The sequence below is a fragment of the Falco rusticolus genome, chromosome 13 (genome assembly GCF_015220075.1).
Source record: "Falco rusticolus isolate bFalRus1 chromosome 13, bFalRus1.pri, whole genome shotgun sequence".
NCBI classification, from domain to species: Eukaryota; Metazoa; Chordata; class Aves; order Falconiformes; family Falconidae; genus Falco; species Falco rusticolus.
Window position 1 is genome coordinate 8,778,252 of NC_051199.1, and position 72,089 is coordinate 8,850,340.

The 72,089-nt window shown below is 39.8% G+C and overlaps 1 protein-coding gene across 2 annotated transcripts; it reads right to left on the reverse strand.

Moving 5' to 3' along the window:
* Positions 1–1,518: 1,518 nt before the first annotated feature.
* On the reverse strand, positions 1,519–37,121 carry SLC25A36 (solute carrier family 25 member 36). Of its 2 annotated transcripts, XM_037406406.1 has the most exons (7): positions 36,954–37,120; positions 26,226–26,396; positions 21,388–21,465; positions 17,085–17,185; positions 9,564–9,630; positions 6,695–6,984; positions 1,519–5,939 (listed from the first exon to the last, which is right to left on the reverse strand). In XM_037406406.1, the coding sequence occupies exons 1-7, from the start codon at positions 36,992–36,994 to the stop codon at positions 5,746–5,748; spliced, it is 942 nt and encodes a 313-aa protein (XP_037262303.1). In that variant the 5' UTR covers positions 36,995–37,120; the 3' UTR covers positions 1,519–5,745. The 2 variants fall into 2 exon arrangements, with proteins under 2 accessions (XP_037262303.1, XP_037262304.1); XM_037406407.1 differs by lacking the exon at positions 21,388–21,465 and having other exon boundaries at positions 36,954–37,121.
* Between the last annotated feature and the right edge of the window lie 34,968 nt (positions 37,122–72,089).

The following is a 72,089-nucleotide window of genomic DNA, read 5'->3' on the forward strand; positions in this document are numbered from 1 at the left end:
GGAGCCGCGTCAGGAAAAGCTACTGACTTCTGAACAGCCACAGTTCAGGAAGGAAACTCCCCCTTGCACAGACACCTACCCAGAATTAGTACGTTTCACCATCTGGAGGTGCTCTTTGAAATCTTTCAGTTAGCTTCATGAAGTTCCACCATTAACAAGCATGTCTCCATGAGTAAAGTCAGTCTTAAGAGCATCCCTTGAAATATTCCATCTACAACAGCAGAAGCTCCTCCTCTCCAATCTACCTTCCACAGTTCAATACACCATTTTGTTTGTATCCATTCGCTCATGAGAACTAGATTCCTATCCTGGCATTTCCTGCCTTTGATAGAAGCCGTGCAAGAAGTTAATGATGTTCTGAGTCAGCACAAAGCACACTGGCTGGCAACAGTGCATAGAAGATAAGAAGAGTATTTGTCTTTGGAAGTACCTTTTTATTTTAGTGTTAAGTGCATTGTCAAATTCAAGGGCTTTTTTCTTTGTGTGAAAGAGATCATTGTTAAACCTCACATGCTTTTAGGTTGCATCTGTCAGACTACACTACTGTATTAATGCCAAGCCGTAACTCAATTAGGACCTTACATATACCTTCATTTCATGTACATGCTTTTTTTGCAGGGCAAGCTTAATACAACTCCTAAAGCAGAAGAGGTTGTAAAGCTGCACAACTTGTCAAAACACACTCAAACACTTAACCTGAGGTCTGCCCTGCCAATGTGCCTCTTTTGGAGGGTTAAAGTGAAAGATCAATTACAGACAATTACAGTTATGCCAGTTAGAGGCATAACTTCAGATATGTCAGGGATAAGCATGCTGGTTGCCTGTACTGATTCCAAAAGACTGATCACCTCTAAGCCTGGGTGACCTGGAAGCCAGACAGTCTCAGAAGCACAGCAAGGTAGGTCAATTCACATTATACCTACTGAAAGAGAAAAGTTATCACAGATGTGCTGTTTTAATGCAAGTTTTGAAGTAGTTCTTAATAGCTGAAAGAGTGAGAGACATCCAGCCTGGCTCTGTATTAAAGGCTGCAAAGGATTCAGTTCTAGAACACACATTGAGGGGAAAAAACACAGCACACAGTCACCAAACACCACCTACATACACATTCGCAGAATTATTTCTGAGGCATTCTGAGGACAGACTTCAGATCAAATACCTACTTTTAAGAAAAATGATATCTAATGTTTCAGATTCAAGGACTTGGTTTTAACTGTACATGCAATTAACTGAATATTTTAAGGAATTACTGCCCTTTGTTTTTTGTCAGCAGTGGTTTGGGCTAGCTAGCATTTTAAATGGACACAAATTTTCTGATCACTAGTTACTGAATCTAAGTTGGCAGGCAGTAACACTTAGTTCTACAGAGATAACAATATTCAAATCCAACTGCACGAACACGTCCAACTGGTTTAAACCATCCATGAACCCCTTCAAAACACACATTATAGCCACAATACAGATAACTTATTTTCAGTTACTTGAAAATGGAACAAGATAAAATGATTCACTGGGATCTCCTAATGAATTGCTCACTTTTAATCACAACTGTCCAGGCACTGGTATATATCAGTAATAGAAAAATTAAAAGGTTAAAAATAGTGTAGAGTTTAGCACAGAAGGCAACATTTGAATAGAAGCATATCATTTTAATTTGCTTTGAAGTTTAAAGCAATCCAAACAAAAAAGTTACCTATATAAATACAGAGTAAATGCACATTGTTTACAGCCAACTACATGTAAGAATAATAGCAAACCTCACGCGAGCATTGAAGTATTCTCAAACTGTCATTTGTGAGTGTTTAGCTATGACTCCGAGGGCATAATTACATTCACATATGCAGGGTAGGCAGACTCTCCTGTAGAACTGAACTTACATAATTGAGTCTTAACCAGACAGAAAGTTGGAAAAGAAAAAAAAAAGAGTAATACATTTACCTAGGCACACTTCAGTGTTCAGCTTGTTTTCCAAATTTAAACAGGAAGCAACATTTATAAAGGCTCTCCAATCTTTTGTCTCTGGAAGCATTCTTTTAAAATGCTACAGGTCTGAGGAATGTTACAAAAACAGAATAGCAGAAACTGTCATTAACAAACATCTCAATTGGAAAGGAATTATATGGAGTGCATTATGTAAACAGGGAACTAGACAGGTGCAATGTCAACAAACAAATGCACAGGTTGATGTTTCAGTTACAATTAAAACAACTAAAAAACCTCCATAAATCCCTAGTGTAAACCTACTTTAAAACAACATAGGCTAGTAGATCAGAAGTTCAGACAGAAACAGCAGGTCTATCAGTCACTTTAAAGGCTAGGCTCAGCTCTCTGCCAACACACCACAACTCACCTGTTTTCACACAGCTCTACAGGGACCAGATGCATAAAAGAGGAGCTGAGCAGTGTGACTGCATTGACTAAGTTTTTTTTTTTTTTTAAGGACTTCCAAACTTGGGCCAGCTTGCCATGTCCCCCCAGTACACTGCCACAGACACCCAGGGCCCACCAGTGCCCTGTAACACAGGGAGGCAGCCACCCTGGCAGAGGGGCTCCTTTTCCCTGAAGGATGCATGCTCCACTGCCATCTCTTGACTGGCTCAGGAAACTGTAATCTCACAGCGTTTCCCACGTCTAACTGGTTGCCGAGTCAAAATGAACAGCTTGCAATAACATTTAAGTTTCATCTCGGCAAGGGAAATATGAACAAGCTAATTAATTACTGTGAGCTTTTCAGAGATCCAAGATCTTTGCCTCTAGCACAAAAGTGCGATGCATACACTACATTCAAATATAAATCAAGATGACCATCTAAGTTACGAGAAAGTTTAAAATGCACTCCTTTCAGTTCTGTCATTAAAGATATTACTGAATGTAGCATCTTCTTATTCCCTTTGACTTTTTATAATAAATATCAAGAAAACTATATAAATAATTTAAAGATCTTTGGGAATATTTCAGAGGTAACTTTGTACTGGTAGTTTAAAAATAAAAAAATCCCAAGAAACTTTGGGTTTACATTTTATGTAAAACAAACCAAAAAGAAGATCACCCCTGAAGTTTAAAACATTGCTTAAACACCCATTAAAAAAATGGAATAAGCTGATTGTCTACTTTTAATTGTTGTCTCCCATATGCAATTTATCCTTGTTAACATTTTCTGTTTATCAACTCCAGGGGGTCTGCTCTCACCCAAAGCACGCACATGGTACCCAGTGAATTAATGGGAGATGAACATGTAACCAAGGGACAACATATGCAATAAACAGAGGAGAGTAACTCTCATGAAGCCTAGGCTAATCCAAGTGTTAATTGTATTCATGAGCTCCAAAGCCAAATATCATCTTTGCCAACTTATATTTTATCTACAACTGAATAATCTGGATGGCCTGAAGAGTAATCCACTTTCTACAGAACAGAAGTTACAGTAAGTAGCTATTCCTGCACTTGGCCGAGTTATCTGAACAATGGCATCACAGCGAGACTTAGGTCAGAGTCATGAATACTCCAGACTTTTCCTAGACAGATCACTAGAAAAAAATCCACTTTAGAACACAGATTTAGGCACTCCCCTTGCTTCTTTAAAAAAAAACCAAATTCAACTTTGGTCACATCACAGACCACACTCTGTCTTCCAAAAGAGGTAAGATAACATTTTGCAAGGAGAAGGAAGTTAATACAGCTAAGCCTCCACTGCAAGGTCGCTGTGCAGACTGTAGGTGGCTTTTAGAAGGATGAACAGTCAGTACAGAGAAGTACAAAAAAATACTCAGATACTTTGACACTGCATGGAGAACATGATGAGGGTCAAAATAAAGGAAAACAAATGAGAAAAACCGACTGATTTGTTCTGTAAGCTTCCAGCTTTTACATACAGCTTACAGAACTACTGCAACAGAGATGCTATAGATCATACTGCATAAAATGTTTTATCCTGCACAGCTTACACAGAAATCAAACCACATGCTTTGTTTAAAATCAAACTGCATGTTTCGAAGGCAGTTTGACTACAGATAACCAGTAAGAGGAAAAAAAAAAGTCATAAGCCATAAGAAGGCCACAAAGTGCATAAGGAGTCGTTCATAAAATAAAGCCATTGCACACAATGCACAGTTTAAGTGTACTGAAGTACCACACTGGAAGAATTGATAGGACAGTTCTGTCCACACCAGTGTAGCAGCATTTATAGGAAGAAAGCAATTGTCTCCAAGTTATAATGATAATTTTCCTCCTAAGGATCCTGGGTACAGACTGAGAAGTACTCAAGGTGCGCATAAAAGATACCTGTTTGGAAAGCTGTGAAAGTTCTTGTAACATTAAGCTTCTGATTTTGACATCCCAGCTGTATGGTTTTAGAAAACCCTGTAAGTTATGACAGAAGAAACTAGCTAAGCCTCACTGCTGAATTCAATGCATTGTTTGGCAGTTGGCCTATAGAACAAAACCAATGCCTGAATATTCAGACAATCTGGAGGACAAGGTTATGCTGTCATTTGCAGTTCAGTACACAGGCTCAAAAGTTGGAAAAAGTGATAAAGCAATTACCAAGGGGAATGCTTACAAGAAAATCTCAGTTACAATTTTCCCCACCATTCTGCAGAGAGGCTGTCTGTACTGAAAAGACCTATCACAACCTCAACTGTTTCCTGCTTTCTGGTCACCTTAGCCATGGTGGTATGTGTTCTTCCCCTGTACTTCTATATAGGTACTGGTAATCCAAGTCAGGATTTGCCAGACCTACGGTAACACAGCTTGTTCTTAGGTGGCATGAAACTATTTGAGTGAATCCTGTTTTCACAAATGGTAGGCTGAACTAGGTGAGATTTCTTATCACATTCAGAATCCTTAAGAGGCTATGAAGTAGCACTCAGCAAATTCTTCCTTAGCTGTGTGAGTGACACAGACTGGCAAGGAGAACTGATGATATAGGAGAATATTTCATTAGGTCTCTCTTATGGAGGGGAAGTTCCAGAAAAGAAAAAGGATGACGCAGCAGAACTCAAAATCCACATATACCAGTATTAAAAGATTGATAACCTGAAGAGTTCAACAATCAGATCCTCTCTCACTAACCTACAACACTGCTTGAACTTTAAAAAAAAACAAAAACACGCACACAAAAAATCCAAAACACACCCCAAGTATCACCTTTTGCAGTGAAGAAATAACTCTGGTTCTGGGTCCCTGCGCCATATTTTCTCTTGAGGTAGCAACACAGAAAACTTTACACGCTGACTACTACCTCAGTCTCTTTATGTATCTTCAGAGTAACTGAATGGAAGTTTCAGGTATGGAAAGGTATGAACATACTGTCTTGCCCATTCTTCCAACAGGTTACTGTGCAGTAAACCAGAACAAAACAGACGCAGTTGAGAGCAATCACCAAGAGATGTGAATAAGGCTGCCCAAGAATATATTTTATGTCCCTGCCCCCTCCCGCACCCATCAGGTCTCTGATGACTGAATGGCCTTGTCTAGATTAACAGATGAAAAGAATGTCACGATTTTGCATTAAGAGATATATAAAGGCATTCCCTAAGGGGCAGTTCCCACTTGTCACATTGCTAAGAGACCATACAATAAGGCAGCAAAATTATTCATAGTTGCCCACAATCAACCTTCCGTTTTGTCCATAGCTGCATGTTCCCGATATAACTTTTCTTTTGCCCACCACATTGGCATTGACATTCAGTGGTCCACTCCAGTCGTTCACTCTTCCACCTTCTTCTAGGAAGCCCTGTCATGCTGCTATCCATCGAGCAAGTAGACTACCACTTCATAGGTTGACATCATGATAGCCGTGTTTGGAATCTGTCTGATCAGATGTGTAGTTAAACCTCGGTAGAGGGATCCATACCCTTCTTCACGCACAAGCAAAGACAGCGTCTGGAAGAAAGATCTGTATTTTGTTCCCTCTTCTCTTAGTCTTGTTCGTACAACCTCTGTGCAAAGAAAACCACATGTGGTTACATTCACCGCTTTTCACTATCTTTCCCAAAAAACAGTTAGTGATTTTACATTAAAAAGCAACCTTTCCCCCTCCCCAAATTCTCAATCTCAGATAAACTCTTCAAAAAATGGAAAAGGGAAACAAACATAGAAACAAACCAAGTATGTGTAAGAGGAAAATAAGTTAAATTTTAGGTAGTATTAAATATCTAACTAAGCAAGGAAAGTTCATTTGCTTAGTTAAAATCCAGAACAGGACTGTTTGGGCTTACATTTTATCTTGGAAGTTGCCACTAATGAAGCACTCAACCCATTAACAAACAAAATATACACAACTACTTTGCAGGAAAATTAAGTGCAACTGAAAACTAAACTAGACAGCGGGTTTTCCTAGAGGGGGGGACAAGAACGTGCTGACAAACTATGTGAAATCGCTGAGTATACAGAACTATTCCAAGTCAAAAAGGACCTTCTCCTGAAGTACTGTGGGCCATACCCTGGCAAATCCTTTGGAGAAAAAAATAGTAATAAAAAAGAGCCTACGAAGAGGCCATCCTAGAAATCCACTTAAACCCACCTCCATTTCTGAATACTATACTGAAGTTGGCTCGCTGAATCTGACATGAAAAGCTTTAGCCAAAGAAATAGTTCTTTAGCACGTAAGCCAAAACCTGATACTTCCAGTGTCACTGGAAAGACTCCCTTTATCAATTTGATTCAGGCTCTCAGCTGTATGCGCCCCACTTACCATGGGGATATGCTATTGATGTTGCACAAGTTTTGGAAGTGGCAGCAGCCATCATCATCCCAACAAAGTCTGAAGCTTCTTTTGCTGATTCATCCTCATTGTCCATGGCAGAACCAGTCTTATACTCTAGAATTTTTCTCTTAATACTCTCATAAATAACAAAATGAATAACAGTCTCAGATATGCCTGCGTAGGATGCTGACATTCCTCTGTAAAAGCCTTTAATACCATCTGATCGATAAACTTTTCGGACACATTCAAAAGCACTCATTCGCTTTTCTCCACGATTCCTAAAAAGGAGAGAACAAGACAGACATCAAGCTGGTGCACTTGAGACTGGAAAATAATTAAACAGTTTTGTTTGAGTGACAAGAGGACTTCGGAAACATCTCTCATTGATGCTGAGGGGCTCCAATTCAGACACGTTTAAGAACACACAAAACAAAGTGGAAGTATTGAAGGCCTTCAGCACTAAACACAAGGAAAGCGTTACACTGAATCCAAGCCAAACTTGATACGGTGACTAAAGAATAAGAACTATCACATAGACAAGTTTAACAGCTCCAGGCTTCAGTCTTACACAATAAAGGCCTAAATGCTTTCAAACAGCCTCCTAAATGAACTGTCAATGTCAGTGACTTGTGGAAAAAACCCAACCATTTTATTCTGCATAATGACAGCGAATTTATCCTAAATTTTGCTTCAAAAACAGCTCCACAGCATGGTAATTACAGCGGCGAAGAGTTCCAACAGCAAGCCTCACGGCACCACGGCTATCAGCAGACAATAGCATATCCAAAGGGAGCATACCAACCAATACAACACAGGCAACCATTCCTTGATTCAACTAAGCCACTGCTGATGTCAAGGAAAATGCTCATTAGACATGACTGTATCAAGCTATATTTGGTACATAAAATCTTACTTACTGCCATTTTTAGCTTGATTACTGAATTGAGTCGTGCATATTGAAATACATAGCATACTGTACACAGCTATGCAAAGCCGTTACAACACTGACTAGACTATGCTTTGCTGCAGCAGCAAGTGCAGGCACTTGAAGCACATGGATTCTGCCAGCAGAGGTCTCCTGAGTAAGCAAGTCAGAGTAAACCAGCAAATAACCTTGTAAGAAGTTACAGTAACTCATACAGATACTGTCAAAGCAAGACAGATAGTGGTAGCAGCTACTATATCAGTAGTGTGAGGCATTGCTTGATGGCAGAATTTAAGTCCTGATGGTTTGAAACTGCAATGTCAGGCAGCAATGGAAAAAAGGTACCAAGTACAACTAAGAGAAAGACCAGGCACATGTTGCTGCACGTCAGATCTTGAGTAAGCTAGGTGGCAGACACTGCCGAGATCTGGGGTGCTGGCACCAATTTGCTGACAGGCAAGGGGGGAAAAAAAAAGTCAAAGAACAGCTGGTAGGAAGACCAGCTGGACCTACAGCTGCAGCTCTAGCGGCACCCAGTCCCCATGCGTCCCTGTTACACCTAGACAAGTGCAATGACAAATTTCTGTAAGAGTTAGCTCTTCTGATGCAAGAAGGCCAAAGAAATTTCATTTTAGAAACAGAACACATGCCTTCTCCAGCTCTTACTGGGATCAGAGGAACTTTTAGGAACTTCAACAGAAACAAGATCAAGCCATGATAATCCCACAGGCCAAGTGTTTCTATGCCTCTAACTACTGAATTAGAAGAGCTGAGAATGCAGTATGTGCTAGACTAGCCCATGTAATTAGTGTCCTGCACAGTTGGAAGATCCTTAATTAGCTCTCCCACATGAACATGCTTGATAAAATGTACAGACAATGTTTACAAGAAATCTGGAATTTTCCCTAATTTCCTTAAAGCCCTATAGTTTAAGCAATTTAACCGATTAGTCAGTAAAAAACAAGCAGAGACACAAACACCATCAGGTTGCACATAACATCAAAACCCCCTTGGAATTAGCTGTGAAATTATCACCCAACCATATGATGGCATCACAAAAAAAAAAAACACATCCCAGAACTAGTTTTACTGTGAGATTTTAACTAGGGTCATCTTGAAGCTGCCAATATCCCTGCTAAAGAGAAAAAATGCTAATATGCACTTAATATAGAAAGCCCAACAAATCTCCAAATAGGATTATGTGGCTCATCCTAAATACATTTATTAAGGATAGCCACAGAAAGAATTTTATCTTGCATGCTAAGCTTTCAGTAAGGAAGTCTATAAAACGAACAAGATAGTTGCACTGAGACACTCGCACCACATCAGTCGCTCCCTAGAGTTTTACATAATGGTCTTTCTTCCTCCATATTTATATAAAATTCTATTTCATTACAAGTTTTATTATAATAAATTTCTGTAATTGATTCTGTAATAAGTCCAAACAACTTCTATTGACTCTCCTGCATTAGAACAATTCCTCTTTTTTGATCTATGAAAACAGTCTTTCTCTTTTTATAGGTTAAAGCTTACTATATGTAAAAAAATGTAAACCAGGATGTTTCAGGCATTTTTCTAAACTTTTGCTAAAATATTACTTCAGGAATGTTTAGCTCAACAGCTATAAACAAAGAATGTATCACTGACTGAAAATGTAAGCATATGGTTGGTAGAATGTTATTTTAGTGAGACTTAACCTTTTAATCCATTCCAGTTTGCTGGCCAGTATACCATAGTGCCTCAAGCAGCCTTAGAACACAGAGATTGAAATAAAGAAAAATGACAGTGTATCTTGTAGACAGAGGAGCACAAAATTTTCAAATTTAAGCTGCTGGATATTTAAAGAATCATTCCATTTTAGGGTGCAGAACAGATTCAGAACACGTAAGCGAAATCTTATCACAGCAGTGATATTTCCCATTGTTACTATACCTTGCATCGAGCTGTAATCGTGTCTTTACTAGCCAAATGGGATTAGTTGTTGTGATCGCAGTAAAACCTAAAATATTTAAAAAAAGAGTTAGATGTGATAGAATCACAACAGCAACTGCATCTAAGTTCGAATCGCACACAGTAAGGTACAGTGGATGCAAAAACTCGGACTATACTGATTTTTAGACAGTACGCGTTGTAGTCCTACACTGACATTTTATGAATCCATACAGCCAATAAACATTTAGCTTATTTTTAAAGTTTTATATTAATACTGAGTAAGTTTGATTCTTAGTAAGAGACGTCCCATATAAAATAAGCCCAATTGTGTACATTTCTCTGCCTATCTAATCATACCAACCCTGTTTTGACACCACAGAACAGCAAAGCTAGCTAGACTAATACTAGCCAATTTGGCAAATGTATCAACAAGAATGCATTGCAGATACAGCTATAGCAATTTGAGATGGTATAAAACATTGTGTCAATTTAATTAGCTACCTGAAATACAATCCGAGTTTAAAAGCATGCAGACTGAATAAATACTACTTTTGGTGCAGTTAAAAGCCATGTATTACTGTAAGTTAAGAGACCTTTTAACACTTAACTATAAAAGAGCAGTTAAATTTGAGCACTAAAGTTTTATTTAGAAATCAAAGCAGAGATTGTTGGTTGGCCTAGGAATACTTTTACAAGCAGTCAGTGTTTAAATTGTTAAAGTAAATAGTATGACTTCTAACTATCCAGACAGACAGCAACTATTCAGGCTTGCGTAAGGGCTAGAAGTTAAAGCTTTGATTTTCAGTCTGCTAAAGAAAAAGAAAAGGAAGAAAAAGAGAAGAGGAAAGAAATTAAAAACTGAAAAAGAAAAGAAGTAAGAATCAGTCTTACTTCTGCACAACCGCGGAAAGAAAAAGAGCTAAGTGAGAGGCAGCTCTGGGGGGGGCGGGAAAAAAATAAAAGTAAAATAAAAACATCTAGAGTTGTAATACCACACATGCACCATTAATGAGGTGTCACGTCTGCAGGAGAGAAGAAGAAAAAGGGAAGAGCTGGAACATGGCCAGGCAAGAGATGATAAATTTAGACACTTGCTTTCTAAGTGACATACATCACTTGTATATCACTACAAGGACATGCTGCCCTCCTGCAAGGGAATGGACTGGGGTTGTGGGAAAGCAACAGTTACCTTGTTCAGTGCATATCTGGTGCACAATACTTATACAACAAACAGGCTATTGATAAGCTTGTTTATGAAGGTCATTAACAGCTTACATATATATATATTTAGCAGAACTGCTCGCATACATGTTACTTCTATTCAATCACAATCTAGGTTTACATTGCACACAAATGACTGCAATACTTAAGAGAAATGCCAGGGGATCTTAACTGCTTTAAAGTTTGTTCTACCCTCACCCCCAAATCTTAATTAGGTCATTATGATTTTCAACTACAGTTCTAAAGACAAACTACAAGGTTTAGCAGCTACTAAGATTTAGCTGTATTTCTGTGCCAAAATAGCAAAACCACATTAGAGATTTGTTTAATCTTTTGATTAAATAGATTTTTCAATTGACTCAAACCTCTTAACTAAATAATTTCCTCTGGTATATAAAAGGTTCAGGGTTGGCTTCCCCCCCCTCCTCTGCCCTATGTCTAGGTACACATATAGCCCTACATATGATGTGAGTGAAATCCTAACAAGACAGAACTGTTTTATACCTGCATTTCATGTAGGCAAGTAATTATGCTGAAACTCAAAGCATCAGGGAGCTACTCTGCCAAAACAAGGCACAGAAACTTTTTAAAACATACTACATCTGCAAAAAAAGGTTCTGTAGTTCAGTGCCCTTCTGATCTGTCACTTAATGCCATAGAACTCCACTGCTTCCAACAGCACTTGATGCTTGGTTGAACTAAACTTGTAAGGAAACATTGTTCTTGCATTTTTTTGTCTTTATATTAGAACCAAGAAATCTTTAAATTTTTACTTCAAATCAGAATCTTTCTATATCTATTGTGCAGTGAAGGGCACATCGACTGCAAATGCTTTTAAAGAAGGTGGGAAAGAATTACTGACTTCCTCTACAAACACCCCATTTTCCAGAAAATATTTCTCTCTAAGATACAAAATCAGCTCTTATATCTCTCCTAGTTCTTAGTTAGAAGTGAAGACGACCAAAAAAATCTTTTGCATTCCTATTTAAGTGGCATGCTTTGGAATTTTGGTACAGCTAGACTGTATGTTACAGCATTATCTGCTCAAGCCTTTCTCCTTCCTATTCAACCTCCCAAAAACCAGTCTCTGTCGATCCCAAATCTGGAACAGGAAACACATAAGTGATATCAGAGGCGGTGGTGACTATACTCATCCACTGCTGCAGCCTGATACTTCTAGGCAGGCTGGAAAAGAGTATATTGGAAAGTGCCAGTGAAGGGTAGTTGGCACAGGATGCAGCCTAGCCTGCCCAAACTTGCACTCCCTGGGTTGCTCTAAACATTCTTTAAGCATAACACCCTTAATAGTAGAGTCAGACACTTAGTGACATAACCAACTTTTTTTTAGGGCTGTCATAAGCCCAAACTGCATGACAGTTCATACCAAAGCTTTCAATTTAAAGAGCCTTTGATAATTAAGGTTTCACAATAAAATGACTATGGCTCAATTCTTATAGGTAACGTAGTAAATAGTGGAAGAAGAAAAATGAACTACAAGCTGAGTGATGCTGACACCAAGGAAAGCACTCCAAAACATGAAATATATCATTTGAGATCTTTGATAAGCTTTTATTTTTAAATACAGAAAATTTGTAGCAAAAGTACTTGTTAAAAAATAAGGGGGGGGGGCTTTCAACAACTGCTATGAAGCTTAAGTGTTTCCTTTTCCTTTTTTTTTCAGAAGTCTCAGTGAACTTTACAATGCTTTTCAATGTGTTGTAGCCTCAACAAAGATTCCAGATTCATTAGAAGTGTAGGCTAATTTGACAATACCATAAACCCCTGCACCTCACTTATTTTTGTCTACGAAATTGTATCCCACTTTCAGACAGAATTGTCTCAATCTACTTTTTCAGCTATACCAGCTACTGACAGGTAAGATCCCAGGTATTCCTATTATGCATCATATTTCAAAGGTTAGAGGGTGGTTTTTTTAATCTACAAGCCAATGTAATTGATAAAGACACATATGAATATGGAATGCTGAATTAAAAATCCAAAGTAGTAGAACAAAAACAAACCAAAGGAGAAAACAGAAAGACAGATAGATTATATACATATTAAAAAGAAAAAGAAAAGAGGTCTTTGAAATAACGTGGCAACAAAGAATATCAGCTGCAGCATTTTAGAGGCAGCTCTGGGACACTGAAAAAACCAAAAGGCCTTGTTTAATCCAGTAGGGACTTTCAATTAGCCAGAGCTAAGTAAGGTAGCAGCTATCAGTGAAAGGCATTTTTCACCTTCCCCTGAACTGCACAGAAAAAAATAACTCTTAAGAGTTAAGGAGAAGTGATGTCTTTGCACAATGCACATCATCTGAGTTTAAGATAATGAAAAGTGAATTCCCCTTATTCTGTTTATTTAATAGATATTACAAACCCAATGTGTGGTTCTTACACTAGAGGCTGCAAGAGACGCTCAGTTCAGTACTCACGAGGTTTAAGTTAGTCCATATTTCTGCAGGAAGTGACCTGCGGATGGGGAGCATGAGATGACACGATCTCACTCTTTTCACGGGAGAAATGTACAGTAATTGCCTAAAATAGACACAGGCTTTTCTGTATCATAACAACAAGCAGTGACCTCATCAGACACACGTGTACAAATCGAATCCCATTGGAAGGATTTGTGAATTAGTTATTGTGAGATCTAACTGTTTTCAGGTAAAAGTTTAGGAAAAAAAGAAAGAAAAATAATCAGAACAGGCCACAGATATCAAAATAGTTGTGTAAAATGCACTGAGTACTGAAATTTCTGCTCATTTGCAGCAGTTCAATTTTATATCTCCGAATACTTACCTATAGATCAAATTTACGAGTGAACCCTCCTCCTTCCCCACTCCCTCCAAAATATCATTCAAAAAAAGCTAGCCTTATCTTAGGAATGAAAAGATAGATGCCTTATGAAATCAAACTTTCTAATATCAGTAATCAATGAACTAAATGTGCATTTCATTTGGTATTAAGTAACTGTACATACTACTAAAGTTACAAAAGCATGGTAACTCTGTAAGTAATAAAGTGGTCCCAATTTTTTTTTTAATAGAAGTATCTACATTTGAGTTGGTTTGCCAGTAGAGTTCTACAGAGAACAGCAATAGCATTACAAGACAAAGTAGTTCTGCAGCAGATTTGCAACCACATTGTCTGAATGAGGCTACAAATCATTAAAAAGGCAAATCAGAAAGCTATACAAGAATCAAGTATCTCATTCAGTTCTGTTTTTATTCTCTGTGGCAAAAAAGGCTGAGTAAGTGCAACAAGAAGGCAGAGTTTATAGCGAATCTGAGAATTTCGCCTAACTTAGAAACGTACAGAGATAGACTACCTTCACACAAGCAAATGCTCTCATATTATGCTTCAGATATATTCACTGTCCAGGTTTGCAAAAAAGAACCACATGATATGCCGAGAAGTAAGCAAAAAAGATTGCAGAGTATTTCTCCATGTAAATACACAGATATTTTAGGTATGAAGGTGATATGAATTATATGCTGGAAGCTAACACACAGCAAGATAAAAACATTAATTTCTAATTGCATAAGGCATCAGTTACTAATATGTAGCTTAATTCATCCTCCTTGGGATAAAACACTTACTAGAAGAATCTTAATGAAACCAAAAATACATGTTTTATCTTGAGAAGGAAGAATCAGGCCTAAAACCAAACAAAAATGCTTAAAATACCGTACCTCAGCTTCTCACACCCAAAAATGCCATGTGCATAAAGTTAGTTAACAATGAGATCATCTAGTCTGAGATACTTACGTATTAAAGTACAAGTCAACAGTCTTTAAAGTCGACTAAAGTTCACTACTTACAGTACTTTCATAAAATATTACAGCAGATTTTTTTAATTGTGTTTTTGCATAGTTGTGTTTTGCAACCTACAGGAAAAGCTTTATAAGTGCAAACATCACCTCATGCTCATTAGGTATTAGAAGTCTTTATGTAACAGAAAGGTCATATCCAAACAACACCCCTCCCATTTAAGACTGAGTTACTCAATTCCTTACTGAAACCAATGGCAGCTGCAAAAGAAAAAACCAATACCGATTATTTTTTGCTAATTACTACAAGTGTTTATCCAGTTTGCCAGTTCAGAAATCTGAAGTTCCAAAGCAATTATCACGATGATCTTCTGTGTTAACCTGTTTAAGTCAATCAATTAAGAGCTCACATTTGATCTTGTCCCTGTTAACTTTGCCATTTCCTTAAGTTGATTTGCAGCATATAGCAATACAAACCTTGCAGGTAAAACTGTTAATAGCTGGTTTAAGTGCATTTTCTGAAATATATTAGAATTACAAAAACAAGGTTAGCACGTTCCCAAGAAAGCACTGTTAATTTTAACTACAGTCCTTTTCATATAAATCAGAATACCATGAGTACTGAGTACTGGGAATTAAAGAACCTTCTTTTAAAGGTCTTCCAGAGACTATCTGCAGTGTACAGCGCCAAGGCATTTAAAGAGAGAAAGCTGTGACCTGCAGTGTGAGCCTGCACTGGACATTCAGTTTCATTGGCTATACAGTTTAGAAATACAACTGCAGAACTAGGTAAGTGTGAGAAAGGTAACAGCCACAGAAGTTGTTCAATAGTAAGACTTATGTACAAACATAGAAGAGGCCAACAGCAATTAAGGCTCAAATACATTTACCCCAGTCTCCTGCAGTCATTAAGTACAAATGCATAATACCAGCCTTCTGGAAGAGAAGCAAGTTAACAAGCAGATACAGAACCCCTTGACAAACTACAGTGTGTCTGCAAGCAATTGGGAAAAAAATCACTACAGCACATCTCTGTAAGTGTTCTTTTCATTACAGAATGAGGGCAGTAACTTCAAAGATAAGGAACATTCTGAACTTTCGTTTGTCTGCAGCACTGCGTGAGTTACATAAGTTGTCTTCAATTGAAGATAGACTTGTTTATTACCCATACTTCCTCCCTTCTCCCTACCACCGCCCCTAAATTTAAAGCCATGTTTTATCCCCTTGACAAAGCACGGAAGACCATTCCTTTTCCTTGGAGCAATTAACTGATTAGGATGAACTTTTCATGAAATTCCCTTCCATCCCATTCCCCATGCTGTTCACCTACAAACAAAATACACATTTCCAGGTGATAAAAAAATACTGCATCATCTGAGCACCTTATTTTGCCCATTTAAGACAAAACAGCTCTCCTAACATCTCTAAGATTATGAAAAACTGCTATGGCATCTCTCACATGTTAGATATGAGCATTAGTATGTTATTTTAAGTATATAGCTAACGTCACTTATTTTCTACACTACATAACAATTTCTTTGTAAGAGATTATTAGCAACTATTAAATAGAAAATTAATCCTATTGATTGTTCTGACATCACCTTTGGAAGTCCATTCCAGATTGCTAGTACTCACATTACACATACTATATGTAAAATTTGAGAGGAATTAGAAACTTCAACAGGCTACCATAAAACTGTCAGAAGTAATCTGTGAAGTGTCTATGACCTACACAGGAAACACTTTTGAAAAATCTGTTTTTGTGTAGGAAAGACACAGGCAATAATAGGTAAAGTGTTGCTGGCCCAAGTTTGATTTCCCCAGCACAACTCTAACTCAGCTCAGTTGCCTTTAACTCCCCTTGTTAATGATCCTAAACAACAGAACATAGAAGTCAAGCAATAAAAATACTGGTAGATGCTAAATTATACCAAAGTTACACTGCAGATACAGAATAACAATTTCCAGAAATGATAACATATGAAAACTACATGAATCTGCTTTTCTATGTCACTTTAGTGATACAGCAAGCCTCACAGACTGGTATTTGAAGAAAGAATGAGGAGGTGTTACTTATAATTTATACAAGTATCTGCAGGCGTATTTCCGAAAGACAAAAATAAGTCAGATATACAAAGCTGTAACAGAAAGTGATGGTAAAAAAACAGATTAAGAAGCATTAAACTAGAGTTCAGTGCAAACAATGGTGTTTATAGCTTGCAGAGCAAAATGTTACTGTTTAGAAAGTTTGCATTTTACATTTCATAAACTCAGAATTGAAAAAGCAGGCATGCAAGTTTTCCGGGAAAAGACTACTCACACACACACAATCTTCATTAACACTAAATGCAAAGCTTCATGCACATATTCTCCAGATAGCTTGTTTAATGAGAGGCCAAAGGAGGTAACCACTACAAAAACAGATCATTCAATCACTAGAACGTTTTCTGTTCTGCTTTTTGCACATTTATTGCCACCTCTCATTTGTAGATATGACTCTAGAATGAAGCTAAAAAGTTACAGATCCTTACCTGCCACACCAGCTGAAATCATGTGTACCTGGGTAGAATCTGGACTGAAAATATTGTTCAGTTTTTCCTTGCAGTTTGAGTAAGCAGCAAAATATATCGCTCTAAAATTAGAAAAAATCTACGTTATGTTACATTTCAGGTGTTGATATCCTTTAGGAGCAGTGCCATTAACTTGATCAACTCAAGATGATCTTGGTTCAAGTCTTACTTCCTCAGTAAAAAAAATTACTCAAGGAGTAAGTCTTGCAGAAGTAGTAGGACTACTTTAGGAATGGAAAAGACAAAAAAGGTCATCCTTTACAACTTTTTCTTCCAGAACAGCTTCAACTAGTTACTGAGGGGAAGGACAGATAATTAGAAATACGGCAGTGACTTTTGTGACACTAGGAAGTTTAGCCAGGGAAACAAAACACTGCCAAACTGAGAAATAAGTATTCTATATTTCTTTAATAGCAGATCAAATTTGTTCTAATGGGCTTAAACTCATTTCAATAGCACAGGCATGTAGCTTTTTTCTAAAGCCAAACAGCACACTTAATATTTATAATATTATTCCAGCATTTAAGATGTAAACATTGGTAACCTGTGGTTATACTTTCTAACTTGCAGTTATAAACACATATTTTAAATGCTAGAACAGCTGTTAGGCTGCGATCCCCATTTTGTTCCTTTAATTCTGTATCGAGAATAAACAGATTTTTTCTCTCTGAATACACTAATTTGTAAACTCTTACTACATTCAAGTCTGTGACAGCATCAAAACAAAGCTAGACATAATTTAACATGCCAATACAATAAAATATGAAAAATGTTTCCTTCCTAAAAGCTAAAAACTTATTTTCAGCACACCTAAAAAACACATTTAAGGTTCTAACTGTTTTGTTGTTTTGGTTTGGTTTTTTTTCCCCTCAACTTACAGGCACCCCTCTACAAGAGAGAAAATGAACATGCAAGTTTTCATGAACAGAACATTAGCCTCATTAGCTGTGCAAACATGTTTTTCTTTATTACAAAAAAGATAAAGTGCTTGCTTCATGGGCACAATTTTGAAAATGGAATCTGAACTAAGTTAAGTATACTGGATGTGTTATGAAACATGCTTCCCTACAGCTTATTTAAACAAAGAGCTGCTGTTAAATCCACTTAGCCAATATTTAATTGAAATGAAGTACTGGATGAAAACCGAGTCAGCTGGAGGGAAATGAGGATGTGCTTATGAAATAAGACTTCACACACTGTCGAGTTGACATTTTTAGTATGGGGCAGTAATGGGGGTTGAACAATCCAAGTATTTTAGCTGGGGGGAGAAGGGAAGGAAATCAGAAGGTTTAACATAATATTTACCATCAAGCAGGGTTTTTGCTACTGAGGGTATTTTTAATAGAGGATAGTCACTTATAAAATTTTATACATTTTTGTATAAAAATTGCCATTAAACAAGTAATACATTTATTGAACATTCAGAGTAGACTGGACTAACAAAAGTACAGGCTCTTCAGATTAGGAAGGGCTGATACCCCACTGATGCCAAGAACAAAGAACGCTACTGGAAATACTACAGCTTCTCTAAACAACAATGCTAGATTAGTGATCAGGAAATACCTCAGGTATTCCTAAATCCTTAAAAAAATCTGCTAAAATGAAAGTACTCCAATTCCTGAATTAAGTTTTTCTCTTACTCTTGGTAAAATTACTTTGGTGGGTAATTAGACAAAACTGAGACCTAACAGAAGCATAATATAACAGAAAGCTTTTTTAGGGTAAAATCCAGTTATTGTTTTCAGGATGGCTGGCACGCATGAAAACTCCTTTACCACAGCTCGTTACGTGACACACTCTGCCAGCTTGGCACAGGCCGATAGGAATAACGGAGGGTGGGGAGGAGACACCACGGCCGGGCTCTGCTGTACTCCCTGCAGGAACGGCAACTTGCTGGTACCACAGCTGGGAAGACGAGAAGGTGCCTGCTACTGAGCTACCAAGCGTGGTGAAACTGCTTTCCGTGGATGAGATGATCTCATTGTAACGCTAACACACGCCTCCATCCCAAAGTTACCTGCCTCCAAGGTACCACCACACCTCACTGGGCACGCAATACCAATCCGCAACAAAGATATGTACGACTAATCACTAAAGCTCCACCTAAATGTAACTGCTCTTGGGCCAAAATAACTCCAAAAGGGGGGAATTGCTGTCTGCGCTCCCAAATTACCAAACTCCGATTTAGTGTTTAACTATGTACTAAACATTTTGGTGCACATAGTTTAGGTCAAGCTGATCCAGCCTCTAAAGTCATCGAAACTGATGACTGAAAGGGCTTCTGATCCCAAGGGAGTCAGCCTTGGGAAAGCAGATAAATGGTGTTCTTTTCCCCATCTAAATTATGCAGAAAGAAGCCTCCACGTGAGAAAGTTCTGGCCAAGCTGCTAAGGTGGAAGTAGGACAAAGGCAAAAGTGGTGGTGGGAGACTGCAACCTCCGACTCAAACGGCACACGCACACGGCGGCCCCCCAGGGAGGGAAAACCCCGCTCGGAGAGCCTGTGCGGCGAGCAAAACACATCAGCAGAGCAGTCTGAGGATGTGCACTGGTTTGCGCTAGAAGCGAGAAACTTGTCACCAATCCTGTGCGCGGTGATGAATACGTAACGTACCATGAAGTGTAAAAAGTAAGGAAAGGAGGGGAGAAGGCAGGGGAGACTCCATCCTCACTGCTGGGATCAGTCGACGGGCTGAACCCGTCTTCTCCCCTACAGGGACTCCCGCCGGGCAAGAACTTTGTTCTATGGCCAACCATGCCAGCTGTTACCAGGTGTATTGCTTCAAGCCTGCTTTGCAGTCTCTATTAGCACCGGCAATCTCTGAACCTTATTCTGTCACAAACTTGCATTTTGCATCACAAAGATCTTCAGCTGAAGCTCATTTTGTGTAAGTTGCCAGAGATCCCAGTAGCTGACAGAAGGGACGTGACTCGGTGACACTGTCAGCGGAGGTCCCCGAACAGGTCAGTCAAGTCACCCTCCGATCCAGCGGGCTGCCAAAACGCAGGTAGCAGACAGGCTGGTCTGACACAAGGGTCTCATCTGTCTTGGGAGACTGACTGACAGGCCGATCAAATACAAAGGGTTTGAGGAAACCCCCTTCTTAACGTGACACTCATGCAGGTCTACGCAACACCTCCTCTGTCAGATCTAAGTAGAAGATAGACCAATGCTGAATGGAAAGTCCAGTTTAAGAAGCATCCAAGACCTTAAACCAGAAAAGTTAAGATATTCCCCAGCTGGGTGTACAGAAGACAGGAATGTCTTCTCTTCAGACCAAAACAAACAAACAAACGCAGGGCACTAAATCAAGGGAAGAAGAAAAACTTTGTGGAATATGTTCCCTCTGCATAAAGTCTCTTCTCTTAAACAAAATAAAAGAACAAAACCAGGCCAGAAAACCACAGCATCATCCAGGACTAAGTAGTTATACTCGTTTTGCACAGCTTTGTCTCCATCCTCTTCCTTAGGTATTGTTCTATTTTTGGACTGTTTAGGCTAACACTTCTATGTAAGGGTCAGTTGAAACTGCCATAATCTGCGCTGTGTTCTGATTGCCTGTGTCGGCTGAATGGCCTAGAGTATTTGTGCTGATGCAGAGCAACTGACAGCAGCAATACCACTGTCAATTAGATCAGATTTACATCCTCATCTGCTGCACCCTCTGACACTGGCCCAGTACCCTTTGGAGTCCAACCCACAGCTGATCTGTTTTCTATTTTATACAGCTGTTAAGTGTGTCACCCAATCCAGTCTTGACCTGTTTGAAGTTTTGCAAGGTCTCCTTCTGAAGGGGTACAGTAGTCTGTGCTACACCAGAATTCAGGAAGACAAACCCGGTGTTTTGAGGCTACAGTCCCACAACTGCTTCCTGAATATGACACACTGTTGATTAACTGGAAGCTAAATCTACCTTTGCATTTCCAAAGGTACAAACTTCTTGTTTACATGTGCAACTCCTTAAGTGTTTTCCTTCTTAACTAGGCAAAACTCTGCATAGCACACAACAGTAAATACTATTATGTTAGCATACAGGACAGTAAATGCTGAGACAGCTGGCGCAGGGCTGTGGAACAGGAGCTGCAGAGTATATGTATGGCTCAGCTTCTCAGACTACTAATTACCCCAGGTACCAAGGGTTATTTGCTATGAAGTATTTACAACTGCAGATACAAAATCCGCTTCAATGAACCTTAAATCCCTTAAACAATGTATATCAACCTAGATTTCATCAAAATTGTTTACTGTATGCATTTGTAGTTACCTGGAAGGAGCAACGCCTACTAAATTAGGACCCAGGCCTCTAAACAGAGAGCGAGGACCTTCCTTTTGCAAGATCATCCTAGAAAACAAAAAAGTGACAATACTGTAACATTTATATCAAAATTAAGAAATGCACTGACCACCATAGCCACATTAATTTCAGCTTTACTCTGTGTAAAACTTCATAACTGACAATGTAGTACTGACCATAAAAAAAAAGTTATTTCCTAGAATCAGCATAAAATAAAATTCCATTATTTCTTGACATACCACACAAACCCAGGAACTAAATGTAGAAGTAACGCCTTATGATGTCAACACAAGTTTACCTCAAAGATAGGTAGACATACATACAGGTAGTTAGTTATCTGTCATTGGGAAGTCAAAGAGAGTGTCCTTTTACCAGGGAGACCTTACTATGCATGGAAATGTTTGCATTCTTGTAGGTTTGTACATCATTCAGTAGACAAAATTATTTGATTCTATTCCACATTCCTTTCATCTCCCTTTAGTTCCCAATGTTTGGGAACTTTCTTGGGTGGGAAGGACAGGGAGTGAGGGCAAGAGAGGAGAGACTTATGAAGGTACAGTTACAGCAAGTCAGACACCTTCTGAGAGCAGCTCAGCAAGATGTTTGCTCCACTGCTTATCACGCCCACCCAGGGACATCTTTTGCATTCTATTACCTACTCTTCCAAAAAGAAACCTCAGCATGGCTCTGTGTGTGCTATCCTGGTTTGATTCTACATGACCAACAGTACACTCAGTAACATGTCTGAAGTTAGAGGAAAGCAGCCTTTCAGACAGTCCTGCCTTCCACATTCCCATGAATTATTTAAATCCACTGAGCATTTATCTAGGAACCTACTCTTTGCTTTCTTCTTTCTATAGGATGCAGTGATTATTTTGACAACAGTAAATTGAAATGGAAGCCTCCAATGCAAGAAGTGACCCTTCCCTACGGCTGGCAAGAGATACCCCCCTATCAGTTCTGAACTGTGTGTTTGTACCCAAGCACTGCTGCTGTGCTGCAGAGCCAGTAGCTTTTCTTTTTCAACTCATTACAGGAAAGACAAGCCTTACCTCTTCATGCAAGGTAACTCACTTCAGTTTGAAATGAACTGAAAAAGCAATGTAACCCATGCAAAGAGCCACAGTACAGCCCTAACACCTTGTAGTACCAGCTCCACTATAAACAGAGCTCTGAAAAGACTTCTTCGGTGGCAGGGGTGTCACCATCCATCCATGAGGGATTTACAGAGAAACACAGGGATAGCAGCAGTGAACTTGAGGTCTCAAGTGAGGTATTACTAGTACTTAAGTGTTTGGAATACCTATCCCATCTAACTTAAAAAAAAAAAAAAAGAGTTGAAAACCATTATGCAGCAAGATACACGGGCACAGTAAGAGGATAATCATTAGTGTTCCGTTTTAGTGAAATCAACTGTCCAGCAGTCTAGATGCTAATCAGAGATGTTATTTTTAAAAAGTGTGGTAGGACATGGAAGGAGACACAAGGACTACCTGCATCCCATTACAGCAAATTGCTCTAGCAATTGCTTTAGAACCAGATTTAAAGTTAAGAATTAACTACCTCACTGTTGCATAACAGAACTTTGTGCTTACTGATTTAGAAACACTGGCCAATACACACAAATAGTTCTCCTGTATATTTCTTCTTCAAAGAGACATGCAGGTTAACAAGAAGTCAATTACTCAATAAAGAAAACTACACTTGTATAAATGGCTGTTTTGTTTGGAATTTACTATCAGGACAAACAGGTGAAAGCCACATATAGTACTGAAGGAGATTCCAAACCTACTCTGATTTCCAGCAGCTGATTCACTACAGTTCTGCTAAATCAAACTGAAATTTACATTTGTTTTCAGTATGCAAAAATAAAATGGTGGTTCTGCACAGTTACCATCACTATTTAGGAATGCTGGTACATAATGTGTCCTGCTTCATGTCCATAAAAATTAGTTATGATTTCACTATGTGGGTAGTATTGCTCCATGGCAATAACTGGAGAATTGAACACATACTCAAAAGCACTTTGGAAATACAAATTACCTAGATGTGTCTGTCATCCTGAAAGCATTTCTAGTACTTACAGAAGGAATTATTCAGAAGAATCTTACCATATTCCAGAACTCAGCATGGGCACAGCATCAGATTACAGCAAAGCTGAACTGAATTAACATGACCTGCATACGCTTAAAAAAATCACTACTACCATCACATTATGTATTACACATGTATATATGCACATATACATGTACACAAAGCAGCAGGAACCTCAGTGTCTTAAGAGAAGCTTTGGAGTGACATGTATCAGATCTATTTGTTTATTCTGGATCTACAGCGTCCCAAGACCTGACAGAGCAACAGAGTTAGAAAGGTTGCAGCAGACAGGATTATAACGTTGGTAGTTACCGACACCCTTCTGCATTCACAGACACCAGCTGGAGGAGTTCCAGAGCCTACACTGGAAATAAGACAAACTCTTTGCATTAAAGAACAGATCCCAGAGCCTGCATTGTTTATTGAAAGCAGTAAATGCCAAATCCATGGTCAGAAGAGCAGCACAAATGCTCCATACAGCTTCAGCTAACCTGCTTACATCACACGGGGAAGCCTGTCTTCCCATCACCAAGACCTCAGGTGTAAACTCAGCAAGGTTAGTTATGAGAGGCATTCACAGCATGATATACACCAGATATTTAATAAGGGAATTTGCTTTTGTTGCCAGAGAATACAGTCACCTGTACCAGTTCTATTTCCTGACAGCGATGCCTTTGAAGTCACTCTGTTGACATTTAAGTTGCAGAAATGATTCCACAGCATTCTGTTAACTGAAATTCTGACATCAAGTAACTGATTCACTGTGCTTTTAGGCCGAGTATGGTAAGCCTTGGAGCACTGCACTGGATTTGGTACGAGAAGAGACAACCAAACTCTGAAACCCATGAGCCAGAAAATATCAAGTCACAGTAAAGGTATGAGAGTAAGAGGGATCCAGTTTGATTTCCCCACTAAACAGCCCTAGTCCCTTAACCAAGAACAGTTACATAAGGAAGAAATTCTTCACTCTGAGGGTGGCGAGGTGCTGGCACAGGTTGCCCAGAGCAGCTGTGGGTGCCCCATCCCTGGCAGTGCCCAAGGCCAGGCTGGACGGGGCTTGGAGCAACCTGGTCTGGTGGAAGCTGTCCCTGCCTACAGTAGAGGGGGTTGGAACTAGGTGATCTTTAAGGCCTTTTCCAACCCAAACTATTCTATAGTTCCATGACTTTTACTGTCACAGTCCATTGGCATGTCATTTGGCATTTTTTCATATTTACTGTATTTAAAGAACTTGAAGCATGGAGAAGTTACTTGGCCTCTCAGTTGTTTGATACTAACATTGAAGAAAACACATCTAAGCAAAGAGTAAAAGCAGAAGATACATATTCTTGTACCATAAACAAACAAATGTCTAAGAAGCAGATTTAACAAACTCAATAAACACCACAAAACAAGCAAGCCTTACCAGTTAAGTTCACCATAGACTACCTCTGCCTCAGTCTGAATTTGCTTCCTGGGAAGACCAAGTTATTGTAGGTTTTACGGATGAGTTTAAAGCATAGCAGGCTTCTAGCAAAGGGGCATATGAAAAAAACCATCTGTTCATCCTTCTATTCAGATAGATTTCTAAAGAGAAGATAAATTCATAACATTCAGGGAAAACACCGAAGGGCTCAACTTCCACCAAGAGAAGCAGATAAGGCAACTATTTTGGATGGAGCTCTCCTTTTTACAATCTGAGCACTTCCTTCCCACATACTTGTTCCCAACACACTCACCTATCATACTCTTACATGTAAAAAGGCTCCAAATTCAAACAGTTCCATAATAAGAACCACCTTCCATTCAAGAAGCTACCTGAGTACAACCTCCATTTAAGCAAATCCTATCCTCTAATCAGATTAAGCCAAAATCTGCAACTGCCAGAAGGGGCTCTGTACCAGTTAGTTCTCACTGATTAATTGGGGATAGAAGATTGCTGGTCTGAGTCTTATCAAATTTTTTCTAATGCAAGAAGCAGTAGTAGGTGCTTTTTGGAGGAAAACTCCCCTCATTCCCAAATACTGAAGGTACCTCCCCATAACTGGCAAGCTTGAGTCCCTCAGAGTGAAGTGAGCCCTGCCTGTGGTCTGTACAAGCAGTTTAACTGTGGCCATACAACTTTCCAGCTGGCTACTGAATGTCACAAGCACTGGTGGCAAGGAAAGGAAAGGCAGTCCCCATTCAACGAGGTACTACGCAAACAAAACATTCCAGATTATGGAAAAGTCTGGCCTTACCTAACTCTTACTGGCTCTAAAAAAAGAGTTACTTCCACCAGAAGATATCAAAAGGCTGGAAGGGTGTAGAATGATGAAAGCTGGGAGAGACTAAGAAACTGAGTTAATTTTCATAGGGCTTCTTGCCTCTATTTTCAGCAACATCTATGATTTGGACACAAAAGAGTTTAAAGTCTTAAACTAACACTTTTCCAGAATGAAACAGAGCCTGGCACTTAAGCATTACAGTGCTCCCAGAGAATTTTGGGGATGTAGTCTGGAGTTGTGAATTGTACAGGGTACATACACTCTGGGTACTTCAAGATACAAACCCAAGCATGAAGGGAATTTGGAAAAGTGGAATGTGGCAATAACAGTTAAAAGGCAAAATACAGAAAGTATCTCATGGCAGCATCATGACAGGCCTAAGGGTCTGAATCTTTCACATGGATTTGTTCAGCATCTCCCTCTTCCCTCCCCCAAATAAGCCAAAAACCTAGTAACTTGTACACTCACTTCAAACAATGGAGAGGTCCAGGAGAAACTCTAGTTACTCGGTTGACACTAGCACCATTCACAGTGTTGAGATGGACTTCAGAGATGTAGAGCGTCACAGAGGAGGACTGCAATCGTGTTTTCACAACTTCCAGTGGACATGTCAGAATTGCACCAACAGTACCGCCACATCTGCAAAAAGAAAACAGGATCATCACATTCTTAGAAAAGAAACTGAATGATACATTCACATAAGTAACATTCTACTCAACACAGTCAAATTGCAAAAGGTGAAGAAACAGTTGGAACATGTGACAATGCTGCAGTTATTTGTCCTTGAAGTCAGTTTGTTAACCCAACTTGGAGTGAAAATTTAAACAGAAGTAAAGTTTCCCAAAGTAGTGAAGGTGCACAGTCTTCAATATGTGTGGTTCAAATCTGTTCTGGAAAGTAGCTCAGTACCTGAAATGTTTAACTTCTTACAGTAAATTTTAACTTTTTAAAAAATATTTAGTGTCTGCCTGACTACCAAGTGCCAAATATCCTTAACAGCAGAAACGATTTAAGCACTACACATATAGGGCTACACGTTAGAACTGGTAAAAACTGTGGTGTGGCAATTTAATAAAACTAAAATATGTAAGATACCCTCTGAACTCCATTTGTATTCTGGGTATTGTACCATGAAAGCAACAATTCCCTGAGCGTTTCCCAAGTTCTGCCCTTTACAGAAAGACAGGCTAGATACTGTAGAGTAGAACCTGCAAAGACAAAAGAGCTTTAAATAGTTAATAAGGTGAAGACTTCCAGATTTTGTTTCAGTCTGCCACTCATTTCTGTGAGCAAGCCAAGGCAAGCCATGCACAACTTGTGCTGACAGTGGAGTTACTCCCGTTCTGCCAGAGCGGAACACAGCCAAGAACACACTGCCTTTTAGCAGTTCTGCTCAGAGGATTCTTCTGGTGCTTGCTCATAACAAATTTATTAGTATCTGCATTCCTATCTGTTTAGCTACAATCACATACAGCCTCTGAAGAAAAGATATCACATCCATGAATTCTGATTCCGAAGAAAACACTCAATTCCTTGGTATCACCATTACAGAAAAGTGCTTCCCTTGAATTTTTTTATATCAGTAATCTTAACTCTGCCAAATACCCTTCTTAAAACTATGATCAGGATACTATATGTACCCTTAAACAAAACAAGAAACCAAACCATAAAACCAAAAAAGGATTTAAATTCAAGCATTAATTAATGTTACTAACAACTCAGTCTGAAATTAGTACAAATTCTATTTGCATGTAAGTAATTTCAAAGGGCCCAGCACTCACTTCTCTGATGCAATAACCAGAGAGCTGGTGTTCAATTCTGGTAAGATAATTATCATCTTTTTTCTTGTATCATGAGACACTCAGACACCCCAAGAAACTTTCAATAGCTGTAAGATGGTTCAATAGTATTTTTTAAATAATGTCTTCCAACATGCACATGAGAGTTCAGTACAAATTAGAAGTAATAGCCAAGACTCAAGATCTTCTGTAAACTTTCATAGGAAGGTAGCTTTCAATAGCTCTTAGTCTGTTCACTCTCTTCCACTGCAGAGACGACCAGAAATAATGGTAGTTGTTAGCACAGCACTGCATCCTAAAAAACTAATCTGTTCTGCATAAATTGATCTGACTATATCAAACAGTTGCCAAGTAGGATAATGTTTGGTGATGCTCACCTAATGCTCCATTTAAGCCTAGTGACCTAGGGGTAGCCTATTACTAAGCCTAAAGGCATCTTGTCCCACCCCTAACTCCAACATTAGACTGAAGTCTACTCTCTTCAAAGTTTTAATTAAGGAAAGAAATAAAGTTTCTTCACCAGTCTGGAAAAAAGTAGTCTCACAGGAAGATGGAAAACAGTCTTTCAGTGTATGCTGTACACATGCAGTGACAGACTGACACAGCTTTTAGAGCAGTATGTTGAAAACATCTCCGAATAAGCAATACACTTGCTTACTCTTCCAATGGTAAGCTACAATGAGACTTTCTAAAATAGGAGTTGCAGGAAGAGACAGACTACATGTGCTAATATTTGTTTTAGCCAGTGTTGAGAACAGTAGGAGCCTGTAACATGTTAAGGTTCACAACATGAATACCACAGGTAAGCCAGCTCTCAAAATAACCTGTAATGGAGCTTTAGAAGGGCTTGAGCATCTTCAAGCAAAACAGCAAGCTAGTGTGTTTCCTGCAGTTCAACAGCAGACACTGCTGTATGGTAATATGCCTGCACAGGGAATGTAGGAAGTTGGCTTTAGAGTTTATTTCCTTTCTTGTGACCCCTCTGTTTCTGATGCCCTCAAGCCTACTCTCTTTAAGATCTTTCTGCATCTGATTTTGGACAGGTTACATGAGGGCTTGTTTTCAAGCAATAGTAATAGCAAGAGAAAGCACGTGGTATGATTTATATTAATGAGATAAATACTATGGAAGGGGGAAGAAAGGAGGAGGGGAAAAAAACCTTTGCCTACATTCTTCAACAGCACTTGGAATTTGGAGACTTTAATGCTACTGGCTCCACAGCCACACTGCACTGAAAAATTTTTCCAAAGTTGAAGATTAACGCTGACCTGGAGCTTCTATGCTGCATGCTGCCCTGCACCACACCAAATCACCACAAGGGATGGCTGACTGCAGCAGCGCTTCTGTCAGACATTCACTGTGGATGGATTTGAAATAATTCATTCAGCAATGGATTACTAGGGAAAAGGGCAGACGCAGCTGTTCAATGCCCGTTCTTTTTAAGTTGCCCTGCAGCAAGCGTTGTTCAGCAATAACCAGCTAATGTAACAGCAGCCAGCACTATTTTTACATCCATCATAAGGAAGCTAATCAACTGCCTCCCTTTAAGAGCTGCACACCCTTTATATGCGCCACATTTTGCAATTCAAGCAATTTCAAAGTTATAGTACTCTTGGCAGTTCCTTACTGTTGTGTCATTGGGTGTGGGCTTTTTTTGTTTGTTTCTTTAAACAGTTTAAGATGTCTCAACTGAACCTGAGAATATTTTGACTGTTTCCACTAGCGAGTTTGGAATAAAACTTTCCTCTGCCCCTTATCTTCAAGATCTCAAATTGCTACTTACAGATGAAGAAAGTTTTCTAATGCTACATGATTCTCTGTTGCTCAAGAAGGTCTTTGCAAAATCCCCAATTTCTACTTTTGTCAAAATGTGATACTCCCAGCCCTCAAAAACCCCCATATAACAGAGAAAGCATCTGGAACTGAAGTAGTGAAAAAAGTTTCCAAGTGTTGAGGAACCAGACCCTGCTCAGTAGTCACAAGATGCACTGAGTCTGAACTGAGCCACTAGACAGAAGCATAATCCAGGAACTATACCAATTTATCTAGTTCACTTGAACTTTAGGATAAACACTGCAAGGCCTGACAAAAACCTGTTTATGTGAAACTGTCAGTAAACATAGCTTGTAGGTAAATAAAGAGAGAGAATTCAATAACTATGTACCCTGTACAAATAAACAACTTCTAAAAGCATGACTACTGTTCCACCAGCATCAATGACAGTGTATTGTACTTAAAAATCTATTTCCAGCTTTGCTTATTTGACACACTACTAGAAATACCGTGAAAGACTTTCTTCGTGCTTCACGTCCTGGCAGGCCATTAACAGCCAGCCACCAGCTCCAACTTAGCAAAATCATTCTATAAATTGTCAGCAGAGTGCTGCCATCATTCCTGCTACTCCCTCACAGGCTCACATTAAGGGGGAGGGTTTTTTTAGTTTGTGGCATAACACAAATCAGGAAGTAGCACAGTTTGGAGAAACGTTTGTGGTGGGTTTTTTTTTAAGAGTTGGAAAATTATTAGATTTCTTCTCAGTAACACTAGTGGGATTTTGTAAACTAAAGAAATTTCTACTACCTAAAACCACTCTGGTTTTCAACATCTCCAGTCATATACTAGGCCCCAACAACTGTGACTTGCGAAAATACTTACTAATACTTAACTTTCTCCAGGATTAAATGAGTTTCCCTTGGCAGAGCGAATAGGTAAGCAAATACACTCCTGCTGAAAGTATAAACTGGAAGCAAAGAAAGGCAAAACCCAGGACACTCCCGTGTTTTCACCAGTTTCTAATGAACACTGTTCAGAAGACCACTTTCTCATCTTACCTATCCTAAATTTGACACCTGCCTGTAATAAATGTTTACCACAATCCTTTTTCAGCTTTGCCAAGCGAGTATAAGAAAAACTTGCAAAGCTGACCTTCATCAGAAACATCTGATCATACAACGGCATGAGAATCCACCTGTAGGTCCTAAGTAATTTTAAGAGCAGAAGAGCAAATATCAGTAGGTAAATATACAAAAATCAACACACTGGTAAACAAGGAACATTCAAATCCTACTACTTCTAACAGTCAGGTTAAAGAACAAAATCTGCAGCTTAATCTGTACAAGAAGGCACAACAGACATGACACACAGTGAAACAGAGGCAGAGACATGTAGTTATCTAACCCGCAGGATTGTGACAAACTTAAACCAGCAAAGCTAAGAGCAATTGTCTATTTGACATCTCTTGGAGAGAAGAATTTAGGAAGATGGCAATGCCCTCCTAAACTGCAGGTTATTCCACAGAACACCCATTAAAAAACAAACAAAACACCCAACATAAAAAAATATTTAATTTGATCCCTAATGTGCACTTAGAAGTCCATCATCTTCACCATATTAACAGAAAGAAACCTAGAACTATTTAGGCTTTAAATTTGGCTAGCAATTCAACACAGATACAGTATTGACAACTATTTTCCTCAGATAAACCTGTATTATTTGTGAGGCATCGAAAGGAAAGAAATATGCACATGCTTCAAAACCTAATCCTGTTCAGCATTCAAATCCCAGGTTCTATTTCCAGAGATGGCTGCACAACAAAACCTTCTTTAATTTTTACAGTTTTATGCTAACTGCTACAGAATCACTGTCTTTGTCCTGAGTAGTTATAGCATCTTCTGTTACCTTACACACACACCTGCCCTCCTAAGTAAAAGCAGGAACAGCTCCAGCATAGATGGGGGTCTCAACTGCAGCCACTGGACTGTCTGTAAGTGCTCCAAAGCAGATTAATACTCCCCATACCAATGCCAGCTGACCTAGGACTGAAACTGTCAGTGCAAAAATTTTTTTATTCCTTCAGATACATATTATGAGCGAAGGCTGCTAGTCTCAGACTCACCTTTCACAGTATTTGTAACCACAGCCTCAAAGACTCAAAGATAACCCTCGACCCTGTTATCTTGGGTCTACATTCATTCACATATTTTACCAGGTGTTTGTCTTTCCTGTATGAAAATGAAAGTTCCATGCAAATACTGGCTGCCAACAGAAAGAGCAAGAAAATGAGCTAAAATAGTCAAAAGAAACAAACCCCATACCATTTGCAAACGTAACTCTCCTAATGTCTCCACCACTTGCTGCAAATTCAGGTCCCAAATCTATCAGCAATTTCACAGAACTTTCTTACAATATGACCAACTTTCACATCAGCAGGTAAAGTTGCAGGTATTTTATTTAGTTTGGATATTAAGTTTACAGGATCCCTCTTCTGAGGGTATGTAAGGGCTTTAGCAAGTACAATTTTCAGAAACAGCAAGAATATCTCATTAGTCCTGAATTTTCAGGGTTTTCCTGTTATTGTACTGCTAAACTTGTGTATTACACACCTTTCAATCTTCAGTACTAATAGGATGACTAGGGGTACTAACAGCCAGAAACCCTTAACCTGCTTATTCAGCAATTGTTTCTCTGCTGAAACTTAGGAAGTGTAAGTTAGGCTAACAACCTTACACTAAACATACTAATGAAACTCGCTATTTCTAGTTGACAGCATACAAATAAAATTTCCCCAATATGCTGACATATAGAAACCTACAAGTGAAACCAGGGAAAACAACGGGAACAAGCATCACTGGGTTCCACTACCCAAAACAAACATCAACATGTACAGTGTAGCTTCTACTAGGAACCACAGTAAATAAATATTTACAACACTTGTATTAAGCAAAATCAGCTAAAAACATCAGCCATCTAGAAAGAAATACAAGAAACACCAGCTTCACAGTTTCTCAAGTACTGACAGCAATTTTCTTGCCATCTGGTAACCTCATGGAGCAAACACCAAGCTACTCAGTGCTTTAAACACACACTGTCTTACTCAATACAGAAGAGTATATGAACACAAAAATAACCTCGAGTATGGACAGGATGGTACTCACCTTCTCCTATGCCTTACAACAGGAAGACCTTGTTCTGAAAGACAGCCAGGGTTACGCTAGAAATATATTTTAGCGTAGGGGGGATTCTAAGTGCTTGGCAACTCACTTCAGGCTCAAGTGAGTATTTTCTGAAAGGGAGTAAGAAAAGCCCCTATCATCACACTACCTGCTACGTTAACTGTATCTTCTTAAATCAAAAAACTGCAAGGGTAATTCACCTTTACTTCATATATTTCAGCAGTGTCTGATCTTTCTAAACAATTCAGACATTTATTTGAAATATATTTTCTGAGTCTTAACTATTTCAGCCACTGCAGGGATTTGCCAAGAACCCTGGCCAGAGGGATTTCCATTACAGTTCAGTTTGAGACAGTTCTATAACCAGGACAAATAAACACAGACTCCTCCCTGTAGTCCCTCACATATTAAATTAGAAAACAGCCAACTTTCTGCAAGAAACACCAAGAGTAAAAAAAAAAAAAAAAAAAAGAAGTACACCTGGGACTGTCCAACCCTGAACTCCGAGAAGCAGCTGTCCACCTCCTAACCCAAAACAGTCCCTCTTTTTGCTGAGGAAACAAAACCCAGGCAGGTTCCCATGCCCTGATGGAAGTTTGTATGATACAGAATAACTGTCATAAGCTTTCCAGAAATTAAGAACAAATAATGAGAACTTGGAAATTACTTTTTTAGCCAAGACCTGAATATTCACTCAATGTACCAATTACAATTGCAAGCAGGCACATTCAAAACTATTAATCTTCCCTATAAAGCAAAATATTAAGGTCTTTCTACTACTTTTTTGCTGGTTTAAGTAGTCTAATACTAGAAAAAGCATGTAAGTGTGGAACTTACATACCTGAACTAAGATGTTCATTTAAAGCCTACATTTCAGTCACAAGACTTTGCAAGTTAAGGATACAAAATGTTCAATTGATTCTTTCTTTGGAACGGAAGAACCTGGGTTTGTATTGCCAACACTCTGTCTACAGTGGCAACAGTTGCTATTTGACTAAAAGATGGAAATACAGAAGAGATGCAAAAAAATCTACAGAAGAGATACACAAAAAATCCCTGAAACAGAAGAGTTCTGAGCAATGCAAAGTAGCTCAGAAGGGTGGGGGATAAAAAAATGCAACACCATCAAGAGTTTCACCTGAAGCAGAATTTTGTATCATGATCCAACACTACAGGTGTCCAGCTAGCTCCTGCTTCTGCAAAGACAAGATACTATTAACAAATGGAGTTGTGGTAAGGACACAGTTTGCAGAAACAGAACCTGCTAAATAGGGGCATCATGACAAAATCTGAGCTAAGCCATTTCAAATGTGTCACAGCATGACACTGAACTCCAGGTACAATATCGATCTACGCAGGTATGCACCCTGCAAATACTCTTCAGTAGAGAGTGAAGAAGGGCAGTTTTGAATACAGCCTACAAAACTAACTACATTTAAGTGTCTTTAGGTGACAGCAAAGTTACTGCATGGAACCAATTGCTTACAAATTCTATCAGTCAAAACCGCTTTTCTTGAAGGAATGTGTTCTTAAAAGTTAGTAACCCTTTTTTTATTAAAAAGGAATTCTTTATTTTTCTACCTTAACTTATTTCTTCTAAGTGTGATGCTCTTCTCATGCTATGAATTTTCTACTTCTAAATAGATTTGCTTTTATTTTTACATACAGAACTTCAAAGAATATCCTATTTAAAAGTCAAGAAGGTCCAAGCAGTGGGGGGGCAGGGGAGGTTTGCATGTAAAAGTAGTACTGCTTTGTTAATGTATTGGTTAATGCATGAACTAGGTCAGCAAAATCATTTAGATGAGCTTTCTTTTCCAGAAAAAATGCACCACTTCAATGATTGTACTAGAAACTATACTAAAGCCATTCCAAAATCAGCACTAAATAAATTCTTTTTAGACTTAAGAGTTTCTAGCATAAAATATCAGTTGTATTTACAATTAACATGCAGATATGAAACAGATAGGATTCTTAAGAATGAAATTAAAGCAAGCATTATTTTAATAAAACAAAGCAAATAGTAATTGCTAATTCCCTCATCAACACTGCCCCAGTGGCCAGCATTGCTAGTAGTCTATCAAACCTGTTGGAAAGGGATAAGGACGCAGAGACAGGAAAAAAGGAATGAGGGGGGAAAATTATTAGCAATAGGAAACAAACTCCCAGCGTAAATTGTAACAGCCCAGAAGTATTGTAGTTTGCCAGCTGCTGAATTGGTGATAAAACAACCTAAGCAGCTACAGAAAAATCCAAGGATGGCCCTACCTACATTACTAAAACAGCAAAGTCATCAGTTACAGCTTCATTACAGAAAGCAGGAACTGAAGATTGAACTTAGACATTGCAATAAAAAAAAATAAAGGGCAATTGAGATAATCATGCTCTTTCCACAGGTTCCAGTGAAACCTAAACGAAAACAGAGCTTCCTTCCTTTTTCTTTAAGATTCACAGATTAACGATCACTCCAGTGATCTGTAGTTCATCATGCTCGCGAAGAAGTCATGAGGTGACTGAGTAACTTTTCTACTGCTAAATGTGACCACATATACACTATTAGCTTTGCTGAACTGAAGTTACAGGAAACATGTGACTGGCACATAAGGAAACAGCATTCAGCCCTTCCCTCACAGTATAACCCTTGACCCAACTGGCCAGCAGCTAACTAGACCAAACTTCCCTGGGGAAAAAACAAAACAAAACAAAAAACCCCCCCAAGTTCAGCTGGGCAATCTTCAGCCAATTTTAAGTTTTGGTTTTATAAACACATCTCCATCATTATGCATGATTCTGCCTAGTAATCTCCCCTGTGCTGAGCTGTCAAGTTAAAGTGCTACAAGGCAGCACTCCTTCTACTGCTTTTCTGAATGCTTACAAGGATATGAAGTCTATAGAAAAAAAAAAGTATGAACTATTACTCTTGGGCTTCCTGCTGCATAATCACTCTCCTCAATGGAGTTCCAGAAATTCAGGGGATAAAAAAGCACCCACATAAGCACTAAATTAGGCACATAACACTGGAAACCTGCAACGTGTGCCAGAAGCAGAAAGTGCTCACGTGTACCCAACTTACTCAGGCCTGGTCAGAGGAAACACTACTGTATTCTTCCATCTCACACACCCCAGTCCAGAGGCAGCAAGTTGATTTTGTCAAGGAGGAGCACAAATGAAAACCCAAACTTCAAGCTCTCTCATGGGATGACACCAAGTATGTTCTCAGCCTGTCTTTTCTCCCACTTCTACACAGCCGTGCTCACTACCCAAACACATTTTTAAAGTTAAGCTAAACAGGACCCCCAGCTTTCTCTAAGGCAGGCACTCCTCCCGCTCTATCTGTGGAGAGACCACAGGCTGTGGAAAAGCATACATCCCGTGCATTACAAAGCTTAATAAGATGAAGATAGATGAACACCTGCGAAGACACAAGAGTTACTTAAAACTAACCAAGATGACATATCTTTAGATATATATATATAAAGAAACTTTACTTCCAGCTATGTTCTTCCCTCTGATTTCTTCTGTCTTCATGGGCACAAAGCTATATGACCACGTCAAGCCCCACGCCTGAGCGGTACACACCAGAGCTGTCGAAATGCACCGAAGTCACACTGCAGTCCTTTGACACCAGCATTACCAGCCGGTCAGTTCTACACCGCCGAGCGGCGGCCAGGCCCGGGCAGTCTCTCCTGTGCACTGGGGCAGCCCCGTAGAGAGGCCTCGGCCTGTTTCTCCACGGCTATTCCCAGATAAGGGGTGAACCCCTGGAACAGCGATTAGCGGAAGCGGGCTATTTTTAAGGGAATCCTTGGCCCCCGTCTCCCCCACGGGCCCACGTTACGGCCCACGCGCACACTACCGGTAACAGACGGCAGCAGCCGGGGCCGCGCCTGGCAGGCGCCGCACGCCCAGCTCCCACCCCGGTCCGGGCCGCCGCAGCGCCCCGCCGGGCCGGGCACACAGGCCCACAGCGGGCCCGGAAGGGCCGCGGGGCACCGGCGGGAAGCGGCGCGCCGGGAGCGCCTCAGCGCGGCCTGCCTACCGCCCCCCGCCTTAGCGGCCGCAGCGAAAACCCCCTCTCTTCTGCCCTGCACCCCCTCAGCGCCAGAAGACGGGCGGTAGCCCCTCGCCGCGCTCCGGGGCCACCCATGCAGCCCTGCCGCCCCGCCACCAGGCAGCCACTCCAGGCCGCGGCCGCCACCCCCCAGGCCAGGCCGCGGCGGGCAAGCTCGGCAGCGGGACAGGACCGCGCGGCGGGCGGGCAGGCAGAGCCCACCGGGGCCATTTCCGGAGTTACAGCGGGGAGGAGGGGAGCTCTGGCGGGCAGCACCGACCGCACGCCCACCTGCGCCAGTACCCACGGGGATGGCAGCTAGGCGGGCTGCCCCACCTGACAGCCTGTACGGAGGGGCTGGCACCGCGCCCGCTCCTCCGCCGGTGTCACCTACCCGCCAGCGAAAAGATGCACTAGGGTGTCTCTCTGGCTCATCCTCGCCGCCTGCGCCCGGGCGGAGGGGAGCGGAGCCGGGCCCTTCCGCCCCGCGCTCGGCCGGGCCGCTGCTGGCGGGCCTCAGCATAAATACGCACCGCGGCCGCGCGGCTTCCTGCGGCGGCGGCCTCGCCCCGCCCCCCGCTCGCGGCCGCTGCGGCAGGCGCCGGCCGTGGAGGCCTTCCTCATACATATGCAATGAGCCCCCGAGGTAAACAGAAGCTGCTATTGCTTGGGGCCGGGCGACGTCACCGCCGCGCTCCGCCTAAAAGCTGGGCGAGGGGGGTGGTCCCCCGTCACTTTGGGGGAAGCTGTGCTTGTGGGAAGCTTATGCTGTGGGCTGGATTGGAGCTTAGGGCTTGTCCGATGTTTCTGGGGTTCTGGTGGTTAGTGCTGCTTTTTGGGGTCTTTTTCAGGTGTGGGGGTTTTTTTTGGTTTTTTTTTTGGTTTGTTTTTTTTTTTTTAGTCTTTGTGTGCGCCTCTCTGAGGGCCGCAGTCCACCTTCCTGAGGTTCGTACTAGCCCTGAGGGGAGCCCACCTGCAGGCCACAGAAAGACATATAGGGGCTTTAGCTTCTGTTTCCTCTTGGTTTTGTGTCGTAGGTCGCATCCTCATGTACTGAGGCGATGGGTCTCCCCAAAGAGGCACCCAAATGCTGGCTCCTTGGGAGCATTTCTGAAGTGAATATTGTAACTCATTGGGTGACTTTCATCTTGTTTTTCTTCAAAAATATAGGGTTTAGGGAAAACAAATAATGCTACACCAGAAAATGTTTTAAATTGTGTGTAAAGTTGTTGTCCTGTCAACATTTTGAAAATCCAAGCACCTAAAAGCAAATAAATTGCCAGCTAGGATCTTTGTCAGTGTCCACACACAAACAAAATTCCTTTGGAATATAAGGAGCTGCTTTGTAATAACACGACAATTTATAATCTCTGCATTAACAAAACAAGCATGTGTTTTGAAGCAGTCATTTCTTAAACTAGAAAAACCCAGATCTCTGAGAAGGTGAGCTGATGCGGAAGACACAAATAAGCTGGAAATGTAATGTGGAATTTTGGGGGAGGTGTGCAAGCTGGGTGGGAGAAGGCTTGGAGAAATGTGAGATCGGAGTGGGTGGGAAGTAGTTACATTGAACTGAGATAAGTAAAAATAGGACAATGATTTTGTTGGTGGTGTTCTGCGCTGCTACTCCATACAGCGTGTAGTTGAAGTTAGTGAGCAAATGAGAGAGAATTGTTCCAAAATAGAAAGACAGGCGAGACTTTCGGAAGCTTGGAGCATATGTACACAAGGCATGTTAAACTCAACATTCAGAAAGTGAGAAAGGATCCTGTGCAGCCTGGCACAGGATGTCACACAGGAAAGAGTAAATATATCCAGGTTAGCTAAGAGATAAATTATTTTGAGAGTACTGAAAAAACAGTGATTTTATTAAATGCTGCATGAAAGATGGTAGTATGCCGAATGCTTAGTTTGAGGTCATGAGTCCAATTTTTTTCCAATTCCTTCAGTAGCTTAAGAGGGAACAGAAGATGGGTTTTCTGCAGTCCATGTGATGCCATCCAGTGAACACATGTCCCGGTAAAGTCAAAAGAAGATTAAATAGCAGACAAAGACTCTGCTTTATTTTGCCTCTGTATAGGTGAACTCCTAATCTGGGAGCTATTAACTTCAGCTGGCACTTTTGGCTTGCGCTGTGACAAATGAAAAAACGTAATGAGGTAATTTTTGTGAATGCTTATTAAACAATAAGAATAGGTAGAGCTGTTGAAACACTTTATTCATGTTATTAGATGCTTTCTAATTAAAAAAATATGGGTTTTTAAATAGAAATTTAGATATTCCAGTGAAACATTTAAAAGGCGTGAACTAAAATATTTTCAATATTTATTAGGAGTCTGAAGCACTCTGCAAAATTATTTTGCAGCATTTCTTGGGAGCTGCCTTTAACATTTTCTTCTACTGTCCTTGCTAGGCTGAGCTTTCTGGCTGGACTGCATATCCCATGATGTTTGATGGATATGGATTCTTACAGTGCATTTCCCCTTTCATCCATCAGGAAGAGGTAAGTGGGGAGACAAAATGCCATGTGGGATCATACTTAAAAGCCCAGAACGTAAACAAAAGCATCCAAATTTCATGAGGTCCCATTTTCACAAGATCTTATTCACCCAAGTCTTTGTAACAATCTATTTTTTTTTCTGTAATTTTATTGCAAGACCTGGGTAACTCTTCTACAGAATCCTCTGTCATTTTTACTTCTTGATTCTTTAGAAATAATAATAATAAAAAATGTTCTGTTGCGTTTTGGACTTACTTTTCCTATCTGCTTGGTGTGGCTAAGGTGTGTAATAGGATTTGACAAAGTTGCAATAAGGAGAAAAATGCTTGACAAAAAAATTAACCCTTGTTTCTGTATTTTCTAGCTGTGAATTCTTCTTAGGGATACCATCCACATAGCATGTGCTGCACTTTTCATCTTCTAGTATTTTAACAGAAAACACCTTTTCTTAAATTTCATCAATGGCTTTCTGTGTAAAAAAGGAGCAACAGTAAAACTTTGCTACCTTTCCTCATACAGCTATTTTTTTCCTGCTCTTTTATGGCAGCTTAAGATGGGATAATGTATTTCTCCAATGCATTTTTCCATTAGGTCTCTGAAAATTGTATTTGTCTTTCTACTCAAAGGTACTGTGTTGGATTCTTGCTCTTATTATTATACTTATAATGACCCTCTATTTTATAATGTTTATATGACCACATTACACAAGTTTAAAATATACAAGAAATGAGATCAAAACTCCACATTTGAAACACAGATTTTGGGTAGTGATGGCTTTGTTTACCCTATAGTGTTCTTTAAACAAGCACTTGCTATCTTTTGCCAGTGCCAGGGTTAACCCTCATAAAACAATAGCAAACAACCCCCCTGTGAAATAATACTTGTACTAAGCAACCTATTTTGAAATATTTAACATTCTTAGATGCTCTGTTTATCCAAGTGATACGTTATTGCCTTTCCTGACCAAGCTCACAGAAATATATTTTCAAGAAACGTGAAAACAAGGTTTATTGTTAGATTCTGAACCATTTTAATCCACTTCTTTGTCCTTCTATGAAATTCTCCTGCTGTGGGATTAAATTACTTATTGATATCATGCTGTCATGGATGTATATATTACATGCTTATGTGGAGAGAGGGAAATTTGTATCCCCAGGGGACTCAAAAAATGCGTAGGATCCTTCAGTCTGACAAATTCCTCAAGTTGATGTGAATGAAAAAAATCCAACCAAATCCAACACAAAAACCAAAATCCCTTTCATGTTGATGAATGGAGAAATGAGGTTGAGGAACAGAAGACAGTGACACAGAGCTCACCTAAGGCCCCAGCTCAGGGAATATTATGTGAATAAAGCATGCTGTGTATGGCCTGTGGTGCTCCTGGGGTCTGGAGGCAGAAGCCAGCCACACTTTCAAGGCCTCATGAAACACAACGTATTTTTTCAACTTGCCAGCCCTTAGAAGCTGAAGAGTGAGATGGGAAAAACTAACTCCCTTGACTGAGGCAATCTACAGAAGTTGCTCAATAGACAGTAAGAGTCATAGTTGTTGTATGCTGCTTTTCTTCTTCCTAGGAACTACCGTTTCTAATCTCCTTATGCCTTCTTCAAATGACCATCCCATCTACCGTGCTCTGTTTCTCTCCAGTCATCAGGAAAAGCTAGAGGAGATGTCTTAAGGCATTCCATTTAAATGCATGTATCCAGGAATGATAAATTAAATTTTATTCTTTATTAAAAAATCAAAAATATAAAGATTAAGAATACTTAGAATTCAGGCCTATGAAGTTAAGGTTTTATTTGCTTCCTTTTGTCTTTCTAATACTTCAAGATCATATAGAAGAATGAATGAATATAAAGTATTCACAAATTTATTGCCACCAACTTTATGTTCTCTTTTTCAAGTATTTATTTCTAGAAACTCAACCCATATGATCTGAGAAACAGTCAGAGCACATTTCTATTTGGTAGAATACAGCATATTTTCTTTAAATTCACAAAGTAATACTTTTTGTAAACGCACTTGGTGTGGGCTGTCCTCAGCATGCATGAGGCTTTCCTTTCTTTCTTTCAGAAGGAATAAAGCACAGTGTATGGTGCACTTCACAGGGAGCGAGTTCAGAGTAGAGAAGGAAGTATGCTTGCTGGAAGACACAGTATGCTGAAACCCATAGCTACTCTGTTGCAGAGCCAGGGTTTGTACAGAGTTACAAAGTCTGTATGCCTGAAGAGCTATCACAGATACTGGGTTTGGGGTTTCCTGGGAATTAAGTATTGGGAAGATATCCCGTTAGGGAATCCCAGCATTTGAACTTTCGCCATGTTCCCTTCTCATAAATGTCATTACAGAAGGAAGCTGTGGCTGAAGTTTCCACTGCTTCCAGCAGCAACGTTATTAGGAATGTTATTTCTGATGTGTTCGTTCTTCATCTAAATACCACAGATTTTCATTTGTCAGTCATATATAACATTTCTGGGCCAGGGGTTATTCTCCTTCCTTTCACTATAAAATATATGGTACAGAACAGGCATGTCCAAAAGGTATTCCCTAGCACCTTTCTTAGCTACTTGCCTCCTCTTGACTACTCTTTAAATCAGCTAGGCAAAGTAAAATGCCTGCACCTTGTAGGGTAAGAATATGTACCAGGAGGAACTAAGATGGGCTTGAAGGTTCATGTATGTTCAAGTCACTGTCTGTGGTGAAAAGAACAGAGAACTTGTCTTCTTGCACAGACTTTGTTCAAAGTTAGGAACAGATTTTTCCATCTGCTCAGTTTCCAGTGGTCCCTTGAGCTGATGGAGTCCCTCTGTGTTTATCACCTGCATGTTTAACAGTAGCTTTCTGCTGTAGTGTCAGTTCATTTGCAGTGAATAGTAGTCAGCTGTGAAGAATTGCAAAGCACAAGGTAAGAATTACAAGCTAGGTTATTTATAAGAAGACGAAAAATAAGAATTACATCCAAGAGTTTTCCATTGAGGTTTTTTTTTTGAGCAGTAGGCATGTTTTCATCAATTTCTACAAAGGATTTACCAATCTTGTATCAAAACTTAAATACTGAGTAGTTCCTTTGTGGAGCAAGGGGACCACCCTAAGCTAATTGTAAATTTGGAGCTGTAGAGTGCCAGAGTCCTAGATCAAGAAGAGGGAGATGTAGGAGATGGTTTAACGAGTGTCAGAGGCTGTAGATGGTTCTGTGTGGTAAAATACTAAACAGCAGAAGTTACTTAAGAGCCTAATGCGGAAACTGGTAGGAGAAACAGAAGTGGGAATGGCTAAAGGTAGCTGGTACTGCAGGGGCAGCTGCAGCTCAGATGAGGCCTTGTTACAAGTATGCTAAGCAAGATAAAGCCCAAGGACTTGGCAGCAACAAAATGTGAGTAGGGTGTTAGTCCAAGGGGGAAAACTGTGAGCTGCTCCCACGAGGAAGACAGAAATGAGGTTTTAAATTATAGCTTTTTGTGCTTTGGAAAAGGAATAGTGGGTGACTAAGGCTTCCTATTTTCATATTCTTTTCTATGTTCTACAAAGTGCATTTTTAAAAGTCATTTGATTCATCATTTGTGAATGGATGAAGTACAGCTTGTTAAACAGCCGGCATTAATTTCCTTGTATGTCTGGCTGAGAAATGAGACTTGACCTAGTGTTTATTAATGACACTGAGAAATTGAACTGCTTCATTACTGCTAATGAAGACCTGGCAGAAAGGTTAAATTTAGATGTAAAGTAAGCCTTTGGGAAGAAACTGGATGGGTTTCTTTAGTACGTGGTATATGAGATAAAGATAATTTGTTTTGATTTTTTGCTTTTAAATACCATTTGCCTCATGTTTTATCTAGTTTGTTTCCATAAACTGTTCAAAATGGGGGGAGATGATGGTTATGCTTTCACATACAGTGTTCTTTTTCTCGCTGCGAATATGTTCAGAGAGCTTTTAAATGAAGGTTTTAAACAAAAGAATGTTAAGACATATAAACCCCAAAATCTCAAGACTGCCCTATAAATAATGTGTTTTCTGACTTGTGTGACTCAGGCTTGAGTGATAAATACCATCAGCATAAATGATGAGATTATGCTTTTTGTTGCCAGGAGTTGACCATGTTGAAAGTTGTGGATCTGGAATCATTGCAAGACATTATAAGGTAGGTTTTTTAGCTCGTAAAGTATACTGGAAGTAAATAAAATGAGTGGGGTTTTGCTGCTCTTTTGAAACGGTAGAAATGAATTTGAGTTATGGTCTAAAGTACAATAGTTGGAGGACCTCTACTCCATCCTAGCAAAAGCTGACCACTTAACTCTCAGAAATTAAAAAAGTGCTGTGATGTTATTAATACTCTTCTATCAATCTGTATATGGATAAATTTTTAACTTTCACAAATAATGAAGCAGAATGAGACAAGTCAGTTGTTTAACTGAAGCCATTAGACAGATCACTGATGGATTTAGAAATAGCCTTTTGACAAATACAGTCAGCAGGGAGACTGTGGTAAACAACTTTCTCTATACTTTGTGTAGGTTGCCTTTTTCTTGAGAATGGAGCGGTCTTTGTACCTTGAGGACACATACATTTTTATGTCTGTTGCTCAGTGGCTTGTTTATCTGAAGTTTATAGCTTACAAAATCACGTTGGAAATATCCAGAAGGTAAAGCAGAAGACGACAGGGAAAAAGGATAATATGTAGGGAAAGAAGAAGAGAGGAGCTGCTGATCTTCTTTAAAAACAGGGTGGGGAATATCAATAGCATGAAAATGAGGACGGGGAGAGTGGTATAGGTAAGACTGAGAAAAACAGAAGGCAGGATGATTTGCAAACAAAGAGTGAAGGACAGGTCATATCAGTACCTGGAGGTGCTTGCTGGGGAGGGTATAAGCCCTATGTGTTGAAAATGGGATTTTAGAATTGGGAACATCCAGATCTGGAGAGACAAGGAAGCAGTTAATTCTATTGTGCGTGACCCTTGTGAGAGCTGAGGAAAACATTTTGCAGGACTTAGGCTGTCAGTTTTCAAGACAGGTGTATTAAAACGGAATCAGGTGTACAGAAGAGCCATTCAGGTTATCTGGGAAATGGATGGCTTATCACATCAGAGAACACTTAAAAGATTTGGTTTGTTTAGTCTGGGTAAATAAAGGCTAAGACAAGGTATGATTGCTGTCTATAAATACATCAAGGGAGTAAACTACAGGGACCAGAAAAAGTAAACCACCGCATAAGCTAAAGGTCAATGTTAGCAGAGTTACCAGAGGTCATGAATAAATTCAAGTTGAGAAAAAGTGAGTGTCACGTGTTTTTTCACAGCACCTGGAGTCTATAATGGAAGATTTAAAGTACTGTATGCACGTTATACTCAGATGAGTCTCAAATTGTGAGAATATGGGTAGGTTACTCTATCAAGGCATTCCTCTTTTGAAAGAGGCAAATCCATCATGCGATTGTGTTTCAGCCCATCTCTAAAGCACAGGCTTCTGTCCTTAGCTTGCTTTGAGTGCGATGCGTAAACAATATCCCATGGATTGGAAATTAGTTTCCTGGTATGAAAATTTTGAGAGATTTGAGGAATTCAGTCCTAAATAGAATGAAGCAGAACTTCTGCAGTTTTTAATCAAAAGCCAGAAGGAAGAGCAGCTCATTTAGAAAAGGTGCATTGTCCCTGCCTGTGGCAGGGGGGTTGAACTAGATGATCTTTAAGCTCCATTTGAACCCAAACCATTCTATGATTCTGTTGTTCTGTGACTGCATAGGTTTTGTACAACTGGAGTAAAAACCAGGGAGCTTAGTAGTAGTGTGGTTAGTAACGGTACCTCACTGTTGTGTTTATTGGAAGAGGCTGGGTGTAAGTGGGGAGGGGGGATCACAGCAGTACATGTTGGTCTCTGTGGTCTGTTGGCCTGTAGGGTTTAATGTAAACAGCCTGATTTGGGCAACTGAGCAAATCCAACCATTTTAGATGAGCATGCAGGCTATAGAAGTGTTTTCAGGCCACTAGCAGTTGCCTAGGGAGTCAGCCACTCTGCTGCTTTCACTTGACAAATGTGGCTTAATAATTAATTTCCATCTGAAGGAGATGTTACTGCTTTAGCTTGTCTAGGCCTGGACAAGGAATTTGCTGACTGAGGTGTAAATTAGGGAGCTAAGCTTCATTATTGTTAATGAACCAATGATGGAAGTATTGCAAGGAGGCTTTGATTTTTCAGGAGATAATGCATCTGAAGTTTTGGTACGTAGCTGTACAATATAGTTTTTATTTCCTGGGTTGCGCCCTGGATATCATGCATATGACACACAGCTCTGTTAAAACCTCAATTTTCAAGTGTAGCCACCATAATTAAAATAAAAACTGATCAGCTGCTGCTACAAATGGAGGATGTTAAAGTGTTGTTAATAGGTTGTTTATCTTAACAAGGCAAATGTTGCTTCAAATATTATTTTCAATTTATGAAGTCTTTGTTATTTTTTGTAGGCTATAGAAATGCCTTGTCATGTTTCAGATTGTTCTGGCACTATCCTCTTTTACTTTCAGAAACTGGGGGGAACGGACGGACGGAGGGATAGGGGACAAAGTTTGTTTTTTTTAAAAAGGGTGTTAGGTTATCAGGTTGTAGTTGATTTTCTGCCTCTGAACAACCTGTGGGAGTGATTCCTTTGCCTAAAAAAGGCACTTATAAGGAATGGAAAGAACCTGCTTGTAGTGTAAGCAATGCCAGTTTAAAAGTTGTTTAACAGTGTCAAAAAGGAAACTTATAAGTTGATCAATTTTATTCAAGATTTTGAGGAATAGAGATTTACTTGACCTTTGAAAACATCTTAACAAGATTATGATGAGCAATTAATGGTAGCTCTGGGAGAGGCCATCAGGTCAAACATGAAATCCTTACTTGTTCGGGAGTTTATATAGCACATGTAGGATCCTGCAAGTTTGGGAGATACATTGCGTCCCTCTCTCTTCCTTTGTCAGAGCTGTTATTTCCTCTAGAGCACAAACTCACTTTTTTAAACCTGTTTTCTAATCAAACACAACCCAATCAAATGAGTCGCATTCCCCTAGTTCTTTGAAGATACTCTGGAAAATTATTTGCACATTTTTTGTAAGTTTAGACAGAATGAACCTCAACTAGTTGCATTCATATCCTTTAAGTCCCTAAGCCTTGGTGAAATTGCAGCTTCGATGAATTTGGTATTATCAGCCTTGTGGAAATAGCAGTGGGCTTAGCGATGTGTTACCAGTGAGACCGGATGGAGATGGTTTTGACAAATTTATCTTTCAAGCCTTGACTGGGTTGGGAGTTAGGTTGCTAGTAACTGTGGTGGGAAGAAATACATTTTTATCTGTGACAAATTAATGAGGGAATTTTATTGATTGTCTTGATTTCATGATAAAACATATGTCTAATTGGATGTATTTCTTCCCACAAATGAAATGGAAATTCTGTATTACCCAGCATGATTGGTGACCTACATTTCAAAACTCCTGTTTTTAATCATACTGTGAAATTTTACATCTGTCTTTTTAAAAAGACTCTTTTGAATTTTCATTTCTCAGAAGGCAAGAATTTCTGGCTAAGAATATACTCTTTATTCTTTTCCACAGTGTTCTTCCAGTTATAGTTGACTCTTATCTTAGTTTTAGTTTGCCATGTGAGCAAAGCAGCAGTCTATTATGTGTCCACAAAGCCCAGTCTGTGTGTGATTATGTAATACACATGTGCTTCAAGTATCTCTAAACAGAATTCAAATGTTCCTAAATCCAGCTGGGTGGTACAGTACTGCCTTTGTTTCCTGTTGCCCTTCAGGTTCTGAGGATAGATCAGTTGAAGTTTGATTCCTTGTCTGTGACACTGTTTTATCCAGACTAGTGCACAAGGTTGAAGTTCTGAGATATTTGGCCACGTTTTTACATGAAGTGGAGTCTGATGGGAGGTTTGCTGTCTAACTTGAGGCTTATGTCTGTTTTCCATTAAAGTACATGGTTTGAATTGTATTTTTTAGAATTTACTAATAGTTACTATAAATCAAGCTCTAGTTCCTAACAACCACCTCTCATTGCAAGGAAAGGAAGAGAGAGCCCTACTGCAATATTGGTACAGACTTAATTAAGAGACTGGGTGAGAGGAGCCTCTGTATTGCACCTTTATTTTCTTTGGAGGTGGAAAAGAACATCAGAGAAAAAAGGCTGAATTTTCGTGAACCCACTATGAGTCTGAATTTTCAGCAGTGGGTCCTAGAAGAGATGGCATGGATCCAGCTATGGGGCATACCCACCGCCTACCCAAGGGTCCTAAAGCCTTATCTAACCAGAGACCTGGGCCTTCAACCCTGGCCTAAGCTATATCACAGAGGTTGTACCTGTTCCCAGTCCTGTTCAGGAATTATTGTTTGTATTTCCCAGTTTGACCTTGGGTCTCACTTGTTGCTTTGCTTTTGTCTGATGGTCACTGGACTGTTGAGAGGATCAGTTGTCATCAGTCACCTTGGGTGCTGCGGGACTGTGCCCTGTGGGGGGGCTTGCTGCCCAGCCAGTGTTGTGGCTATCCTTGGCTCCCCTCTAGCCTTCCTTTAGGGAGCACCCTAGCTCTTACTGCTCCACCCCAGTGTCCTTAACAGCCTTTTACTGATTTTTATGGTGTCAATAGTAACGGTACTTAAATGATGAAACTCATCATTCTTGATGTTAGAATCATTCTCAGGGTAATTGGTCCTCCCAGGATGGATGTGGTCCATTCTGATATATAAAGAAGGGTGGATGGGGGAAGCATGCAACTTTTTTCAAGTAACTGTCAAATTTATATGTAGACCCCTGCATCTGTGGGATGGTGGTGGAGATATTAACAGTGGATTCTTATTTTGGCTTTTTCCTGAGATAAATGTTAATAATAGAATGGCAGCTTGTATTTTAGTGAAGTGTGAAGATGTCTTTTGAAGGGCTTTGTCTTCTAGTGTGAATGACAATACTTGGGTGGTTGGCTTCCTCCTTACAAAACTGAATTCGTAGTGTTTAGAGGCAAAAGTTACTGCCCATTCTGTAACAATTATTTCCAGATCAGTAGGCTAATGGTGAGCTGAATCTAAGACCGATATCTGCTGCTTCCTTCAGGTAAACATATCCTTAATTTAAGAATGTACCATTCTCAGAGCTTGGCAAGTAACAAGGATTTATCATGGTAAGAACAGTGATTGCCTGTTTAAATAAACCCTACAAAATAAACCCTCTGGGTTATAATCCAACTCCAGGCTGAGACATAAAAGCATTATTGATGGAATATGTCCAAACTGCCAATGAAATATGTGTGAAAAGCAGTTCAAAGTATACTGGCGAGCATTACAAGAAGAAAGATATGTGGCATTTACAGGAAACAGTCATTCCATATTATGCAAGAGAGTTACTGAAACCAATTGCAGTGATATATTTAATTTGCTTGGGGGGGGTGGGGGGAGTGGAGGGCGGAAATCCCGGGATCTCAACATATGTTAAATGTTAGAAGTGAGACTTTCAAACTTAAATTTAGTATGAACAGATGGGATTTTTGTTTCCTAATTCTGTGAGTTGCCTTTAAGAATTCCATCCTAGAGTGGATCTAAGACACTTCCCCGCACCCTCCCCCCCCCCGGTTTAGTCACATATTAGAAAGGACTGGAGATCTGAGGATACGCTGATACTTTTATCTTCCTTTAAGAATTTCATAGAACAGCAAATAAATTGTGCTATACATGTGCAACTTGCTTCTATAAAAATAATGAAAACCTATAGAAAATAAATCATGAAAACTGTCGGATTGCCAGTGAATGAAGATAATAGACTTACTCTGTTTCTTTTAAAAGACAGCATATAGAGGAACTAACAAAGGCTTGCTGATACATCATGGCAAATATTAACATATGCTTATTGAAAACTGTTCTGCACTTTTTGCATTCTCCTGCCTGTAGTTATTAATGAGATTTTCTAAAAGGAGGAACTGTGTTTTCAAAATCATAGGACAAATATGTCCTGAAACCTTTAAATATGACAAATTTCCCAGCACTGCTAGCTGCCGATGTAATTTCAGAAACTTAGTTTTACTTTTGATATCGTAATGGGTTGCTGTGGAAGTTAATATTCAGTCTCAGCCTAGTTCTAGAAAGAAATAGATAAAAGGATAATTTAGAAATATAGATCAAATTTTTTCCATATTTTTGTCACTGCTTAGAAGAAAAATAATTATTGCTTAAGCAATATGTTGCTCATATATATTTAAACAACACTGATGCTGATGATGTGATGAATGCTGTAAAGGAGCATGTACCATGATGTCAACAATATGCAAGCAGGCAGCAGTCTGTAAAAAAACCCAACTGAACAGCTACTAGGTGATCAGAAGACAGGCTTATGTTTCACCGGGTCAGATAAGTATATCTGCTATTTTGACTACAGTTCTGAGAATTTCAGTAGCTGGAATTTGGGTTGCAGTGTCAATAGAAGCTTGACTTCATTGACTTTAATGATCTTTGGCCCAGCACTAAACACCAAACAGATATTTTTTTTTGGTTATACCAAGTGACTTCTCACAGTGAACTGGAGGTGATGCAACTGTGTGTGAAGTACTTCAGTATGAATAAAACTGAGCAATCCTCAAACAATGTGACACTTCCAGTTCCTCAGACTCTACATAGAACCTAATTCACACTGAATGTAACCAGTTACAGTTCAACATTGGCTAATCTTCAACTGAAATCAATAAATCAGCCTAGACAGGGAGAGATTAGGCAAGTCAGAAACATGTACTGTGATGTTTGCTTTTGTAGTCTTTTTGAGAGATCAGATAATGGAGACATCAATTAAAGCAGGATAAATATCAGGTTTCTTCCAGTGCTGTAGCCTTTTCCTTTCTTAAATGGGAGTGTGAATTTAGCTTCAGAACAAGCTGAGAAATCATTGGTTATGTTTATATCCAATATATCACAGATTTGGCCAGTGAAAACTTCAGTGTTCAAAGCTGCTTTATAGAAAGCAGTGGGTTTTTTCAACCTCATTCACTTTGCAGTGTTTGTTCCAATTATATCCGAATGACTTCAACATTCAGAGTGAAAGTTGGTTATGATGCATGTGTGTGTGAAGGAAGTACTTCAATTTGAATAAAACGAGCAAACCTCAAACAATGTGTCCCTTCCAGTTCCTCAGGCTCTAAGTAGAACCTAAGTGTACTATCTCCTAAGTGTCTTTGCGAACAATGATAATTTCTTCTGTGGGGTGAAACTACAATATTTATCCGTTGACCTTTATCATCCAGGCTTTTTCATGTAGACATCCTTTTTTCCTCCACTGCCTTGTAATCCAACAGGCTTGGTAAATACCATGGTTTCATCTTCCTCAGATGCGATTTTGTTGTTTGTATCTTTTTTTTTCAGGCCAGCCTTGTTTCATAGGCCCTAAACAATGACGCTTTAGAGGTGCCATCACTGAGGTAAAGTATATGGCTGAATCAGAACGTCTGCTGAGAAGTGGTTTGGCAGTGAGCTTGTCCTCAAAGCTAGAAAGTAGGCTGGCTGTTCTGATTTTAAGGGCCAGTAGTCTTGGGCTTGCAGAAGAGAGAGAAGTTCATGAGGGGCTTTATGGAGTTGCGTTCTGCTCCACAACAGATGCAGTCGTTTGTCTGTAGCTCAGAAAATTTACAGGCATCTTATTAGAAAAGCGAGCCAAAAATGCAACACTCTCTGGTAGTTGATGGTGATTTCTTACATTGTTTTTGATACCGCACAGTTATTATGCAAGAAGGCATAGCCAGCTGTGAGACAGATGGAGCCACATATGTTTCCACACCCAAGAGGGAGGTTTGTGTGCAGAGCTACAGTCAGGAATAAGGCTGAGTGAATGATACCAAAGGTTATTTGTGCAGAGATGTCTGGATCTGTAGATAAATTCACTTGGATTGTATGGGTGATTGGTTGTTTTTGTGTTAACTCTGACTATAATAGAACTTTTCTTGCATCAAAGCCTATAAAGTGCTAAATAGTGAAGAGGTACTTGGAGATTATTCTGGTCAGCATTCTGAATTCAAGAATATTGTGTCACTTGTGCATGTGGTCTCTTTCCCAAACTGGGGTGGCTGTGCCACCTTCCTCCTTTTTCCCATAACCAATGGCACCTTGCCACCACCACCACCACCACCTAGAAATGTCTAGTGTAAAAAGAGATGTCAGTTTCTTTTCCTCTCTCACTCCATGCAGCACTGAAAAGCTCTGCAAAACAAAATTAGAGTTGCTGCTGTGCTGAGCCTTCAGGATCAGCTGAATGTGAAGATCAAGTCTTTGTTTATTTGTGGGGTTGTCTTTTCTCTCCTAAATCAATCAGAGCACAGAAGAGTTGCAAAGACAGGAAAGCAGAGAACAGTCACCAGCCAGGTTTCTGCTTGCTCGCTGTAACCTCAAGTAGAGGGAAGAAAGTTTATTCAACAGTGCTCTGATTCCAGTCAGCAGCGCCCCTGGACACTGGTCACGGCTGTAAGCAGGCAGATCAGGGGGTGCCAGTATTACCCAGGACAGCTAGAGTATGTGCCATCTCATAGCCAACATGTATAAAAGGAGTGCTATCTTTTAGTGTGAGGTAAAGTTGTTGTTTGGGGGTTTTTTTTGGTTTTTTTTACAGTAAGTGTTCAGATTGTTATTCTCTGTTAAAACTTCCTTCTTTAATCTTTTGCCTTTTTGGAGACAATGGGGCTGAAAAGATTTGTCCATGTTTCAGCCTTATGAACAGCTTCTTATGCTAACACAAAATTAGAACAGTGCTGTGGAGAACTGAGCTCCCAGAGTGCATACAGCTAGGAGCTGTCGAGGGCTGAGCGAATGCACCAAAAATAATTTGCAGATAGGTATCTGGATCTTCCTAACAAATCTCCCTCCCCTGTTACAGTCAGTCTAAGGTACCAGACTGCCATTTCTTCCTTTTGTAAGGAAAAAAAAAAAAAATCATTGCTGGGATTAAAGCAAGTACAGAGAATTTCAGATGAGGGAGAAAGCCAAATGTCAGTAATCATAACAGTAAAGCTTCCATTCCTAGGCTATTCAGTGATTTCCAAAATGACTTTAAAAAAAGAATATAACATTTGAGGACAGATGTTTTATATCTTTTGTAATTTATCCCAGAAAAAATCACATACATATGATCTGTAATTTGTTTTTATTTCTCTACTATTTACCACACAAACTTCCTTGAAGAGATGTTAGTCTTTAGAAATACTGAGCATATCTTCAATTCAAGCTGAAATCAGAGAGCTGCAGACAACTGGCACTGCTAAAAAGCAGGCTGTGTTGTCTTGACTAAGACTAGTCTGCAAGGGGTAGATTTTAATGCTCTCAACAAAAGTAATTCTTGAAAGCGGGGACCCTACAGGCTGAGGGATTCTGCTTGGATTGTAAAACATCTTCAAGAAAACTTCCTGGCCAAATAAGATGTTGAAAATTATTTGAGGTGGGCTGTAAATATTAGCGTACCTAGCCTATTAGTGAGTCAATGCTGAAAAGTGGAGGCACAATTCAGGAAGATGAATTGGGTAATGGTGTGCCCGTTGAGCTGGGCACTTTGAGTCACAGCTCTACTAGAAACAACAACCAATGACCAAATATGAAGCTACAGATTCTGCTATATGTCATTACACACTGGGTGTGTCAGATGATTTGGGTGGTGTAGAGGGTCCTACCTTCTGTTGCAGTGTTGTCCTAGAGAACCAGCCAGCCAGACTATGTTTTTTTCACTCTATCCTGTAACATGATTTATTAAGTGTTTCTGAGGCTAGAAGGCCAGATACAATGCTGCATTCCCCTGTGGTAGATTAGCTCAATTTCTAATCAAGATGTGCTGAGCACTGTTTATATTGCCTAATACTACATAGACATTTTTACTGTAAGTTCTCTAGATATATGAAGTTCTGCCTACTTCAGGAAGAGCTGGTAGAAAGGTACATACCCAAAAGACATGATTCCCTTTATTCTAGCCTGTAACAGAAAAATAGAGGGCGAAACACCTCATATTTTGGCACCTATCTGTATTCTTGCTTTCTACCATTTTGGCTTCCTTTTTTTTACTGCTATGGTCCTGCAGTGACAGCAGGAGCTAGAAGAGCTGTCACATTAGTTCCCACTTGGCCTTCCTGGTAGTGGAGCTGCGTAGCTGTTGCACCAGCAGCAAGTCCCCCTGCTTGGAGCCTGCCCAGAAGAATGGGAAAGGCAGAGCAACTAGAGCTACTAGATAGATGCAGAGTAAGATACATCTTCAAAATACCAAACAGGGTATTTCATCCTAAATGTATTGCAATAGTTTTGCCACAATGTCATGGGAATTTTTAATTAAGCTTAAGGATGTAGTTTAATTTAAGCAATTTGGAGATTTGCAGTCAGCAGTTATGTCATCTGCAGTACTCTTCGAACGCTTCAATGGAAATAAGTTTGACTCTGAAGGCCATCTAAGGGATCAAACTTCATGGGGCAGTGAGAGAAACTAGCTCTTCAGAACTTACTCTGTCCTCTTTTGTGAGTGTGCAGACACTGGCAGCAGAGACAGCCAGTAACACCAGTGTGGCATTGCTCCTGCATTACACCCCTCCATAGACTGGCTGCTCAGTTTGTTGCCTCACAGTTTCCAGTATGTGCACTAACACCCCACATAAAGTGTGAGGTAGGTCTTCAGTTTTTAATCACAGGTAACTAGGGCAAGGCCGAGAACAGAAACAAGCCTTTGCAGTCTCCGTGCTATATGTATGGAGGGAAAGAGGCACTGTGGATAGTTAGTAAGCTCTAGTAGCTGAGCGAACACCACTGTGATTCTTGTTAGAGCTTTTGTTATACCAAACGATGTGCTTCCATCTTGAATGAGCTGAACCTTAGCTGCCTTTCTCCCTGTCCTAACATGCTGGTGAGATGTTAAACCACTTATATTCAGTTAGAAGGACCTACATGAAGCTGATGTTGACATTGCCACAAAAGTCTTGCTCAGCAGCTTAACCCCAGGGTCTTTAAAAGCAGGAGTTTCGTCAGCCAAGTGTGATGACAGTCACAATTAAAGTCAGTAACACCATTAGGGGTGAAGTATTCAAGGCTGATGAGAGGCTTTACAATCATCACCAGAATGCCCAGTTATTTGTGTTCAGTTACTGAGGGGATGTTCAAGAAACAAGGCCAAAATGGCCTTTTTACAATACTATGGCAGCAGTTCGTTGTGGGCACCGAGGAATGCCTGTGGAGTTAAACTTTGCTTTTCAGTAGCAGTTCTTCAGACGAGCAGGTTGGAATGATATTGCTAATACCGTCAAATATTTAAGATGAACTTCAGAAGGAAATGAGTGGTAACCTTTGGAATAGTTAAATTATGACCCAAAAATGCATTTGTCATTTGTATATGAAATACACATTTGGCAAAGTGTGTGAAATACTTACCATGCCATAGTGCAGGTAAGCTGAGCCGTCTACCACGAGACCGGTTCTGCTGGACAAGATTTTTTGTCTGGTATTGCTGAAAACTTCTTCTTCCTACAGAACTACAGTGCAGGAAATTAAAAAGCTATATCTGCTTCAAGACAGACTGCAGTGGCTGCTCTAACCATTTTGCATCATTTCCAGAAGGTGTAATGTTAAAAAAAAAAAGAACATGATACTGACAATTAGATATTATGCAGGCAGTCTAGCCAGTTAACTTCCAGCTTTGCCATACAGAACAGCAAAGGAGGAGAAGGACAGCTTTTAGGAGGTTCTAAATTTACAGAAAATTCAGGGAGAAGTGGGACAGCTAAGTTCAGGCCTGACACGCTGCCTGTCCTCTTTCCTTGGCATTTACCCTCAGTTAAAACCAGCTGGATTCCAAAAAGTGGTTCAGTGCTTCCATGACCTCGAACTGGAGCAGTTATAACTGACAACAGTTCCCTTCCTTGTATTTGCCTCGAAAAGCAAAATCCTTTTCCTTTCAATGATGTTTTCAACGTACCTAGGTATGTTGCTTTCATCAATATCAGTGGCTGTTTGTTTGCTGGAGCCCTTTGGACTCTGCACTACTCGTATTCACATGATGCTCTCACATTCCTCCTGGAGGCAAAAATGCATGTTCATGCTGCTTGAGAGTGGAAACTTACTGATTGTACAGACGTTGGCAGAAGCTCTTTTTCCAGTCTCCTGACAGGAGCAAAAAGACAGGCTGCATTTTTGCAAGTGCTAAGTTGATAAAAGCCTTCCTATCTCTGCACTGATATTTCTTCTCAACCTGTCTGTCCCTTCCTCCAAACTCATGACAAGTATGCAAAGCAAGAAGGCTTCTTGTTTCTGTTCTAGTCAGTGATGGAGGCAGAGTTTGGAGCAAATGGAGTCTCATTGTAATAACATTTGTTAGAGCCCTGCAAGTGGAACTGCCTACAGCAAGTGCGCAGATTATGTTTAATGTCTGACACATCCATTTATATTAACATGTTATAGCAGAAGATGGATGTGTTCCTGTGGATTCCCCAATCGAATTAACAGTGCAAACTGGCTTTCTAGTGCTTGGAGCTCTGTTCACACTCCTTGTTTTAACTCTATGCTAGCCACAATTAAGACTGTGGAGAAAACTGCAGTGAAATTGTGAAGTGGCTGCTCTCTACTGTTACAGTTCAAAAACTGCATGAACTTTCATTTTTATTGTAATACTAATTTATTTATTGCCTGTAGTGGAAGTAGATACCTGTGTATTTCAAAAGCTGTATCAATGTGTGGCTACATTGGCAGAGAATAGCTCAATGCATAGGATATTTTCCCCATTTTCCTTTTTCAAGCATTACTGCTAGTAAGCTTATTCCTACTAGTAAGCTTTAAGAAAGTGGTTCAAACACACCTGCTGACCCCGAAGCCATAATTATGCAGATGCTTATGGGGAAGGCTTGGTGAGTTAGTCCTGAAGGTTCAGAGCAAAGGCAGCCAGTTTCTACTTTCCTTCTATCACTTAATGCCCTTTTTATGAAGTCCTATAAAACATGCATTCCAAATGAGATATACCATAGGCTCTTACATAGTCAGACATGCAGATGGATCAGCATTAAAGGTATGTTTCCAAATGTTCATCAAAATAACCAAGACTAGTTTTCAACTTGGTTGTGATAAATTGTATTTTTGCAGGCGTGCATTTGCATCCAGTATGCCTGAATTTGTGATATACATAATAAACCTAGCAGAACAAAGCCTTAATGATCTGTAAGTGTGATACTAAAAGTGCCAGTCTGATATTTGGAAATTAAAATCTGAAAGCAGATTCTTATTATAATTCTTACAGGGTAGTAAGGAGCAGTGAAGAGCTAAGTCCAAGTCTCGCTAGGTTGTAGTGCAGTACTGAATGTAAATGCACTGTCACTAAACCTCTGATGGATATGAATGCCAAGGGAGAGGCGGATTAGTGCTGCACCATTAGTTATGTTGAGAGGTACTTTGAAGAATTTTGAAAAACTATTTTTGTTATCAGCAAAATCCATAAGCCTTAGGTTCAGTTAAAAGGTTCTGCTTTCCCAAGAAGTATTTAAAACTCTATTAAACACTGGGACCCAGCTTGAGCTTCCAAGAAGATAAGACAGGTGAGCTAAGACTTTTCCCCTCCTTGTCTTTTTGTTGTTCTTGGCTGCTGATTGGCCCTGCAGTGACTCACCAGCTGTTCCGCATGGGGAGCATTTGAGCTGGAAGTGAGTGAAGGACAGGTGAGTGGTTGGAGACTGTCCCCACGCTTGTCGGTCAGGTAGTTCCTCGCTTTGGGGAAAGAGTGCACAGCAACATGGGAACAACTGTGCTGTGGGACAGGTGGAGTGGTTACAGTTCAGCCCTGTATTAATGCAGAGAAAGAGGGTGCCACACTTGCTGGGGTTTTCAGCAGGACATTGACAAAAGATTGATTTGTTCTTCCGGATTTTTTTCCCCACTGTTGCAGCTTTCCCCTCTCCTAGCCGCACTCAGTCATTGGCAGGATGTCACAGCACATTCATGTATTATCTGTGCTGTATCACTTTTCTAAGAGGTGATTTTTCTCTGCAAGTGCTACCTCTCTTGAGAACCCCAAACCTTTATAGTCTGTAGTCATTTCAAAGGGACAGAATTGCCAGAATACGTGACAATGAAGAGGCTAGCTTAGCTAAAGTTTGGTAGCCTCTGGTTATAACCTCTGTAACACAAGCAAGGGGAGAGAAAATGTCAAGTAATGGATGGACAGAAAGTCAGACAGCTTGAATCCCAAGACGCTGTGTTATTGCTCAGGTTTTTTGTTCATGAGCATTGAGTACTTTCAGTTTCTTTCAATGGTTTATTTTTTTGTTGGCAAATGATTCTTGTGTTGTTTGCTTTTTATGTAAGAATTATTTTTTTAATGGAAAGAAGTGGGAGAACTTAAAACAAGTTCTTTGTTTTAAAATTTTTATGGAGCCACGGCCAATATGAAAGTGCTTTTCTTACCTGAAAATCCTGAGAACAAGAAAAACTCAGTGAAAATGGAGAACTCTTCAATGCAATAAGTGATGAGAGCCCTTGTTTTGGTTAGCTGTTTGATTTCAAGAACAAAAAAGAATTTATGGATAACTGTGATGCTATGGAGACAGTTGTTTGAACTTTGGATTTACTAATACTAACAGCTTGCTGATATCCTTGGGAGGAAAGTCCTTGGTAGCAGTGCAAAAAAAACCAAGGCCAGTGCTTTCATCTGCGTTGGCAAAAGCTTTACTGAAAATATCACTACTGTGAGTACAAGGAGAAAGACTTGTTGTATGGTCTGCCTAGAAAAATAACAGATGAAGGAAGCAGTCTTCTGAGTCTGATATGGATGGAGTTAAGATTAGGATTGGGCACTTGGATTTGATTGCCTTGTGGTGTGGTGAGTTTCCTTAAGAGTTTGGTTGCATCTTTATGTAAAGCTTGTATTTCATTCTGAAGTTAGATTGTGCATTTCTTAGCAGGAGATATATCTTTGAGCTTATTTAGGAAAAGTGCACAGGGGTTTTGGAGAACAATCAGTTCAAAAAATTGCAAAATGGGAATCCAGAAGTCCTGGTTTAGGCCAGAAAAAATATTAAAGACATAACACAGGCTTCCCCTCTTTTTAATACGTAGCAGGACTTGGATTTGGCTGTTAGGTTCTGTCTCCTATCTGACATGCAACAGCTCTGAAGAAACTTGTTGTGTCGACAACTCATGATAAGGCAAAGCAGAACTTGTACTGGAAATGTTGTCTTTTTTTCAGCCAGTTATCAAAGTCCTTGCAGCTTCCCATCAAACATGTACTGAACATGGTGGTTGATACCCTGAATAACTTAAAAACAAAACAGCATTAAGACACCCACATGATTGCTTTGGCTAATGCTAGCTGTTATTTAATTGTAATGTACATTTCCCACCCTTCACCTGTTTCCCTTTCTAGTCTTCCATCTTGCTTTCAAGTTACTATCTGCCAGGCTTTGAACTGTGCTTACCAATTCCCTTTGAACCCAGCTTCAACTGGGAGCAGGCCCAACCTGTGGTAGAAAGGGTCTAAAACTAATCTACTGTAGCAGAGATGTATTTGACTAGAAGCAGACAAGGATGTGCTTTATTATGTATTAGGGTTTCATGCTGCCTTCCAGCAAGGCAGAGCTGAAAACTGTAGCCCTTTTGAAAGCAGTAATGCAATTATGTGTTTCATAAACGCTTTAAAAACCATCTAGTGAAAAACAGCCAGCTCTGTTGTTAGCAGCAGTGCTGAGGAAGGCACAAGACTGTATATTTCAAGGCATCTCAGCAGTGGAATGATTAAAACAACCAGAAACACTACCACCCCTGAAATTGGTGTGTAAGTCACATGTTGGGCAGAGAGCTACAAAAACATTGTAACAGTACCTTCTAGACATTATATATGCATTGGGTTAAAAATTAAGTTAAAATTTACTACTACTGTACTATTGCTACCCCTACCACCTCTAAGCAGATCTTATTTTGAGGGCCTAACAAGTGTAGCTTTTGGAAGGTTGTTACATGTTTCTGCTGATGACTAAATGTGTGGATAGGTACAAGCTCTTTGACAGCATATTTTAAGAAATCTGAGACATAATGCACAGCATAATATTGAAAAACAGTGGATTCATCTGTATTTCTTCTTTGCCTCAGCAAAGGTCCCTTTGAAAGAGCTTGAAAACTGTGCTCGCCAAAGTTCATCTGGAGTCCATGCAGTCAGCAGGATTGTTTCTGCTGACTTCATGAGCTTTTAATATAACAGTGCATATGAAATGGAATTTGTATATTTCATAAACGTTAGAGACAGAATTATCTCTACAATGAATCTGAAAAAATACATATTCTCTGTTAGTCTAACAGATTATTTTTTATGTAAAAATGGAAACTGGCATTCTTTTAAATAATCCCAAAGTTCATATCTAATATTAGTAACAAATTATATAACCCCTGTTGTGTGAGTCATAAAGAAATCTGGATCAGAGATGTCATTTTCCATATAATGGCTGCTTAGAAATCTTCCATTCATATGCTACCGTGTTTTTCCCCAGACTTTGGTTTAAACAGTGTAAACTTAATATCAGAATAATCAGATGTCACACAGGTTCAAACATCAAATGGATTGAGTAGTGGCTGGGATGAGATCAACCTTATCTTTTAGCAAGAAAAAAAGGACAAAGGAATGATGTGCAGCTTTATTGATTCTTTTCTGAATCCTAGCGCTTGGATTCCCAGGTGTTGAAGTGCTTCATCTACTCTAGTCCCAACCAGCTATCACACTGTTTGGCTTGTCTTTGCCCTGATAGAGCAGCGTGCAGGACAACAGCAGCAGGATGACTGCATTCTAATAACGAGGTGTGCTGGCACAGATGTCTGGGGTAGCTGTCTGTAATACTGTTTGCCAGGGTACCAAGTCCACACACACCCAAGCAGTTGTAGTCACTCACATTCTGTTTAATTAAACCAGAGCTCAGTTTCTCAAGTAGAAGAGTTAAATATGTGCATGACAGCACAGGAAAAAAATAAGCTTGCTGATCAAGCATATTTGAGTCATTAGGAAGGAAAACAAAAAGGCAGTTCATAAGCTAGCGATACTTCAGACAAATACAGATTTTATGTTAGATGTGTACAATGCTTCCTGCTTGCTTGGTTCTTTTTCCTCTACAGGTGAGATGTCTCAAATATCCTCTCATGAGAGGTGATACACAGGCAGAAGTTGATCAGTAATGCTGGGTGTAACTTCAACAGCTATTCTGATCTCTTCCTTTCTCACCTCATCCCATTTGAAAAGTCTGTAGGATAACTCCACAGGCAGGGAGGGATTCTGCTTCCTCAGAGAGGTAGGAAAAATGAACAAACCTGTTTGAACGTGAAACATAGCTGAAATGGGCTAGGTCTTGCATTTGGATCCAGTGCAGGTAGTGCTCAGTTGGTCATGAGAGTTTTCCAGTTAGCTGCAATATTTAAAAGTGCATCTAAGAGTGCTGTCCAAGGGTTATCAGTGTCAAACATTAAGCGTTTGCATCAGACATGGAAGTTCATAATTATTTTAAAACAGGATTACACTTGTCATGGAGAACAAAATCATTTTACAGTAGAGTTTGGGATGCGGAAGAGTCCGTAGTCTCTGGAAAGTGTTGGCTGAACAAAAATCACACTGCCGGCATTTGGGAGCATGTCAACATTAATGTAGATGTTTGCTGCACCTCAGGAGGAGATAGAATTGAAGCTTATGAGGCTCCATCACCAGAGGGAACTGCGTATAGGTGAAACAGAGAAATGTATGTGCCCACATCCTGGGTAACCTCATGGTGCAGCTTTATGCTACTCTGTGATACTATGTCTAAGCAAATCAGCCATGGTCACAGTTAAATGGACCAAGAATACTTTGACAAATGTAATTGGTAAGACTAAGTAAGCTCAACCTATTTATCCTGTCACAGAGGACGAATAAATATTTGCAAGTGTATAAATGGAATTACTTTCAGCTGCTCACAACTTAGCTCTGACCTTCCCCTTTCTGCAAAACAGGGTAGTCTAGAAGAGGCATTTGAAATCAGGCATTCGTATTCACAGAGCTACATTGACCGGTTTCAGACTCAAAACACACCTCACAGCATGAGTCTCCAAATGCCTGAAAAAAATAAAGCAAAACTACTTAAATTGTTTGCATTCACTTGGATGAACACCAGCATTTACAAGACAGGTGTTATTGCAGGTGTTTAACTAGAGGCATATGAACTGAGGCAGATGCAACTGCTTACTGAAAGCTTCCCTTGACTCAGTCTGAGATCTGCCTGACTTGCTCAGTCTTGGAATAAGTTAATGCCAAGGCAAGGAAAAAGATTCATTTTGGTGATTCAAAGATCAGCAGCTTGTGCTGTTTCCCTTCAGTTCTATGGGGAACAAGCAGAGAAGAACAGGTTGGTAATGTTGATGTATTTCCACGGTGTATATGGTGGTGCTGTTTGACCAAAAAGAGAAGGAAACATAATAGTGTAGCTGGTTCTCAAAGTGTTAACAAAATAAGGTCCACACCTCACTGATCCCCAAGGGGACACTGAAGTTGCTCTGACAACAGCAGTTCTGCTTTCTGGTATAATCTCCTCTCACTGACACCTGGTTTTATTTGTATCACAAAGGTACTTTGTGCACAAAACGTGCTGCTGTGATGTCATTACCTGGCCACCAGGTTGGGAAAGAAAGCAACCTGTGATAGCAAGTAGGTATGGGAAGAAGGTGTTATTTCAGTTACATTTTAAGAGATATTTTTTTTTCACTCTAGTTCCCTGCTCTGTTCTGCTACAAGTCAGAAAGTGTGTTTAGTTTTGGGACAGATTCTCTTTTCACTTGCTCTAATCAACAAGTCTCATTCCAGAATTTGTACAGTGGCATAAATGGTACAAATGAAAGCAACTGCCAATTTTTGGACTTTGAAATAAACAAGGTGTGTGTGCAATCCCTGAACCTTCTTAAAGTCCTTTGCAATAGTTCCCAGCGACCCCAGATGTGTGGTTGTGACGTTCAGTTACTGTGTTAGTGAAGTTGGCTTCAGTTTGGAATACCACACCAGGGCAGCCAGTGTGCATTTAGCACTCTGTGCAGTGATGCTCAAGCACCACGCAGCCACCTGCTCACTTGCCCTCACCCAGAGGGACAGGGAAGAGAATCAGAAAGGAATGTAAAACTCGAGGGTTGAGATAAGAACAATTTAATAGGAAAAGCAAAAGCCGTGTGCACAAGCAAAGCAAACAAGGAATTCATTCACTACTTCCTATGGGCAGGCAGGTGTTCAGCCATCGCCAGGAAAGCCGGGCTCCATTGCATGCAACGGTTACTTTGGAAGACAAACCCCCTATTGTATGTCCCCCATCTTCCTCCTTCTTCTCCCAGTTTATATACTCAGCATGACTTCCCATGGTATGGACTATCCCTTTGGCTAGCTTGGGTCACCTGTCCTGGCTGTGTCCCGTCTCAATTTCCTGTGCCCCTCCAGCCCTCTCGCTGGCAGGGCCCAACAAACTAAGTCCTTGACTTAGTATAAACATTACCCAGCAACAACTAAAAACATCAGTGTCCTATCAACATTGTTCTCACAGCAGAGTCAAAACACAGCGCTGTACTAACTACTAAGAAAACTATCTCTATTCCAGCTGAAACCAGGACAAATAAGCAGTTCTTTGTGTTGAAACACTTTCATCTCAGAGTAGGACCAGCGTTGATCCTCCTCCCATGAGGCAGAGAAAGCTAACACATTAGGAAAAAAACCCCAGCACAAACCAAATAAACCCCCAAAATTAAGTTCCTTTTTCAATATGGTTTTATCTATCTTATTACGTTACATTGAATTAATGGAGGACAGTTAGTGAGCCACATTCTTAACTGTTGCAGATCTCTACTAACTTTGGAAATTATACCCAGTTTGCGGTGGTGAACTTGGCCTACTTGTACAACACATAATTGTAGATATGAATTTGGGTACAGTTGAAATGGGGCTTAAAAATGAAGCCATTGCAATTAATCAATCCAGTTAGGAAGATGAATATTCAAAAAGGCAGGATAATTTTATAACTGATGCTATGGGCCCTGCAAGCTCAAGGTAATTCGATTTCATGCTTCACTGCTTGCACCTGAGCTGTTGCCTAAGGGACAGCAGAATTTCCTCCAGTGTTCATAAATCCAGTCCTGGCTGGAGAATCTCTGGGCAATTCACTTGACAACTTTCCAGCATTTTGTTTTCTTGCTTCATTGATATAGAACCTACAATGTTACAGATAATTTACTGTAGCCACCACTTTTGGCTTAAGAAAATTGGTTATGTGACCTTCAGAATTAATCAGGCCTATCTTGAATCTCAGAAAAATTCCTGTAATTTTTTTTTTTTTCTTACAGTAAAATAGATGTGTCTTTAAGAAAGGTTCTGAGTCTGGTAGAACAGTTCCTTTATGTGAAAAACATTCATCAGTGAAGGTTCATGCCAGCTCTGAGGAAAGCCATGCACTCGGGTACAGTATGGAAGAATGGAAACAGCAGCTGGTAGTGCTGCAAGTGCGAGGCATTGAGAAAATCTTGGAACTCGATCTCATGCTTATCTAGATAGTATCCACTTCTGTGCAGGTGAATTTTTGATTTCTTATATCCGGCTTCCTGAAAGTAGGGTCAGATTTCCTGAGATATGTAGAAACATGCAAAATGCTTGTTCTAGAGAAACTGAGAGCAAGTCTATTCAAAATCAAATCGGTGACACTCAGCATCACTTCCACAGGAGTAGCTCTCAGTCCAAGCAGTTGTATTCTTCTGTCCTTTTTTGATCTAAGTCATTAATAGTAAATACTGTAATTTATTTGGAAGTACAAAAAAAAAGGGAGACTGTTGGTTCAATTTTTGTTCAGGCTCCAAGAATTTTGTTACCCCCCTAGGAAGGTAGATTATATGGATTAGAGCAAAGAATCTAAAACTTCTGTATATTTTACATGTTCGGAAGAATTGTGTATAGACAACCTCCATTTATTTTGCTTGGATTTGTCCACAAAGAAACATGGAATGAGTAAAGTTTGAGATGTGTATTCCTCAGCTTCCCCAGAAGAGAAAATATTTTCAGGGAGACTGAAAAGGAAGAATTTTAGAAACCCCTGTTCCTTTTAATTGATTCAAGTTAATAAGATGATCTAATTTTCATGAAGAAGCTACACTAGTTTGAATCACTCAGAGGCAGATATTTGTCAGTCACTATTCTTGGAGACAGATATGCTACATTAGGAAAACCGCATAAAAACAGATAGGACAGAGAAAAGGAAGGAATTAGCAAAGGTAAAATATAAAGTCAATCTTATGCTCATGTGAATACTTCGCTTTTATCAAGCAAAGTACTAAACAATCCTCCCTGCCTTGTTAAAGAACAGAGGGCTGCGGTACTGGCTTGTAAAAACTGCGTGAACAATGTAGCTCTAGGAAATTATGCACATCTAGGAAACAGTACTGCACATCCTTCTGTTTAGTTTCCATTTTGTTTACCTTCTCTTAATTCATCTATGTCTTTGTGATGCAAACACCATAACTGCATGCTGTATGTACTTAGGATGTGGGCAAAGCAAAGATTTATATAGCCACAAAATAATGCTTTCAAAATGTTGGTGATTTTTTAAACAAAATATTTTGCACCTTTTTTCTCTTTATAATGCACTCAGAAATCAGAGTGCTAGAAATGTTGTTCATGCAGCTTTATTTGCTCTGAATCAGACATAGGAAGCAAAAAAGCATCTAAAGATTTACTCAGATTGAATTAGGCAGCAGTTGTGCCTTGTGTATTGTAGGCCCTTACATGACTAATTGGCAGGAGATGAAACAGCAGCTGCATTGTTGCTGTACTTGAAATGGCTGCCTCCTCGTGAGTGCCAGTGGTGAGACAAATTTTCTATCTCGCTCTTTCCCTGCAGGACAGTCCATTTGATGACGTATCTGGAAGATAATAGGTGGGTTTTGTTGAAAGTATCCCACATAAACAAGCCTTCTAGGTTTATGGCTGTTTTGTGGTGTTGCAGTAGCATCCGGTACTCTTTGTGTGAAGAAGTGGCCCCTGGACAACTAAATCTGCAAGTCATTTCTGTTTGCAGTCTGTCTTGATGGAGCTGTGGATCAGTTATCTCTCTGATCTAGGTATAAATAATACACTAGAAAAGGAGCTTAGTACCAGCAGTTCCTGAGATATCTGTCAGTGAATTATAAAACTCAGTGTTTAATTAGAAGATTAATGCAATCTCATGGCCAGAGAAGCTCAGAGTAGGCCATCTGAACGAGCAAGAACCTGTTTAGACTGATTTGTTCAGAGCACCACTCACAAAAGCATTGGTAGGGGAATTATTCTAGGAACACAGCTTTGTAAAGGGAAAGAAATCCCAGGGGCCTTGGAAATCAGTGCAGGGCCTGTTTTTAGCAGCTTCTGAAAACTGTTTGACCCTTTCATGGGAGTAACATGTATCTTATTGTCACAGATGCATTTTATTTTCTTTTTACTGTTACTACAGGAAAACAACTTAAATGTAAGCTTTACCGAGTTGAGCTTAACAGAACTTCATCTCAATCCAGTTTTCTTCCTACCTGTATTGCCCACACCTAAAACTTCATTCTAAATCATCACTCTAATCACTCTCTTACGCAAGTTGATTGCCCAGGGAGGACATGAGGGAGCAACTCTATCAGTTCCAGGCTGCTTTCCGTTGAGCAGAGATCAATGCATATCTCTGTTAAATAAGGTCTTGCTTCACGTGCTCTTTCTTGATACAAATCTGGAACATCAATCATTGCTTCTCTTCCTGCTTTCCAAAGATACTTGTTCCCTGTGATGACATTAATCATGGCTAACTTAATCTTTCAGGGTTTGAGCTACATCTCCACTCTGCCTACACAGATTCCCGTAAGGATTCCACAATTACAGACCAGTGATTTACTGAGAGTTTTCTGCAGCAACATCTCTGGTTGGATATTGGAAGTTTTACTTGAAAAACTGATGTACGGTTTGACTTAAAAACTGGTAGATGTTTCGTTATCTTTGGCCCTAGGATAGTCCTTCCAATGACCAATATATGCAGGTTTTTTTACTGTTATGTATTTACAATTATTCTTTCATTTTTTCAGATGCTATACATTTATCTATGTTAGAAGCCTCCCTGTTGACTTTTGTCCAGTTCTTAGAATGGAGAAAGGTTGCACTTAATCTGCAGCTCTGGATTTACTTTTACATGCTCAAAGCCTATATAGAACTTCATGTGTGGACCCAGAGAAACTAAATGTTTAAGAAAGGAAAATCAGACTAACTGAAAATCTCTATTGTTTTTACATTGATTATGGAAAGGGAGTGAAGAAACTATTCAATAAGGACTTGAGTGTTAAGATAATGAAAAATATTTTTAGGGAGCACTGGAGGAAAAATTTCCAGGATAGGTGATATGTATTGAGTTACTAATTGTGCCACATATTTCTCACTGCTTCACTTCTACCCATGAGTATTTATTGGCCAATCTTTATATAGGAAGAACTCTTTTTGAGGTGAAAATATAGGTGAATTCACATTTTTACTCAAGTATTTGTTCACCTTTTGATACTGCCAAGATGCCACACATTAAAGCTAATTGCAGTGGAGGCAATTTGTCTCTGGAAAATTGGATTTAGGGCATGGAGTTTATCCAGGTTTCAACAGCAGCACCAAATTTCCTAAGTCTGATTTTTCAATATTATTCAAAACTGTTATTTTTGTAGTTTCTGTTCCCTCCTTCCTTTTAAAGCAGTAGAAACTCCATGAAAGAATGGACCCTTTAAATATCCCAAGTAAGATATGCACAAGAACACTACTTTTAATTGACAAAACAACCTTTTCTCAAAGTAGCTGAGTGCTTACCAAACCCTGAAAAGACCTGCTACCTCACTGCAGTGCTTTTTAAAAACCTGCTTTACAGACTGGTGAACTGGAGCATGACAAGTTAAACCAAGGCCAGAGTAAACCACAGCCAAAAATAAACCAAGACTAGAAAGCAAGTTATGTTTAGATTGCATAAATTTTAGAAATCTGGACCCTTAATCCGCCTGTGTGCTAATTTCTGTAATGCACTTCCTTTTACTCCGTTAGGCTCTGTCAATGACAGTATTTGCAGCAGTGATTTGGAGTGGTGTAGAAGTGAGCTCAACAGAGGTCCAGTGCCTCATGGTGAGCTAGTTGACTTCAGCCCACTTCTCACATGGCTTGCATGCATTTAGAAAACCTGGGACTGGCCTAGAAGGGTCTGTGGCCTTTTGGTATATACTGTGAGAAGAGCTCCTGCTATTCTCTTTCTGTTTTGAGTTACCTAGAAAAGGATTGAGAACATTCTGGCCTTCAGCATGAGATGTTGCCTGAACATTATTCATGCATGTGCCTTTTGTAATTTAAAGTTTGCTTTTATATAGGCTGGCTTTTTGCATCTATCTCTTACGAACTATGCAATATATCTTATATATGCATAGCTGGTGGGTGGTTATAGATGATAGCAACAAGATGTTGGATATTTCCTTCCTCTTGCCATAGGTACTAAACTTCACTGAATGGGTATGTTTCCTCATTGCCAGTGGTGTGTGCATGGAAAGAAGAGCTCTAAAAAAGGGCGATTGATTTTTCAGAGATAGATTCTCAGAGGAAACATTTGAAATCACTACTCTGTGTGTTCCCAGTTCCACACGGAATCCCAGCAGCAGATTGGTTTCTTTTCTGTATCAATATATTTTAGTTAGGATAGCCAGATGTTTTAGTTAAAAGAAGTTTACAAGATTTTGCCATATCTGCATTTATAAATATGGCTGTGTATTTAAAACTTCTGTTACATGAATTCCAAAAGCAAACTTTGAAGAATAGATGGCAGGTTTGCAAGTGTTTCATCTTCTGCCTTCAGGGGTTATTACTGAACAAATAAAATGATCTTTCTTGCTCTACAACATGGCAGGTATCTCTTAAAAATACTTAGGGACCTGGGTGACTTGTGGATGAATTAGAAATCATGAATGCTTTTAGCACCTTGATGGAAGAGAGAGATAAGCAAGCTGACGAGTGGCTGGTTGCGGTATTCTTATGCCTTGTTCCTCATCCAGTTATTACTTATCTTCAGACCATATTGCCAAGCTCTCAGCCCTGTTGTTGATTTCAACAAAATACTGTCACAGGTCACTGAATGGCAAGGCAAGAAAGAACATTCTTTCCACTCCTTGTTGCTATTTCTGTCTTTCCCAGCCATTCCTCTAAGCCAGCGTCTGCTCCCAGTTGCACCATCTATATTAATGGCATAGCTGGTCCTCCACAGAAAGTCTTTTATTTTTCTACTAGTTACATAAATGAGATAAGAAGCACATATAGATATTTTAATGCCTTTACTGGGTTCTCAAGCACTTATACAAAACACTGAAGCGGTCCCTTGATCTTACTTGGTTACTAGACAGACTCAGATTATGAACTGTTTGAGGGTGGCACTTCTAGCTGTTGCCATTTATTTTGAATTGTGTTATTTGAAAATACACCCTTAGATCCTTATACTTCACTTCTCAGTCTTCACTCACATTTTCTGCTTCAGAGTTCAGGTTAACGCATGAAAATTGAGGTGAAATACATAAACAAATGGTAGGAACCAGCTGCTTTGCTTTCAGGTAAAGCAGACTTTTACTCTAGCTAGGAAGTGGATTCTCCACTGAGACTTGTCAGTATTGTTGAGTGTTTCAGATCTGCTGGTCCCGTTGCTGCTCTCAGACTGTGCTCCGTGCTGTGATGCCTAACTCCTGTCATTCTGTGGCAGTCAGTCGTTTCTAAGAAATTATTATAAAGTCCTAGAAAGAGAAATATTTTCATTTTAGGTTTATTTTTTAATCAAAAAGAAACTCAGAACTAGTCAGTGCTGGAGGTGATGTGTAAAAATGCCATGTCTCATTAATTTCTTATTATGTTGTAGAAGAGTTGTTCAGTAAGGATTTTACTGTGTGAGCTATGTTTCTTTAGTTTTAAAAAGTTTCTGCAACTTACTACTTTTTGCAGCAACTTTGAGTGCCATCTCATATTTATCTAGAATGTTATAAAAGCAGAGAGAACAGTTTTCCCCAGGAAGTATATGTATGATTAATTCTGGGAATTAATATTAAATTATCTCTCTGAAAGTGAGGTAATGGTCTTAAAATTTTCTGTCTGGGAAGGATCATCAGCGCAGGAGAAAGGCATGACAAATAACAGAATGCATCCCCCAGTGCTAAGCATGCCTCTTGGCTCCGTGTTGCACTTTGGGCCAGAGGGTGCTTTAGACACGTGACACAGTCCTGCTTGCTTTTCCCCTGGGCATCTGCCGGAAGAGTTGTACTTTAACCACAGTTTAAAATGACAATCCACTGGAAAATGTTCAGAGAACAGTTGTTCTCAGATTGCAGTGGTGAGAAAACCCTTGAAGGTGATGCTCAGTGAAAGTCTAGGTTGTCCAAATACTCGGGGTGGGGCGGATCTGGAGGAAGGAAAAATCTTTCTTCATTTATTGTGGCCTTTAAGCAAATATTTAATAAAAGCATGGAAGGGGAATATCCTTCCATGTGTGCCAATCTGATTTAGACTGTTTATGCTGCATTAACAGATAGGAGATTGTGCATAGAAGATCTGTTTATTCATGACCTATTGATATTTCAGGCGTTAATTCATTAGCAAAGAACAAGACCAGTACACTGAAACTATTTTCCTGAAATTCAGACGCAGGCGTACACCCCAGAGGGCTTGTGGTTTATCTGTTGTTATACAAGAATTTTGTTCTAATTTGATAAGTCTACAATAACTGGAAAACACAGACATAGGATCCCAGGCTAAAGGAGAGATGATATGGTTTCTAAAGAGACAGTACTTTTTTTTTTTTTCCTTCTCCTTTTTCCTTTTTTTTTTTTTTTCCTGTACCGCTATTAACTGTTTAGTATTGTCTAAGTTTTGGGACTATATTCTTTTCTTATTTGCGTAATCCTCTTGCTTTCTGGAAAGTTTACGTGCTTTGAAAATTCACTTCATGTTACACATTTTTGGTCAGGCTTTTGTGGAGCAGTTATATGAGAACTTCTTGCCCTCTAGTGGTGATGTAAGACTGGGCTCAGACGTTGCAAGAGCTGTTAAAAGCAATTTGCAGTATTGAACCACTGAAAAATCAGCTGGATAGATCATCATCCTTTGTGAGCTACGCTTCAAGGGTCAGTGGGCCATCGAAAAATTTTTAACTACAAGTGATTATTTATGCAAATAATGAAAATTGTTCTGAAGTGTCCAAGCAAAGTTTTTCAGTATTCATAGTAATAGTCATCGTTAGTTATTATTATTAGTGATAGTGTTCTTTGTAAAACAAAGGCAAAGGCTAATAATAAATGCCCTTTAAACTATTCCAGAAAACAAACAAGTGTACTACTTCAGTGTTATAATAAGGCTTTAGCCTGGAAAAAGAGAAGTTTAACCAAGTTCTAGAGATTTATAAAAGCTTCCTTTGAAAAGCCTTAATCTGTGAGATTAATATGTTAATTTAGAATAATTTTAATTATTAGTTGAGCTCAGAGTTCAGCTACTTTACCCTGGAATGTGTCTGTCTTAGTATTTTTTAACATCTCTTCATAATCGCTCAGGCATTAGAGAAACTACAGGATTACTGACATGCTCTTTGCCACTGATGATGCTTTTGGCTTCCAGAGCACAGAGAATTCCCTTTTGCTTATTCCAAAATATTTTCAGGCTTAAACAAGTCAGAGAAATGAGTTGCTGAGCTCCTGGCAAGCTGTCCATTAATCAGCTCCTCGGTAGTGCCATGCCAGTGTAGAGACAAGAGCTGTGTCTCAGGAGCTCTTTACAAATTGTGGTGGGTGGGTGCGTGTGTTTCCTGGATGCACAGCTGAGCGCCAGCTAGTGTGTAAAGGAAAGGACGCAGATGGAGCACTGACGACGCATGAAGTGGTTGCAGCGGACCACATATGCGGTCACATAAGTAATTTCCATTTACAGGCCTGGCAGTTTGTTTGCTGTGCTGGGTGTTTGCCTTCTCAAGGGGGTGTACAGGCTGCTAGTTCAGTACAAATTCTCTCTATCCAGCACAGGATCCCCCTAATCCAGGCCTCCCTAAAGAGAATCTACAAAGAACTCATGGGACATCTGCACAGAACAGAGCAGATGAAACTGCAACCTTTTAAAAAAGCTGGTTGAGCAACCACTGTAGGAGGTTTGGGCTTTGAACCTGGCAGGGGGTCGCAGCACAAATTGTGCTCTTCAGCCCTGTGCTGTGCTATGGAGCGCACTAACCACAGGGAGGCAGGGCAGGCAGTCTTTAGTTATCGCGGAAATTATTCAGCATGTCAAGCGTTTCTGCACTCACCACATCCTAAAATAGCAAAAGGTTGCTCCTGTGTTCCTATTAACGGCATATTTCGCTTGTGCATTTAAGACACAGAAAAGTGATCAGATGTCTGTGAAACGGTGAGAGATGGGGTGGGGTTGCTTCATTTTTCTTAAGCGTAACTGAACTGTAGCTGGTGTGCAAAGGAAATGACACAGATGGAACAATGGTGATGTACACCGTGGTTTTTAGGACACCACATAAGCAGCCCCATTTATTAATTTCCATGCCATGACCTTCATTTAAAATTTACATGCAAGGATAGGCAATTACAAAGGGAGCTGCAGGCTGGGGGGAGTTCCTCCCCATGTGCTTTTTTTCATTTTTAAAACTCTCTGCTCAGTAGCGTTGAAGCAAGCAGCAAGGTTCCCTCTCATGCATCATACAAACAACTGCTTTAGAAGTTACAGTTTACTATAGCTTCCCTTTAGCTAAATTACTTATAGCTCTTGTGTTTCCAGTTTTAAATTGAACACCGGCCAAGATCTGCAACACATTCCTCTGACACTAAATCAGATGCCACAAAACTGACAGCTTCTTCTAGAGCAGCTTCCCTCAATCTAGTGTGAAATGACACCCCCATCTAATGTTTCTGAGGACAGCTCTGTGCCAGATTGTGACACGTTATTGTAAAATCAGAATCCAATGAAGTTCAGCAAAGGCAAGTGTGAGGTCCTGCACCTAGGGAGG

Coding starts and splice junctions, on each gene's coding strand:
- SLC25A36 (XM_037406406.1), bottom strand. CDS start 36,994: ATGAGCCAGAGAGACACCCTAGTGCATCTTTTCGCTGGCGG. Junction 26,397..36,953: donor GTGCATCTTTTCGCTGGCGG/GTAGGTGACACC, acceptor TTCTTTTTGCAG/ATGTGGCGGTACTGTTGGTG. Junction 17,186..21,387: donor GTAGGCGTTGCTCCTTCCAG/GTAACTACAAAT, acceptor TTCTAATTTTAG/AGCGATATATTTTGCTGCTT.